Here is a 72089-nt window from a genome sequence, read left to right as displayed (position 1 = left end):
CAGACCTGCCAATGTAAAAAATCTGAAATGCCCTCATGAAGATATCATGGTAAAGGTACCTGTACAACAACCAAAACAAGGAGTATAGGATTGGAACCATACATATGACACACGTCACATAACACACATCTGGAAAACAAAGTACATAGCAAGGAAGCTGACACAAACAAAGCAACATCATCAAGGTTGGGATGTGTCAAAGGTATCTTATCAAGCAGCCTTTGGCTGATTATTGCAGAGTATCAGCTCACTAGCTGTTTAAAATAGAAATCAACTTCACACATTCTCACAACTTCAGTTCATTGTACAGTCACAACATCGCATGACATACTTACATTCATGAGAAGCATCTGTGGATGAGATTTTATGGCAATTCAGCTCCTTCCTCTTCGCCGCTGTCACCGTTTCCATTTCAGGATTTTTATCCGGTGGCACTGCAGGCTCCCCCTCCTCTGGGATGTACAGGATATTTCTTTGCAGGGTGATGTTGTGGATCAGGCAGCAGGCCACAGCGATCTGACACACTTTCCTGTGTGAGTAGAGGAGGACTTCACCAGTCCTGTCCAGACAACTAAATCTGGCCTTCAGAAACCTAACAGCCTGCTTTACTGCCCACTGTGTTCTTCCATGGGCCTCAATGAAGCGAAATTCCCCTGGCAGTTGGATTCCTCAGCGGCATCAACAACCAAGAAAGGTTGAGTCTCCCGTTAAGGAATGGGACATAAGTGTGTTAGAAATGGGGTCTATGGTTGGCAGTCAGTTACACACTTAGATAACCCCCTGCTTACCCTCTTGGTAACTTGGCACAGACATTCAGGCTTATCTCAAAGGCAATGTGTAAAGTATTTGTACCAACACACACAATAAAACAGTGAAAACACTACAAAAAGGACACCAGAGCAAGTTTAGAATAATAGGTAATATTAGTCTAAATCAAACAAGATGAAAATAATAAAAATCCAACATACACACGTCAAGATATTAATTTTTAAAAGAAAAAGAGTCTTACTCCATAGAAAACAATGGAAACGTTGATTTTAGACACAGTACCTGGTTTGCATCAAAAATAAAGCTGCATGGGCGAGTGTGCATCGGTAAAAGTCAGCGATGCATCGATTTCTTACTCGCAAGTGAGGCCGTGAGTTGTTTCATGTCCGGTCAGGTCGGCGATGCATCATTTTTCTCTCCTGCATGAGAGCGACGCAACGATTTCCGAATAGGTACCTCGGATCTGCGCAGGCTTGCATTGATTTTGACACCTAACAATGATGCATGAGAAATCCGGTCGCATGGTGTTGGAAAACCTCACTGCATGGGGTTTGTATCATTATCAGCAGCTGCAAGTGTGTGTTTTCGTCATTTCTCCAGCTGTGATGCTTCAATCTTTCAGCCGCAAAGCGGGTTGTGCGTCGTTTTTCAGCCACGTTGAAAGTGGTGCATCTAAATTTTTCCCGCATGGTGTTCTGTGCATGGACTTCAGTCCTTGTTCTGCCAACATCTCCTCTCATGGGCCCAAGGTCTGTACGAGGCACCACTTGGCAGGGCAGGAGTCTCAACAGTGAGTCCAGGTGGTGGCAGAGGAAGTCTTTGATGGCCCTGAAACTTCAAAACAGGAGGCAAGCTCAGTCCAAGCCCTTGGAGATTCTTCACAAGCAGGAATATACCACAAAGTCCAGTTTTGTCCTCTTTCAGGCAGAAGCAGCAACTGCAGGACAACCCAGCAAAGCACAGTCACAGGCAAAGGGGCAGTACTCCTCCTCCAATTCTTCACCTCTTCTCCTTCACAGAGGTTCCTCTTGGTTCCAGAAGTGATCTGAAAATCTGGGGTTTTGGGTCCACTACATATACCCCTTTCTGCCTTTGAAGTAGGCAAACTTCAAAGGAAAGTCTCTGTTGTTCACAAGATCCTGCTTGCCAAGGCTTGGCTCCAGACTCCCGCCAGGAGCTTGGAGCCCTCATTGTGTGAGGGCAGGCACAGCCCAGTCAGGTGTAAGCGACCTCTTCTCCCTCCACTCTAGCTCAGATGGTCCATCAGGATATGCAGGCTACACCCCAGCTCCCTTGGTGTCACTGTGTAGAGGGGATTCACAAACAGCCCAACTGTCAGTCTGACCGAGACAGGGAATACATAAGCAGGCAGAGTCACAGAATGGTTTAAGCAAGAAAATGCAACCTTCTAAAAGTTGCATTTTCAAACTGACAATTTAAAAACAAAAGATGTATTTTTAAATTGTGAGTTCAGAGACACACATCTCCATATTTCTCTCTGCTCCCAAAGGGAAACTGCACTTAAATGTTATTTAAAGGCAGACCCCATGTTAACCTATGAGAGAGATAGGACTTGCAACAGAGAAAAACAAATTTGGCAGTATTTCACTGTTAGGACATGTAAAACACATCAGTAAAGGTCCCATTTTTAACATAAATAGCACCCTGCCCATGGAGCTACCTAGGGCCTACCTGGTGGGTGCCTTACATGTATAAAAAGGGAAGGTTTGGGCCTGGAAAATGAGTGTACTTCAAAGGTCGAATTAACAGGTTAAAACTGCACACACAGCCATTGCAGTGGCAGGTCTGGGCCATGTTTGCAGGGCTACTCATGTGGGTGGCACAACCAGTGCTGCAGGCCCACTAGTAGCATTTGATTTACAGGCACCTATACTGTACTAGGGACTTATTAGTAAATCAAATATGCCAATCATGGAAAAGCCAATTACTCGTTAATTTTACACAGGGAGCACTTGTACTTTAGCACCGGTCAGCAGCGGTAAAGTGCCCAGAGTACCAAAAACAGCAAAAACAGAGTCCAGCACACAGTCAAAACATGGGGGAGACCACGCCAAGGATGCCAGGTCTAACAAAGTGCAACAATGAGTCAATCACTTCATGATTGTAGCACCTGACATTGCTCAAACACAATTAGGACAGACGTGACTTACCAACCAACCAGGCCCTCTCTGGTTACAGTTGTGACATCAGCTAGGGTATGGTGCTGTTCTGCATTATGAAGGAATTATGGCCCTCATTTCAACCTCAGCGGTCTTTTTCCAAGACCGTCGAGGTACCGCTGTGCTGAAGACCGCCAGTGCAGGCGGTTTTCCGCGCAGCGAATCATGACTGCTGGCAGCCATACTGGCAGTCGGCGGGGAAGTGGAGGCTGCTCCACCTGCACCGCCCGTCATCAGAACACTGCCCACTGAATCCCAACCCAGGATTCGTGTGTGGTGGTGTTCTGGTGACGGGGAGCTAGCGGCGGAGCAGCCCCCATGGATCCCTTCCCCTCACAGAGGATCACCGGACAAGGTAAGGTGATCGTCCGTTAGGGGAGGGGTTTGGGGGGGCGTTGTGTGTTGTGTGCGTGCATGGGGGTGTGCGTGTGAGTATGTAGAGGGGGTGTGTGAGTGCATGTATGCATGCGGGGGGTGTGTTGTGTGTATGGGAAATGTGTGCAGGTCGGTCTGTGTGCATGTCTGTATGTGTGCTGGTATGTGTTGTAGTGTTTGTGTGCATGTAGGGGGGTGTGTATGTTGATGTTGGGGGTGGGGAAGAGGGTGTGTATGTTGGGGGTTGGTGTGGGGGTGTGTATGTTGGGGGTGGGGGTAGGGAGGAGGGGTGTATGTTGGGGTGGGGGTGGGAGTGAGAAGGGGGGTCCTGACACCTTTGGGGGGTGGTAGAGGGATCAGTGTTGTGGGGGGAGGACTCAGGGGAGGGGGTTGGGGGAGACCCCTATCAGTGCCAGGGAATCAATTCCCTGGCACTGATAGTGCCTACCACCATGGATTTCATGGCAGTTACAAACTACCCAAAATCCATGGCGGTATGCAGGGTCCTGATACCGCCGGCGGTCTTGTGACGGCCACCGGACTGGAGACCGAAGTCTCCAGCCCAGCGGTCGTCACCGCCCTGGCGGTCAGAGTGGAGAAGTGGCGGATGATCATGGTGGAAACCACCATGGTCATAATTCCATTTTTTTTTTCGCCGGCCTGTTGGCGGTATTACCGCCACTTCTCCCCCACCCGCCAGGGTCGTAATGAGGGCCTATGTGCTGATCCTGGATAAGGGCACACACATTTGAGATGCAGAGACCCACCAAACAGACAACTTGCACGTTGGTGGAATGAATGTTCTTTCTATTGCGATAGGCTTATTCAGTGGCCTGCGATGGCACCAAGCCAACATGTGTGCCATCAATTGTCCCTACCACATGTGGGAGGAAGACAAAACCATAGAAGTCAGCCTTCATATTGGCTAAAGTCTGGACAGTAAACAGGAGGTTGTTTAATCTTCCCTCTCCCAGGGTACCTATGTGTGTCAAGACATAATTTGTAACATTAGTCAGTGTCCACAGCAACATACATGATGAATGCCAAAAATATCATGTGGCAAAGCATTTCTGACTGGATAGACATGGAAACCAGTGCACATCACAGCTGACAACTAAACAAGGGGGCAAATGTGAGCCCCATGGTTGTCAACACGTGTTCGCAACATGGATTTGGCCAACACCAAAGTATCTGCTACACAATTGCCCCTCGAATTATGACTGTATATTCCGACCACCAAAAATACCGTTGGCGGTGGTGGACCATGAACCGCCGTCATTTGCCATCTGTTTCCTGCAACACACTTCACTGGTGGTTTTGTACTGAGACCTACACAAAAAGACAGATTTAGGATGTTTCTAATTACATGAAACTTATAGTGTTGAGACGCATTTTACAGGGCCATATACAGGATTTCAAGCCACCAAAATGGCAGATGTTTGACCTACTCCACTGGACATCAGGATCCACCTGAGTCCGCCGGCAGAAGTTATCCGCATGGTAGGAGGTTTCAACCATGGCAGGCACAGCCATAGGCTAACGTTGTTGCCTGTGGCGGTCGCGGTCCAATGGCTATGTCCGTTGGCAGTGATGGCCGCATACATGGCATACGTCTATGTCACTTGACTCCTAGCACTACTGCAAGCAAAACCTCCACCACTTCAGTTGTTCTGTGCCACCTCTGGGAGCAATCATGCCATCATGCCATATCCAGCAGGTGAAAGGGCCCCTGCCTTCTCTCCAGAGGAGCTGGAGAGACTTATGAGTGAGGTCCTTCCCCTGTATGGACAGCTCTATGGCTCAACAGAGGAGCAGGTAAGTATGTCATTGGCACAAATGACTCTGTCCAACACCATCCTTTTCCTCCTCACAGGCTACAATGTGCCTCCATGTGCAAGTTAGACTTCATGTGTGCATGTTTTTGCAGTCTGTGTGGTATCAATGGTACATGGTGCAGGTATTGGTGACCAGTACTATATGTTGTGTATATTCACATTGTGTTGCGTGATGTTTTTTGGGGTCCTGGATCCTCTTTGTGTTGGATGCACATAACTAGGCAAGGAGACTTTACTGCCATCCAATGGCATTTCTTTGTTTATGAATATTATACATGTTAGACAACATGTGTGTGCATGACAGCGTGAGCTGTGTAAGCTTCTTCTCAGAGTCATTTGAGGATCTTGTAAGTAATGTGTATTGTGCCACAGATCTTTCACCCTACATCTGGCCTTACCAAACTGTTGTCTGGGAGGCATGTCATGGCTCAGTGTGCCCTTCAGGTTGAAGCACAAGCCACAAGCCACATTGCTGTTGGCCACATGATGTACTGTCATGCATTGAAGTGATGGAAATGTGAGTGTCATGTAGGTTCTGTATGCACAGCCTGCAGAGACTTGTTCCTGTCAAATGTATCTCCCAATATGGGAAATAGCCCAAGCTGTGGGAGAGTCACTGTGACTATGCAACTGTGTCACTGTGCAAACTCCCTGTAGACCTACATACCTTAGAATGTTGGATGTCATCTCCATAGTTTATAAACATATGTCCAATGAGTGTTCTGTGGAACAGGTACATTCCACAGAAACCCACCCTGAAGTGGCATGAGTCTGCATTTGGTAGGCCATATGTCCACACATGCACAGGGAAGACACTTTCTGTACCCACCATGCCAGCACTTTCGTTGTCATTCAGGTGTAAGGGCGAGGTCTTTACTATGGTTCTTGCCTGTAAGGAGGACCGTATGTAATAAAGCAGTCTTCCAGAGTATAAATGTGTTGGTCCAGTCAGGCCCAAGGAGTTTACCCTTCAGAAGGCACATTGGTGTGTAGTGTTTTATTGTTGCTCACATCACAGCACATGTTGCTAAAGCATGGGCTAACTGACGTCAGCAGGCTTGCTTAGTTATTGTAGGCCATGATCGGGGTAATGGGTTAGTCTGCAGATGAATCGAAAAGTGTGTAGTACTTTTTGACATGTGTGTCCCTGTACTTATTAACATGTGTGCTTTACATGTGCTATGGTGACAGATTGACAATTTTTTGCTTGTTTTTTTCTGATATGTGTGTTACACATCATTTGGGCAAGAACCTGTGTTTGTAATTAATTATTTTGCCTCTTGCATCCATCCAAGTAAACACCCATCAGAAGAAGGAGATTTGGAGAGCCATTGCCTGGAAGGTGCGGACCCTGGGGGTCCAGAGCCGGCAAAGCGCCCACTGTCTCAAGAGGTGGGAGGATCTGAGATGCTGGGCCTGAAAGAATGCAGAGCTCCAGCTGGGGCTGTCCTCCCATCATGGGCTGGGCGCATGTCAGACCATGACCCCCCAATGGCCCCCATTCTGACGGTGGCGTACCCAGACCTTGATGGGCATTTCAGGGGAGCACATCAGCCACAAAAGGGTAAGTAGAAGGCGTATTCCTGCCTGTCACATAGCCAAGTTGATGTGTGAGGTTTTGCCATACCCCTGACGATTGGGGATGGGCCATGTATGACAACCTAGATGAGTAACTGTTTGTGTAGAAATGTAATATGGTGCATACTGATGTGCCTTGCCTACTAGCCCGGGGACCTAGGACACAACTGGGTACAATCCACAAAAAAAGTGTTCTCCTGGGACAACATATGGCTGAGTATATTGATCAATCAAGTAATGTTTGTTGTTGTAGTGGGTGTAAATTCTGCGCAACAGATCACTACTCCTCGGTGTTACAGGCCAAAGAAAAAGAAGTGATGGATCACTGTCCTCAGCCATATGACTGCTCAAGTAAGTAATTTGGCATCTGCCCCCCCCAGAGGCCACATGTCCTCAGTGTGTGATGAGTGCTGGTGCCTCACTAGTGTGGCCATCATACATGTGACAGAGCATACATTGTTCTTTGGTTGCTGCTACAGATCAAAACTTCCCCTTGGTAAGTGGGCAATGTCCATTGACATTATTTATGTGCCATGACTGTTGTCAACATTCCTTGTGTCTACATGGTAGCATGTGTCCCTTTCTCTGTTGACAAAATGTGTACACTGCTGTTTCATGCATGGCCTACCTGTATTCATGGGATGATTTCTGTATTCCCTCACATATATGTGCATGCCAACATGTGTTTAGAATCGGACATATACAATGTGGCTACATTTCATGTGGTGCCACAGACAGCAGTGTGTCGCCATTGATTGTTGCATCACACATACCCTCACCCATCACTGCATGTCATTTGGAATGTACAACTACAGTAACAATTAGGGACAAAACAGGTAGGACTTGAGTTTTACACACAGTGTGCATTTCCATGCCTTCAATGTGGCATCATTGAAATGTGCAATTCACATGTGTAATGGGGAAGGTTTTTTACCTGACTATTGGCATGCATCAAGGAGTGACTTGCAGTTATGTTGGAATCACATGTGGTTGGGTACAACCATTCATCCACAGACATCTGGGTTTGCAGGACCAAAATAGAGACAGTGACGTAGCTTCCCACTGGGCAGCATGTTGAGGGCCTTCTACAAATACTTGCAAATCTCTGGGTGTCTCCAACAAATAAAGGACTTAAGGCTTCTACTGATGCAATCAGAGTATGTCAATGTCAGCGGTGCCAGACAGTAGTGGTGATTTCCCTGAAGATTGCATATTCATTAAGTTGTCTATTTTACAGGCACATCTCCTTGACAAAACACATTTTGTCAAAAGTGTACATTTCCATGCCAAATGTGTAGCAACATTAGTACTACATTCATGACTTTATTACAACAAAGTACACACGGTGAAGTGTATATTGTTATGTTTTCAGTGTGACATGAGTATTTCCATGTCACCTTCTTCAGGCTACTTTACTTCTGTCAGCAACATTCCAGGATTTTGGAACATCATTTCTCATTCTTGTGTTATTGTGTATGTGACAAATAGATGTCTTCATAACCCTGTGTGGGATCTGTGGGAATGAACTTGCCATTGACCTACTAATGTATGACAACAGGTAACTGAGGTATGCTCCATGACGCAAAGCCCTGAATGTGATGTGGTCTCCTACTTGTTCAATGGATACTCTGTTTTACAACTTCTTCCATGCAATTGGAGTTGTCTGAGATCCTGATTTTCCTGTGGGAAACTGTTGGGAGCTCAGGTGACATGCATGCATGTGGTAGGGTCATGTAGGAGCCACTTTGATGTGGTTTGTTGCTGGGGCATACTTGATGTCATGGTAATGTTTGCTAATCACAGCTGTTGTTCAAGAAGCATGTGGTGACCCTTTTCCTCTTTTTATTTGCAGCATCATCTGAGGCAAGCAAAGGAGACTGGGCACAACCAAGCGGGGAACCATCTGGCCACGGTACCTCCAGTCATGATACCACCAACACAGAGGGGCCCAGTGGCCCAGAGGGTGAGGGGAGTGCCACGGATGAGACAGGATCAACCTCGTCATCGGATTCTACCTCCAGTGGCCACTTCCTAGTGGTGGTGGACTCATCAGAACCTGCTCCTGTACCATCATTGTCCACCATACCCATTTCTATTGCCACTCTCCCTGTTGCTCCCCACTCAGTTGGCTGTGCCCGCTCAACCAAGAGGATGGGCATCTCCTTTGTCCCAGGCACTTTGGCCCCAGTCCCTGTTAACCCTGCTGCCCTGAGTGAGGAGGCTATTGACCTCCTGAGGAGTATCTCTGCAGGGCAGACTGCCATTGTGAATGTCATCCAAGGGTTGGCAAGCCAACTTCAGCAGACCAATGCTTTATTGGAAGGCATTCATAGTACCTTCTCTGGCCTACAGAGATCTTTTCAGGCTCTGGCCTCCGCAATGATGGCAGCCACCTCCCCCCCACACCACTCTCCCCTTCCACTTCCCTCTTCCCAGTCCAAATTCCCTATTCCCCAACCTGTCCCAAGCACACAGACACATCCGCACGCACCCACTTCAAAACACACAAGCAGCACACATCAGCACAAACACAAAAAGACACACCAACACCCAGGCACTCAACATTCACTCATAGACACCCCTACCAACCCAATGAAACACACACCACATACAACATACCCACAGACACCACCACAACACCCAGTGACACATCCACCATACCCACCATAGATCCAGACAACAGCTCACACCCCACGGACCTGCACACAACAGACATCATACACCCAGACACCAGCACAACACACACAAACACATCCAAGACATTCACCATACCCACAGACACCACACCAACACACACAAACACATCCACGACATCCACCATACCCCATGACTCCAACCAAACACAGACAGACACACCCACCACATCAACCATACTCACAGACACCACTCTCATATAAACCAGCACCTTCACCTTCCAGCCCCCAAGACACTCAAAAACTGACACTCACACACTCAACAAACACCATCCAAGCATACCTCATACATGCATGCAACCAAGGCATCTACACCCACACACAAGATGTCCACTCCTTCAACCTCCAAATCCCCAACCCTTTCTGATGACCCTACCCATTTTCACAAGGAGAGTTTCCTTTTTGAGCTTGCCCTTTCCTTTGTTCCTTCAAACCCCTTCGCAAACTCAACAGGCCCACACCCTCATCCCAACCCATCCCTTTCACATCCAAGTCTTCCCCCGTCACCCATGCCCCTCTGCAAGCACTCGTAACCCTCCCCCCAAGAAGAAGCCCACCCCTCCAAAGAAAAAGACCCCCCTCAAACCCAAACCCACCCATTCAAAATCCGACCCACCCCACCCACGAATGATCCCTGAGGTGCCTGCCTGCCCAGTTAATACCCCTTCCTGTGGATGTTCGCTGGCAGTGATTGGAGTCAAGTGCGGGCACAGTAATGTACATGGACATATATGGACTGGCCAATGGCATTTGCTCTTAAGCATTCAGATTTGTGTTGTATGCCTACAGTTGTGTGTGTTTCACCCTGGTTGATGATCCATTTGCTGTTGTATGCACTATCTGACTTTGGGAACAGTGCTCGTGTCCCCAAGACAAAGGTAGATGTTCACTCTATGGGTATTTATTTGTTAATCTGATTGGGGTGTCACTGCATTGTGTTCTGTTTGCTATGGTAAGTATTTCATTATGGGTTGGCAAATGTCAGCATATAGGTGTCAGACTTGTCCCCATGCTATGGAATGTACATTTGTCTCATATATGGAAGCTCGAGTTTTGTTTGTCCACACATTTAGGGTGTTCAGTTGTGCTAGCTTCCTTTTCATTTGACTGAGCATGTTCCCATTTTGATGTGTTTACCTTGCAACCACTTCATCTAGCTGTATGGCCATGCTGTTACTGTTGTATGTGCTTTCATGACTTGCACTTACACATTATTCAGATAGGCATGTCACTTGTCTCTACTGTTGTTTGTCCCTGAGATATCTGAAGGGCCAGTTCCTCTACAAATGTTGTTTTAGGGGCATGGGCAAAGTGTTCTTTGTCCCAGGGCAGCATCCTTTCAGGAATGCTCCTGATCCCCAATCCCTATTGTGCAGATATTGTTTGCATTGTGAGCTTTGGATATTAGTCTCATAAAATATTGTGCATCCCATTGACCTTCCACTGTGTTGCAATGTGGGTGATCTGTGGGGCCATTGGAGGGCTGTTTGATGGGAGGGGTAGTTGTGTTCCATACATATGTGTCTTCAATATGATGACAGTCCATGCAATGTGTGCAATGTGAGGGTGCAGTTTGAATTATGTGTGATGTTGCTGTGGTGTTGCTGTGGTGTGACACAATGTTCTGTATACTTCACTGTCCCTGAGACTTAGATGATCAGATGTGTGCTTTTATGGTGTGTGGTGGAGCAGTGTCAGTGACCTGCCCAAAGGTGGTGTTTAATGGATGTGAATGTAATATTCATGGGGAATGACTGAGACCGGGGAGACAATGTCACGTGTACTTGGTGCCTGTTGTGTGAGATCCATATCATGTGGATGACGGCGCGACAATCAGTTGTTGAGCTTAATGTCACAGGTAGGTGTTTTGTTTTACCGCCGGTTGCATCCACTGCAGCGTGGATTTTGGGCTCCTTCAATGAGTAGCAGCAGTGGCAGGATGTGTGATGGGCTCCATGGTGGCACAGGATGTGTAACACTGCCTGAGGGTGGGTTGCTCCCTTTATACTCTCTGTTTCTGTCAGCTGGGACCTGGTGGTAGGACCGCCACGGTCACACTGGGGGTATGTAACATTATAATGTATTCTGTGGAAACACTGGCTCTGTTGGTCTGTTCTGGCTGCCTCATCACCGCGGCGGTCTTTGCTGCCTGATGGTGCAGGCGGGACCTTTGCTCTATGGAACTGCTAACATCATAATTCTGTGGTCCGACTGCCAAGCTGATGGTGGTCGGACCACCACCATGGCGGTGCACAGGCCACCAAACTTGTAATCAGGCCCTTAGTCTGGCTTGTTGGATTCTCTTGATAGTAAATTGTATGGTAGGCCCTCAAATATATAAATTAATGCATCACATACAAGTTTTGCTGACCTTATTTTTGTTATCAATAAATTCAGTTATTGTATTCATTTTGCATTTTACAAACTCTATTTCATTCAGGTGGGACCCATCAAATGTCCATCTAATAGGTTACCTACTACAATCTGTCTTATCTAATGTGATCTTATCACTGTTAAATTGTGATCAGAAAACATTAGACCCAATTACATCTTCATACCCATTAATATTTGATGTGTAACCAAGACCAAACCAACCCCTGACTATTGCTTGTGTACACAAGAGGAAAATGTGAAACATGGGTCCTTAGTTTTCATATATCTCCAGACATCAACCATCTCTGATTGTACACTGATCCTTTTAACTGTATCTGACTTTGACCATACGCCAGGGAGTCTTACTATTTTTCATGTCTATTTTATGATTCAATATGCAATTAAAATCACCCAGCAGAATAATTTCTCCCATCCATCCTGTTAACTCAAGAACACAACTGTCAAAAACTCTAAAATCATCTTCATTTAGCCCATAGCCCCCTGAAATATTTATATTCAATTTTTCACCTTGTATCTATAGTATTACTCATCTGTCTTGTGGCTCAGATTTAGTTTGGATAATCTTGATCATAAAACCTGTTTTACCCCACAAGTGGTATTGATTGTGTTGTTTGCAGAAAAATGGTATAGCAAATTTGCCTAACCCTTGCTCAATATGTGTTTCCGCAAAGCATATAACATCTGCTTTATACTGTATCAAAATCTGCTTAACCGCTCTGCACTTCCTAGAAACTTGAGGCCTTATACATTTCATGTAACAAAAGTTAATTCTGCCATAGTTGATTTAAAACATTCTTGCATATATTCATTTTGTCGAAAAATTGTGAAATTGGCATACACAATTCTGAAACTGTATTCAACTTATGCTGTGCATAGCTCTTCTTCACTACTTTCACTATATTAATCCACTTTCCTTTCCCTCTACATTTTCTAGATTATTTCCCACAGTACCTGCCAATTGCACCTTCCCCACATACTTGAATAGGGGAAGTTAATCTCATCTATGCTGGTAGCCCACTCCAAATAGCAATAGAGCCAGCTAACCCCCTCACCCTCTCACACTAAGTATATCCTCAATTCCTTCTACCAGTGCTACAACTAAGCATATTTCACTCTGTTTTAGGAGGCCCTTGTATCTCTAATGTATTCCTCTCATGCTAATGACAATTACCTCTGTGTGAGCAGGAGTCTCTTTCCTTTTTTTCATCAAATTCTTGAGTTTTCTCTCCTTATTGGCAAAGCATGTTTGTCCCTTCATATTATTCTTGAATCTACACGATTCTTGCATATAGATTGTAGAGCAAACGATCTTGTAAGGAATTATATACTTACTTAGTTGCCATCGTTTTTCAAATGTTTGGCTGCAGAGGTCCAATCTCACAAGAATGATATGTCGCCAACCTGGCAGGAGTATTAGGCTTTGCCTTGGCATAAATCTTTTGTCTCAGGATAACATTCCTGCTCTGGGTTTAGCATGTTTTTGTGCTTGAAACGTTTTCTGTACAGGGGTCCTATGCACACTCTATATATGAGAAAAAAAATCCCAGACATGTAGGTCAGGGAATAACTTTCTAAACAATTGGACAAAAATGTCTATCTTTCCCTTCTAAACCTTCTTTTACACCAAGAATGTGCAAATTATTGTGTCTATGTTGTTTCTCCAAAGCGTCAGCTTCAAGTTTTGGATTTTGTGACATGGCCACCTGCTCTGTGACCATATCCCTTGCTGGAGCACTTAAATCTTCTGTTGCTGCTGTTCATTACTCCATGTCTATAATATGACCTTGTATATGCCCAATACCTCCGTGTATACCTTTTCCCCATATATGTGTAAAAGGTAAATTTCAGTCAGAGTTGGCGCTTGTCTGCTGACCCGAATGACATGACTGCTCAATTACTGAACAGGAGGCCAGTACTATGATTACTATGATTAATCTCTATTGTTGTTTGTGAAGCATAGTTACTATAGTTTTGCAGTTGCCCCATCTAACAAGCCTGCATTATAGCCTGTGTCAAAAATTGTATTAGAGGCAGCTCTATTAGGCGGGCTTCACACTTAGCGCCCATAGCTTCTGTAATTTGCTTGTTATGGCCAGTGGAGAATTACTTATGTTTTACCTGCCCTGTTTTCCAGAGAAATATTTTTGCAAACCTCTCCTTTTTTTTTATTATTACAGCTTCCAGAAGGGCAAGATCAGTCTGGAGTGTGTTTTTGTTTTTGCAACATTGCCCTTTGTTGTGCGTTTTCATTCAGTACGGAACACTGAGAGCACCATTTTTCGGTCCAGAAGGCTCAGTGCACCATTTTGTCAAGGTAACTATTTTTGGAACATTTAGGCCTCACTCCAGTGTTTTGACTCCCATTTCATGTACTTTCATATATTTTGAGCCTTCAGAAGGCGGGGGGAGCACACCTGTCATTGTCATCATTAACTTTCCTACCTGGCATTATGGTAGATGTCACCAGTACAGACTTGCTGCTGGTATCACTCTTGAGATCACTCCTTTTCTGTTTTCATCTTCTTCCTTCGTATTACATAAAGAGGATACAACCATTATTGGCAAAGTATCACACAGGTTTGGAATACCATATGCCTCCTATCTCTTGCACCAATAACAGAAAAAGTAACATTGTTTGCCGCCAGAGTTCTTTCCAGTGCTTCACCCATAGCAACATTGTTGCAAGTCTCTTTATTTCCTTGCATGCTCTTCAGCTGAATCTGGAATCCTTCAGTGTTGTCTCCGCCAAGACTGACTGAGGAACCACTTCCAAGGCTCAGATTTGTCTAACTCGTTGCAACCAATGTAACAGGGTGAAGGCAGGGTGAAGACTGGGGGATCTTTGGTGCACTTCATTATGCAGGTGGCCATAGCTATTGACATTACTTAGCCGATCACCCATCAAGTCTAACTCTGCCATTTCAGCGATGGCTGCTGCAATGAGAAACTGTTTGCAGGCAGACTTGCTGGTAACTACCTCTAGCGAGCCACAGGGGCAGCTATTCATACAGTCCCTAAGTCCTGTAGCAAGTTCTCTTGCAGCCCTGGATGAGACCAACAAAATAGTGACTACTGTGGTAAACAGAACAGCACGAAAAAGAGCGGGAGAGAGAGGGCAGAGCACCTCACCTGTCTTATGCAAGTAAGTGCCCTTGCTTTTCCTTCAAATCATTGCTTTACCATCATGTAATCCCACCACAATTGTAGTCCTATGTTTTCTGGTAGATTTCTCTCTTCATAATTTCACATTTGTCCCTCTATGTGATTGTGGGGTAAGAAGCCCACTCAGCAGCTGCACCTACTCAATCAGCACCTGAAGAGGAGTACAATTTGACGAGCCCATGGTGCCAGGACCTCAGGAACATCACTTGGAAGTCACGATTCACTCCAGCAGAAGCCACCCATAGGGTCCAGGGCAGGTCCCGTTGGACCTAGACAGCTGGGCAGCTGCAGGAAAGGCCTATTGTAGCTTGTTATGTCTCTGTATTTTGAACGGTAGGGCAGACTCATGACCTTTGGAGTCCACGTCTTTGTCTGGAAAATAGGTCAAGTCCTTCGGCGCTCTTCTCAAGTCTTCTAATGGTCTAGTTGTGCTCTGAGGAGGGTACTGAGAAAGTCAAGTACATGCCTGGCACAGGCTTGTGGGTGGATCACTCCTGGCCCCTCCCTAACAAAAGTGGTAAAAGTTCCCAGGGGGTTCTCATTTCCTGCATGTACTACAACAACAAAATGCAGTGCCCTTTCCTGCCTAAATCCAAGATGGAGAAACCTTCCTCCTCTTGTGCAGAGCCTGTCTGCTCATTACAGAGGAGTGGACAGGGAAGTGAGCAACCCTTGATCACCTCAAACCAGTTCTGGGAGCAGTTCCCTCCCCACTGTGATTGAGTGACTGGGGAGACAATAAAAGGGACCTGTGCAGGTGTTATCTGACATCTGCCTGTAAAAAGGATGCTGCCTTTGAAGTTAATTAAGTTCCTGGCATTGCCCAGATGGTCATTCTCCCAGAGGAACAGAAACAACTCCCCACACCCAAGCTTTTGTCTGTGCCCTGGGAGCAATTTTTCACACCTAATTCAGGGTTAAGCACTCAGAAGGGTTCAGTGGGAGGCTAATTCAAATTAACCTCCAGAAGCTTTAGAGATGGAAAAGGTAAAGTGCCTCTTCCTTAACATTAAACAACCTTACCAAAGAATGGGCTTTAAATAAATATCAGAAAGAGTAAAATACTGAAATTCTAGCTGTTTATTGGCCAGAGATAGCATTATTAAACTTAATATTGCATCCCACTGTTCTCCTTTGCAACAATCAGCCTTGTGACAGTGAAAATAACTTTTTGGGCCTTGTTACTGTGAGTACATCACTTCAAGGTCAGGGTGTCTGTGGGGACCATCACTTCTAGGACATGAGGCTTGATAATGTCACTTTCAGATTGGGACTTTCATTCTGGAACTATGAGTGTCTCATTTCCTGTTCTAGGTTCCTGGTGTGACATCACCTCTGGGGAGAATGTGCAGGTGATGTCACTTATGAGTCAGGAGTAATTGGTAATGTCATTTCAGGTGAGAAGCTGCTGCATCATATCTTATGAGTCACATAATTGTCCTGGTCACATAATCCCACTTAGGGGCTGAACTCCTGGGGTGTATCACTTGTTAAATTATGCAAACCACACCAGCTTTTGGGTTTGAGTGAAGATATCCTATTTTTCTAGTTTTCTAACTTTGGGTACAGGAATACTAATGTGCTTTTTTAACACCTCATCATGAGTGCCATGGTCAGCAACAAAAGGTGAATGGGCAACAAGTGTTTGTATGAGTCATACAGCCAGTTTACTCTCAAGGCTTTAGGCTATGAGTACCATGTGCCTGATCTGGTCACTGCCTGAAGCTAAAGGGTATGATGCACATCTGAATGATGTGCACATTGCACCGCCTGGGTCCATGCATTGTGTCTAGCATGCACATATACTCAACATGGTCCAGAATTGAAGGCACTGGGTGGTGGTTCACCCTTATTCAACTTGGTATTAACCCATAGGGTGCTCAAAGTAAGGTCTTATACAAGACTATATAGATATCCATGTTTGGCACAACATCCGTGCTTACTATGTACAATAGCTATTTAGAATTTTGCATGTATGCATTTGGTAGGCATGTTTCATTCCATGCACAAAAATGTCAATATCCCACAGGAAATTGCATTACCGATACTTTCTTGCTTATAAATCCTTACAGAAATAGAAATGCCATTGAATATTTATTACCTTATTTCTGAGGTAGTGATGCAGTTTTTGCATTTGGATTAATTAACACAAAATCAGTTTTAAAGAAAGATAAATACTATTTGAGTGTTAATGCTACTTATATTCATGAACCAGCGAGAGTTTTATGAAATTCTATGTACATTACCAAGTAAATGAATTGTTCCTTCTTAATGTGTCCCTGATTCTGTGCACACAGTAGAAGAGTACACCTGCATGAGGACGAGGATGAATAAATGAGGAGAACAAAGCTGAACATAGTGTTTCACATTTAAAAGTATCCAATTGTAAGCACCCTGCGCAGATTACCAGTTTAATATTTCAAACCCTATCTCTCGCCCTGGAATTAAATGTAAATCAGCATCACCCGTGAAAACGATTTAACAGGCAGCCTTTGATTTGAATCACCTTGAGGCTGCTACATCAGGTTGTTACTGAAGAATAACACCCCACATTTCTCAGGCTGCACTGCCCTTTGGCTGAGGCTGCTTCCTTCTTGCTAACCAATCAATCTGATATCTCAATCATGGCAGATTTATGTCCTACTGCTTGCATCCTTGGGAAAAAGATCTAATGTGTTTCTTTCTTTATAAAGGCCACTGTTCCCTGATTGACCGGGCTTATAGCGTGCAGTCAGGTCATCTGTTCAACAAGCCATCCATTTAGAAACCTGTCAGTCTCGCGCTGCATCTTCTTCCCGTCCTCTCTTCTACACTGATCTTCTGCACTGTGTAGGGGAAGCGATAAAAACACCCCTGTCCAGGGTAACGTTCCGCAAAATGCAATTAAGCCTACAAAATGGAGAGTGACTGCTAAATAATTTATGTTTGGCGGAACCCATGCCCTGCATTGTAAGTTTCTGCGTTTTATAGCACATCCAGCATTCCATCCATCAAAAAGGCAGTTATCCTTTTTTTTAGAATTTTAGCACGTGCATATTTCCTTTCGGAATAAAATATTCCCATAAAAGGCAACGTGACCATTTGTTTAGAAGCAACAGGCCCGCGTTTTACCAACTTAGACATACAAAGCATGTAGACACACATGTCATTATCATACACCTGTAACTTGAGGGCAGCATTTCAGAAAATATTTTTTCAACAATGTGGAGCGCTATCACCGGAATAGGGGCCTAATTATAAGTGTGGTGGTCCGAGGACCACCACACTTGCGGTGATGGTGGGACCGCAGCACTCCAGCCAGTTGGACCACCACATTACAACCCTGGTGGGTGGACCCACCAAAATACCGTCATCCCTGCCAAGTATATTGTTCCAGATGTGGTGACAGCAGCCTGAGTTGTAGTCAGCCAGGGCGGCACTGAAGTCAGCGCCGCCTGGCTGATTACAGCTCAACTTTCTGCCAGCCTTTCCATGGTGGGGACCCCACTATGGAAAGGCTGATGGCAAGCCAGTGCCAGGGGCCACAGGGGGCCCTCTGAACTGCCCATGCCAATGCCCCCCTGCCCAGCACTGTCCGAATGCGTACTGTCTGCTTTGCAGACAGTGCGCATTCCAACGGTGCTAGAATGCTACAATATTGGGCTCCACTCCCCTAATGGAGCCAAGACCAATATTGTAGCACAGTTTCTGCCAGGCCACCCAGCAGGAACTGCGTATTACAATGTTCCCGCCACTCAGCCCAGCAGGAACATTGTAATATGCTTGGGGGGAATCACCACCATGGCGGTGGTGTCCTCCCTGCGGCTTTGGCAGTCCCATGTTGAGACAGCCAAAGTCATGATCAGGTCCTAAGTCATACCTTCATCTATACAAACATCACTGAAAAAACTAAACTTTCCAGGAAATTAAGGTTGGGGTTACTACATCACAAACAGTATCCTGTCTGCCTTATTACAAATACATTATATCATTTGGCATTTTTAATGAGGAGGACAGGATAGCCATCACATTTGTGAAAGAGTACCCCGTCCACTAAACGCTACATCAGGTTCTAAACTCACACGTTAAATTACTACCTCAAACTTTTTGTCTGTTGACCGATACTAATATAGCCCTAATTCGCTCTGTGTCGACACATGTGAAAAGTGAAAATGACATGCGAGTGTGAGACGGTGCAGTGTACAGAGGAGCACTGAAGAGTGTGTATGATTGAGTGTAATAACTTGACTGATAGTGAATTGTTCCATAGTGTGGAAAGGTATTGGTGTTTTGGGATGATGCCTGACATTGATCACATAACTGACTGGTTTGTTTTTATGGCTATGAAGGGATATCACTCATTATCTCACTATTTTTATAGATAGGCCAGTGCATGATAGAAAATCCATCTGTTGTTGTATGTCGGTATATTGTGCAAACATTAGATGCCAACCTATGACTGGTTTTTGAACACCAAAATTTGGTAGGCAGGTTACTCCATCACAAACGTGATGGATATTCTGCCGCCTCACAAGTGCATTACAGCCTATGGCACTTACATTAAGGCAGAACGATGTACCATGTTTTGCAGTATATTGGTGTCCTTTAAAAGCGTCTGTCACTGAGGACATGATTCATTGATTTGTAGTATGGGCATTAGAAGTTATAGGAAGTTATAACTTGCTGCTTGTATGCCAGTGCTCTCGGTATCGTACAGTAGTGTTGCAAGATTTTGAGCTTCAAAATTTGGATTCCATCCATGAGTAGTCATTAAAAATGTCAGTTCTGATATTCTATATTGTTTAATGAGGTGTGGTAAAGGTTAACACCTACAATAATACACCAGAGAGTGTCTGTGGGATCTGAAGTTAAGTTACTGCGGCAGAATGGGAGAGAAGATTAGGGATGCATCTTAACTTGTTATTTCCATGTCTTTTGAGGTTTCGTCCTGCAGCCACTGTTTTATTTCGTCTTTTGAGAGAATGTAGTTGTTTTTTATGGATTTATGGCTTGCTCCGGTAAGGGCTGAGGAGAGCATCAGTTCGAATTTATTTTCTTTAGCTCCTATATATGTGTTAAAACATCATACAGCATTATGAGGCTAATTTGGACATATTTATATGTATAGTGTTTGTATATCTTTTATGTCGAACATATCTCCTCAAAACTGAAGCACACTATTGTGATGTGTTTTAACCAAATGTTACGAACCTGTGCATGTGATTGGCTTACTAATGAGAACACTGGAATATGTTCTAACTTTTGAAACCAACAAATTATGTGGCGTGTGCGTGTGTGTGAGGTGCGACAGTTGGCCCAACAGGGCTAGGGCTTTGCCTACACCTACTTTGATTTTTTGATTTTTTTATGATTGCGAACATTGCAGTACGTTTGATGTTAGAACCCAACAATACTCTTGAAGTGTATGTCTAAGTGTAGATGTAACAGTTGGATACTGCAGAACAAGGGGTTCAGCCACTTCAGGTTTGATGACGTGAATTACAAGTTCAAGCATATCTGACTTTGTAAACCAATTTAACTTGTTAAATGCATATGGGTGTAGTAGGTATGGCACAGGAGGTCTGGGGCCGTCTCCACTCAAAATTTTTAGATGTATTTTATTTTCTGGTTATCTTGACAGAGTGGCGGGTACGAACAAACACTATATCGATATGGTTTTAATGTTAATGGTCAAGATCAGTGATGCTTACAGCCAACAATATTTGCAATCATTTGGGACAGCTGTAAAATCAAGCACATGTCAAAGCCCTAAACTGCTGCTGTGCTCAGAGGATTATTTGGAGAGCACTTACAATAATGGACATATACAGCACTGTTGCATGCACCCTGGGCATTTGTTTTTGCTTAATAACTCAGAAATAAAGAATTGCTGGTCAAACATTCCCTAAACCAAGAAGTGGCTTGATTGGAACTAGGCACTTTGTGCTTCTAAAATTTTTTGAGCAGTTTTTGTGTTCTTCATGCAGAAAGATATCAATGGCGATTCACATCATGGTCCCTCTCATCAATCTGCACTAAATATTGCCTGCTAAAAGGGAATAAATGTAAAGAACGTTTTATCAAGATTGGTTCAATTTGACGACGTGAATGAGATGTCAACTTTAACTAGAGTGGCTGGACTGTTCCCCTGAAATACAGGCAGCCCAGCTGCATCTGCTCTTGCTTGCACTGAGATTAGATCAAGGTCAAAATAGATGAGCCTAGTTGTCAATGGGTGTAGGATGTTATGCTATGTGTATTTATAAAGCGCACTATCACCCGTGGGGGTATCCTGGAGCTGTAATGACTGATGGCAGGTGGCTTTTATCTTCATGCTCTGAACAGCAGGATGGCGTGAACCATTAACCTATTCCTCTTTTGTTCTTTAGGAACACATCCCCATGCACCACACAGAAAGTTTACCATCCTTCTCCTGTCTGGCCACTTCTATCTGGTCTCATGTTTACCCAAATATACTCGACATTTCAAGCCAACTGGAGGTACATATGGTAAAGTGGTTGGCTATGTGTAGAGCTGGACTTACTACAGTTTTTCTTTTTATGACAAACCTACACTAAAACTTTGTAAATACCCCAAAGTAGTACATTTACTCAAGTGTATGTTACTTGTGTGAAACAAGCCCTTAGAATACACCACTGCAAGTTGGGTCCATGCATATCCAAGTGATGATCATTCAGCTGCTGTGCAGCTTCAGCTTATATTCCGAGAGCAAGAGAGATATCCATTGCCAATCAAAGTTCTGTGCAGCCTTACAATATTACAATATCTGTTTTTATTTTGTCTTCTTATTTTGATGCCTAAATTAGAAGGGCCCTCTTCCTCTGGAATTTAGCTAATGCTAAACCTAAGGGTGCTCATCTAGGGGCTAACAATGTGTTTTTCTTCCATACAAGCTAAAAAAAGACATGCAGTAAGAAAATGAGAGGAAGAGAGATTTCCTATAATGTTATCGAATTACTTTTTTAATTCCACGTATACTAATGTTTGAATAGGTTATGACAGCAATGACAAAAATACACACAGCTCAAACTTTTGGATGTCTGTTTACAGAAGGCGGACAGTATGCAGCTCCCTTGGGTGCACCTAGGAACCGCTTATACATCTGACACCAGCTACGGCTCAGGCTAACAGGGCTAAAGGAGGCCACCATCTTAGGGTTAAGGATGGGAATGCCGATGAGGGTTTTTGATCTCAGGGATCACTCAAATGGTCAGCAATTGTTGTTTCCGAGATCCCTAACGAATGGGGGGGGGGCAGATTGATCAATATTTCATGCAGTGCAGAGCAGCAAGCCACTTGTAAAGCTGTATTTAACAAGTTACAGCACATTTCTGTCCTTTCCTTGTGCTGTCAAACAATATGCTGCCTTGTGCCAATGCACTCACATTTGCGTCATGGTGAAAGGGTGCCTGCGCTGTGTGCAGTATTGATTTTGTGCAGGAAGGACCTCCTTCTGCACATGAAACAATTCTTAGAGGCATTTTCCTCTTTCTATGTGTGCTGCAGGATGCAGCACACTTAGAAAGAGGAAACAACAAGGAGAAATAAAATATTTCTCCTTGTTGAACCTTTGTTGGGGAGGCATACAATTCTCATGCATTCGTAGGTCTACCAGTGTGTGTAAATCTGGAAATGTGTCAAAATCTATGGCTAGATGCGTTGAAACATCTCTGCTTCACTCATGGAACACCTCCCTGGGGCACAGTAACACAAGGCAGCTGTTGGTGCTTTCTTGTGGTACTCCAGATTTATGTAGCCACTCAGGGCCAAGCAAGATGGTCTTGTGTGAATTGATAAATTTAACTTACGTTTTGCATCACCCTTGCACCCCATTGTATGGTGCAAATGCGAAGCAAAACCATGATAAATATGCCCCTATGTACTCTTCATACTGTTGCCAGCTTTACGTACAAGGGAAAAATGGCAGGATGTCAGATGCAGACGTTTCTGTTTTCACATGGGCTATCAATTGCATTTAGCTGGCATCATGGTTCACAGGTATACCAAAGTGGAAAGAAAAAACACATAAAAGGTCACTCCATGATATTCTCAACATTTAGCTTCCACCAGTGCTTAATTTGTGCTTGTTGTTTCCCATGCGGAGCACCAACACTTATTTTTGAGGGCCAGCACTTATTTTTCTGCCTCAAGCATTTACTGCGAGCAAAAGACACATATGGGAAAGACGGAGGAAGAGAAAAACGAGAAAGAGTCACAATGGGAGAAAGCAGAAAGCTGAAAGAGTGAGCTGAAGGGGCAGGCAGTGGTTTTAAATTGATTGAAGAGGCTCGAGATGGCTTCTAGATTACCCTGCCTCAGTATTCCGTGTTCGCACATTTAATTGCAGCGGACGCGTGTTTAAGAGGAGGGCTTTGTGCACTGGCACGCTTTTATTTGCAAATTAAGCACTGGCTGCCACTCTACTTATGCACATTAAGGAAATTCAGACAACAATGTCCACTCTGAGTATGCTCAAAACTATGACAAGAAAGCAAGCAATAATTCAGCAATAGGAAAGGGAAAGGTTCTCTCCAACACGTATTAGAACATTTATTCATTCTGTGAAAAAAGATGCTTGCTAAGACACCAAGTCATATAGTGCATAATACGTGCTACTGCTTCTAAAAGTGCCTTGGCCTTCATTTTAAACATAGGCAGTATTTAGCTTTTTGTGCACCAAGCCAAAAACATACTTCAGAATATGTAACCTAAAAAAAACACAGGGGTGTGCATCCACCCCCTGCCCCTCCCCCCAAAAAAATGAGTAGTAGCGCTTGACATTTTCAAGCAAGTGGCTAATTATCACCATTTATTCCCCTGGTATTCATGGTCATAACATTAATCATGATGAACTTGTTGGCTTCTAATGTGGACTTGGGGCAGCACAGAATTTTAAAGACATTTTTTAAACCTTTCAGAGACAGTAATATTATGAGACCCAAGGTAGATTGTAATGTCTAAAGTCCTGGTAGAGTAATATCACATTATGAGTTTTTATCGCTCTCGTTATAGGTGTAGCCACGCAGAAATTGCCTTCCTTCAGTAGTTTGGATTAGTTGGCAAGTTCTACTGAGGAGCCAGCTGTCACTTACAGACGTCTCCCAGTCATTGTCTGCAAAGTAAGCCCAGCCTTGGTCATTTATATGCCTCGACCATAACAATGCCAGTAAACTGCAACAACAAAAATGTACAATCCCAACACAGAGCCACTTCCAGTTGAAATACAGGCTATCCCAGACCATAGTTTAGATTTTGACAGCATGATGAGAGGGAATGTTTCTGCAGTAGTCTTGTCAGAGAACATAGACTCGCATTGACCTCTGTCTCGAAGCGCAACAAATGTGATAAGATAAATGCAGAATTTAAAGGCATATTTCTTTATTGCCTGGACTTTCACCACCCACCGAAATCTGCTCGTGATCCACAGTTTGGGAAACAGTGGCCTAGAGCCCTGCTTCCTTTAAGGTCGGAAAAGGGCGAATTATTGATCACAACTAATAAATACAATTACCTGGGAATATCATTAGTTAGATATGAGGCATAACTAGCAAACATTGGTGTTTGTTTAACAAACCAAACTATTCATGTTTCCCTTTTTTCTAGGCCTTTCGCTTCTCAAAAAAAAATAATCATCAGGCAAGGTCTGCTGAGTCCTGTCAGGAGAAAATCACAAAAGTCGTAAATCTCCTCCTTGCACAAAATTTTGCTTGCACAGAAATCACAAATATCTCCTACAATTGAAATCAGAGCCTAGGTATTGAGTCTGGCATGACAAATTGATCACCTTTACTTTCTTGACTCCTTAAGTAGGCAAAGATGAGCAGTTAAGACTATTCTCAAGGGAGAGAAGGTTTCATGTACAGTAAAAAAGGTTATCATAGTTTCCAAAAATATTCACATTCTTCTCAGAAGTCAATTAATAAATATTTATGTTGGATTTAAAATAAAAACTCTGAAACTTTTACATGCACCACTCCAGTTTACAAAATTAACTAAGGAATATATAGTGCAATACCTTCTGTATTGCCATCTTCATAAAAAAATATACGTTTACAGTTTATGAATTCAGTTTATGTTGCCCCATTAGGAGTTCTCCACTGTGTCAGCGGGCGAAAACGTTTTTTCCTCCTGCTGGCCCACCGGGGAACAGCCTACAACATTGACACTGGCTCCTACTTGCTCATGCCAAGTGCATGGGCAGTGCAGAGGCCCTCCTGAGGCCCCCTGCACCCCGTCTCCGTCAGCCTTTACATTGCAGTACTACCGCCTTGTAAAATCTGGAGGAGAGGGGGTCGTAATCCCCATGGTGGCACTGTCCTGGTCGATTAGGACCGCCAGCACTGCAAGCCCCTCATGGGGAGGGAAACTGACTGTGCTGGCGGTCCAACAGTGGTGCAACCATCACGGTAGTAATGTGGTGGTCAGATTGCCGTCAAACTGGTCGGACCACTGCAACTCTGGTGGTCTTACTGACCTCCTAAATGTTAAGGATTCTATGTATGGGTACAGAGGTAAGGATTAAGGGTATAGGGATAACTGTTTAAAGGTTGTGTGGAAGGAATAGGGCTTAAGGACATGGGCCAAGGTGTGAAGGGCTAAAGATATAGGGCCTCATTGTGAGTTTGGCTATCCGAGGACCTCCATCTTGGCGTTCCTCGACCAACAGGCTGGTAGAGAGGACCACCAAATTCTGACTCTGGCGGTGATGCAAACAGAATACAGCCAAAGCAACGCCGGCACCGCCAGTGTGGCCAGACTGCCACAGACAAATGAAGGCACCAGCAGGCCAGCAAAGACTAAGTTGCCATCTGACTTATTACGAGGTCGCACACCGCCAACATTTACACTGTGGTCGGACCACCACTGAAACCCAGGTGGTAACAAACTGGATGAAAGCAGACACCTCCAAGAAGTCATGCTCATCTGGAGCTTCCATGGAACCACTACTACATGTCATCCTGCTGCTCCTGCTCGCCGAACGACAACAGTATCTTTGCCGCCGCCGCCCACAGAAACCACACACTTATTTTGTGCCAATTTTGTACTGTTACATAACATACCATAGGGAGGGGGCTGTGAGGGCAACACTCACATGTAACAGTACACTGATACGCACACTCACATACAACAACAAAGACACTGACACATACACAGCACACACACGGAAGCCAGCACACACACACACACACCACATGTAAAGCACACACAATTCTGCATGACAATACAGCACGGGCACAGTCTCACATAATCCCACACAACATACCAGCACAACACCACAACCACAACATCATAAACAAGCACGCTTAACCAACCCTGGCCAGGGACTCATCACACATACAACACAATGTACAACCAACAGGGAACGAACACACACAATTATACACTCATAAAACTTAGCAATCAACACACAAATCACACACATAGCATATCATACCTACCATACAATGTACAATACATGCACACTCACACAGTCAAAGTACACAAAGTCACACACCACAACAACAAACACTTGTCAACACAAACACCACACAATACCATCACAACAACATGTCTGCAAAATACACATGCCCATCACACAACACCCACCCTATCCCTGGGGGACAAATTCACTCTTCACATACCACCCAGACAATACATGTATCGCTAGCACCACACACACACATACTCACACACAACCAATGACAGGAAAGGAAAAGCAGGACAAAGATGTAACCAGTAAACCACCATCTGATTGGTCTGAATATATTAGCATCAATATGAAATAGAAGAATTCAAGGCCATTGGGCAGTTAAAAGTTAAAACAAAGTGGTGAACCACAGGCACTATATGGTGCCCCAACCTGACTCCTGACTGCTATCTAACCTCTACAGGTTGGGGAGTCAAGAGGGTAGGCAGGCACCTCAGGGATGATCTGGGGGGCGAGGGCGGAGGGGGTGGTTTGGGCTTAGGTTTGGGAGGGGGTGGTTTGGAATGTGGCTTGGGGGGTTGGGTTTAGGCTTGGGGAGGGTTGGGTCCTCTTGGGAAGGGGGTCGACTTCTTTGTGGGGGAGGGACATGGGTACTGGCAAGGGGTAGATGAGGCCTTGGTTTTGGAAGGGATGGCCTTGTGGAGGGAAGGTGTCAGGGGGTGTCAGGAAGGAGTAAGGAAAAGGTCAGATCTGGAGAGGAAAGGTTTTTTGAACACATGGGGACAGTCACATCAAAAGGATTTGGGTGTGGAGGGAGAGGGAGTGGTTGTCTGAAGTGTTTGTGTGGATGTCTTGGGTGCATGTTTGTCTGAGGTATGCTTGTGGGTGGTGGGTGTCTGTTGGGTAGCTGAATGAGGGTGTTTATGTGTCTTGGGCTGAGCGGGGGTGGAGGTGCTGGGGATGCTGTGGTGGGTCGGTAGCTGTCAGTTGGGGTGGTGACTGCAGGTATGGTGGATGTGCTGCATGTAGGCATGTCTGCGGTTGTGGTGTCAGCAGGTGTGGTGATTAAGGTAGATTTCTAAAGGTCGGCTGGAGTGGTGTCTGTGGGTAGGATGGGTGTGGTGGCTGAATCAGTGAAAGTTGGTGTGGTGTCTGCAGGTGCCAGTGGTGTGTCTTGTGGTGCTTATGTTTGTCTGTGCTACCCGTGGATGTTGAGGTGGATGCATGCCTATCTGTTTGTGTGCTTTGGCTGGTTCAGGGAAGGGGGGATTAGGATTGGGAAGGGGAAGATATAGGGGGTACAGTAGACAACGGGTGACTGGCTGCCGTCAGCGTGGAGGCGAGAGCCTGAAATCATCTTTGTAGGCCAGCCAGTGCACTGTGAATGCCCTCCAGAAATGCATTACTCTGTTGTGTCTGAGGTGCCAGTCCTGGATGGTATTCACAATGGTCGACTAACCCATAGAGATCGACCTCAGGAGGTCAATAGCCTCCTCATTGAGGGCAGCAGGGCTGACTGGGGGTGGGGTAGAGGTGCCTGCGGTGAAGGAGACACAAACATGCAACTACTCTAATTTGCTGAACCAAATGTTAGAAGATGAAAGAGTCAGAACACATGTCATCTACACATGTACCAATTGTGAAGTAGGAAAGGATGATACCTACTATGTGGACCAAGTCATCTAAGTCATTGTCCTCCTGAAAATAAAGTATAGTACTTATATAAGGGCCCAATAAGCTCAAAGCATTTACTCACATTCAAAAACAGGTAGTGTATTTACTATGTCAAGAAAATGGACACCTGTCATGTGCATGAATGTGACATACAGTGCAATGTGTCATGCAATAGTTCCAGCAATAGCCCAACGACTGAGTGGCAACATCACTAAACATGCATCAGTCATGACAAGCCTTACAACTGTTTGGCGAAAAATCAGAGAGAAGCACCACATCTGAGGCTACCATGATAGGTACACCCACCATGATGGAAGTCAAATGCCTGACTATACATACTATACCACTCACATGTGTATGCCACCTACCACACCTGCACCACAATGATGTCAGTGCAAACAACAGGTTTCCACACAACAAGGACTCAAAACATATCTAATATAGCAAAAGAAAGAATGTTAACAACTCTTTTCGATGTTGATTCATGGCCTAACCTTCGAATGTGGACATGATGTTGGCAGAAACCAGTTAAGATTGTAACTGTCAATAATCTGTCTTGGCCTATTTATCATGCCTACAACACTAAGGCTAAGGACATAGCTATATAGCCCACCTACAGAACATGGACATGGTACTAACATTGAAACCCGCTACGCCAATTTATGGGATCCAATAGGAGTCTAGCAATACCTCCATGGTTACCAACAGGTAGTATGTCCACTCAGATGACACATTCCACAGGCCTATGTACATCCCTCACTTACCAAGGGGGTTCACTTTGTAACAGGTCAGAAAAAAGTCATGCAAGTATAGCATGTGAAATGTCAGATGGACATCACAGCCTCATATGATGCCGTCACTCATCAGAAACCTTTTGAAAAGTTGGAATGACTTCAAATTGTGAGACTCTATGTTGCACTCAATGTTGCACATAGTCATGGATCAAGGGACATTGGAATGGACAGAGGGCAAAGACCCGGGCAACTTAACATCAAGATATTGGGAGTATTGACCTGTCGGTGGAAAGGAACAGCCACCAGGGTATGAAAAGCTGTATAATGGTACATACTAGAGAGAACACCATGAGAAAGGAATATTTCCCTATACCATTTGTGCACACCTGTGTTCCAATGTTGGGGACTGTACATCAATGTGTTCCTTGGAGATCCTTGACTGTTTGCACTTACCACATTGTCACAGCTTTGAAACCATCATATGCACTAACCTTTAAACGGGATGAAAATGTGTCAAGTCTGTACTTACCCCCTTGTGGCTGCTGTGCTGCCCTCAAACACCCATCCAACTCCGAGTAGGTCACCGCCAATATGCGGGTCATTAGAGGGGTCAATGTCTAATGGCCACCCTGTCCTCATTGGGATGACATACCCAGCTGGGCCTCTGCAGTCTATCGGGCCTAGCACTTCTTGTAGTAGGTGCTCTTCCGGCTGTGGAACCCCAGGGCCCTCACTTTCTTGGCGATGGCACACAAATCCCCTTTTTATGATACCCGTTGACCTGCATGGATGACACAGACAAGAAAAGAATGTCTTGTCCATATACACAATACCATAACAAGCAGGGTGAAAATACAAGTTACTGCAACTAGCCATATACAGTCTGCCTTCAACATCCCCTTCAATGAAGGATGACCATCTGCAGTCAGGCGCTGAGTGATGATGAGACAAGCATACACCATGCATATCCAGCACCAAGCATGTGACCAGACCACAAGCATATCTCTAAACATGATATATATATCCAATTAGTTTTCACAACACATTCACTGATCATGTAGGACAGGTTGCAGTTGGGTCAGGGTACATACATCACACACTCTCTCCTATGTCTCAGGACTCAAACTCTATCTGTACACATATGTGCATGCCCATCTATCCACACATCTTACCACAATCCTTCATTCACCACACTCCCTGGACATCATCACACCCTTAACTCTTATAGTGCACCATAGAGCTGTTCATACAACGGTAGGACCTCCTCCACAGGTTTTTCAAGCTCCGCAGGAGAGAAGGGGCCCTATCACCAGTAAGATGTGGCATGATTGCTGCCAGAGGCAGTACACAGCAGCTCAGGTTGTGGAGGTCTTGCTGGAAGCAGTGTTAGGAGTCAAGTGAGAGATGAAGTATGAGATGGCAGCCATATCCACCACGTAAAAAAGTGTCACCGCTGGCTGACATCGCTATTGGTCCAAGGCCGCCTAAGGTAACAATGTGTTCCAAGGGCAATGTCCACAGCGGTTGTATCCACCTACCGTCATGACGCCCGCGGACTTAGGTCACTTCCTAATGTCCACAGAAGGTCAGGCAGTTGCCATTTTAAGGCTCATATGTGAGTGAAAAATGTATTAAAAAGTTGTATCACAAATCTGAAACATATTTGGGACATTGTGTTCACTGCTGGCTTTGAGCAAATATATTGCAATATGCATGAATTGTGTACAGGATGTCAAACTGATGTGTTTTATGAATTGTAACTGTAGTAGCATAGTCAGCAGAGCAATGACAGTCTGACATATGGTATATGTGTTCCATATATGTGCTACATGTTACTAATCACATAGACAGTCAGTGACATGCTTTCCTATTTCTAAGATGTGATAGAAAAAAGGGGATGTGAATTCAGTAATAAGCCATTATTTGGCTAGGTATGTTCAGTGTACAATGTTTCAACAGTTTCATGTGGCATTTTACAGCATGATATGTGACATAGGTATGATCTCACTTATGACGTACAGAACGAGTGATACATATACATTCAGGTTGTCTCCCACATAGTTACCCTGGCTTGAGAAGAGTGAGAGAACCTCCAGTGTACCATCCCTTAGCACACCAGCAGACCATAGAGGAGCGACATGTAATTCAGATCTACCGCCTGGATAGGCATACAACCATAGATCTCTTTCATCAGATGGAGCCAAATCTGATGTCTGCCATTCGTAATCCCCATAGCATATCACCCATTGTACAACATATGTCAGTGCTGCACTTCCTGACCACAGGTCCCTTACAAAATACAGTGGCCCTAGCTACAGGTAGGTTTAAGCCTATGTTCAGTCTGATCTTGAAGGCTGTACTGTCTGCATTTTTGAAACACCGGGACAGCTACATCAGATTTCCACAATGTGAAGATTTGGTCCATGTAAAGGCTGATTTGTATGCCTTGGGGCACATCCCACATGTGGTTGGAGCCATAGATGGCACCCATGTTCCCTTGGTTTCCCCAAAAGCCAATGAACAGGTGTAGAGGAACAGGAAGAACGTCCACTCCATCAATGTCCAAGTGGTCTGTTTGGCTGACCTCTACATTTCACAAGTTTGTGCAAGGTGCCCTGGGTCAGTCCATGATTCCTTCATTATGCGGAACAGCAAGATCCCACTGCTGATGACACAACACTACACAGAGGGGGCCTGGCTGGTTGGTAAGTCACATATGTCATGTGTGTCTGTAACTTTTATCTGCAAACTAATGTGTGGATGTCTGTTACTTATGTTAGCCTTTAGCCTTTCTAAACTCTTCCTGACAGGGGACTCCGGTTACACATGATCTCTCTCTAGTTGTTGATACAAGTGAGGCACCCAACCACGCCAGGGGAAGTCCACTTCAATGAGGCCCATGGAAGGATAAGGCGTGTCATGGAGCTGACTTTTGGGCTCCTGAAGGACAAGATTCTGTAGCATTGATAAGTCTGGCGGAGCTCTCCTCTACTCACCCACCAAAGTATGTCAAATTATTGTTGCCTGCCACATGCTCCACAACCTCGCCCTGAGGCGTCAAATCCCATTTATACCAGATGAGGGGGAGCCAGCAGTTCCAGTTGGTGATGATGCAGATGTGCCAAGTGAGGATGAGAATGATGAGGATGAAGCTGGAGACATCAGGGCAGATCTCATCAATCAGTACTTCACCTGACTTTAGGTATGCAATGCTATGTGCTTACACTTAAAGTTTGTGGGGTTGTGGATGCTTTATAAGGGTCTTAGTTTAATCATCAGGCAGGTCATAAGTCGCTTCAAAACACATAACTCTGATGTGCATGCAGAATGTTACATGGAGTAGAGTGCAGGCTTTTGATCACCATAGTCTTAATTGTCTCACATTGCACAGACTGAGTCACCCTTGTATATAGGAACTGGCTGTATGATGTTTTAGTTTCCATGTGGCCTATACCTTGCTTGTCATTTATAATTTTACTTCATGAGTTCATCCTCATTTGTAATATCTGACAGTGTCACAGGCAGGTGGAATTTGTTGACTAACAAGTGAAGTGAACATGGATTGTACCAGGTATTGTCAGGCAATGAGATTTGTGGTGCATGAGTCCCATGTCCAGACTTTCATGACAGTGGGATGGTAGTGTCCTATTCCACTCAATAGACCTGTAAGGCATAGAAGGTTTGTTCAACGGTGCTGTCAGAGTCCCCAGATCCTCAGGGTCTGTGCACGTTCCCAACACGTCCACCACTGAACGGCTCCAAGACTCTGATAGATAAATCACAGAGACTGAGAGAGTTCAAGAGGGGAAGAGGGGATTAGGAAGGGAACAGCTGGGAAGGAGACCTGTAGTAAGAAAAAGGTTAGAACACACAATATGAAAATTATATCTCCTGAAATCAATACTAAACTATGATTATAAGCCTAGTCACTCTGAAAACGTGAACAATCGAAGAGTTAAGTTTAAAATGACTAAGTTTCAAGATACCTGCAGGGGAATCAAGATGAATTAAATGAAAACTTTCTTATTCAAGTACTTTCCTTTACATGAGAATCAGAAAAAACATTCTGACTAAATTTTAAACCAGTCATATAAACCCTGTTTTGAGAATGTATACTCAGACCATACAATATTGCATCTAGAAACTCTGGCCTTCTGTGTACTGTATGTTTCAACACAAATTGCGAATATTGCAGATATAAATATAAATATATATATATATATATATATATATATATATATATATATAGTAAACACCATAAAAGGATTGTGCACCATGAATAACACAATATGGATTCAGGAAACAAATCACATAACTTTTCAACTCTAATATTACATAATAAATATCTTAGAATAGTGGCATACAATAAACAACATGAATTAAACTCAAGGAGAGAATCGTGCGTCTTGCCAATTCGAGTGTTACCATGTAAAATACCAAGAAATGGTAACACGCAATTAATATCAAAGTCAAATCCTCATTAATCGAATCGCGCATCTTGCCGATTCGTAAATCGCGCTATAAATGTCAAGGAATAACAGCTCACAATAAATAACAAGATCAAAGTACAATGAAACAAATTGCGCTTCTTTTGCCGATTCTTAAGCCACCAAACGAAATTGCGCGTCTTGCCAATTCATAAAACATCATGTAAATGTCAAGAAATAGAAGCGCGCAATGGACAACAATGTCCAAACACCATAAAACGAATTGCGCGTCCTGTCTTTTTGCAAACCACCATATAAATGTAAAAAAATGGCAGCGCGCAAGTAATCTGTTATTCATTTAAGAATTAAACCAAGAGTATGAAAATTCTCAATAACGGTGTCGGGAAATGTCCAACCACCGTCTTACCGCCTGGAACAATGATCACCAATGAAGGATGAGGGCAGATCCAAATAGGCTGCCAGGACAGGAGCTCAGGAAGAAGCTTCTGCTCTGCACCGGAACCTCTGAATAGTGAGCACTGGGAGTTGGGCTGGCTCTCTTTTATAGAGTCTTGGCCCAGCCCAGAACCACGCCCAGGCATGTTGCAGGGAAAGTCTCTGGAGGGTCCTGGAAAGGGGCCACACCCTAACACACTCTGAAAACCTGCAGCAATACATTGCAAAGGAACAGTATTTGTAAACATATTAAAAATAAGTTTTCAGGATTGAACTCTGCAATGCAAAAGGTTAAACCACAACATATCAGCACAATGCATAAATTACGTTGTTTTGAGAGTGCTGGGTTTTTGCATTTTTGTCGCCAATAGAGCGCGTACTGCTCTGGTGTTGACAGGTGCCATGTGTGTGTGTTCATTTAGCTCTAACACGTCATCCTATGCTATCCATACCTTCAAACAGAATGGTTTGTATTGGGAAAAAGTAACTTGCATGTAGCTGTCACTGTATTTCCTCACTGCAGGCCACTGTGGATGTGTATCAAAACTGACATAGGTGAGTGGCATACCTACTGATACCTGACCATGGTGAGTGGAAGGTTCCATGACTGGGGGCATTTCAATTGACCTATGTCTGAGTTATGGTGTATGGTCAATTAGGAACTATGGAATGGGTATGTGATAAGGCGTTAGCTGATGATGCATCGAAACAATATGTTTGCCTATTGGGAAGTCCATAACGTCTATAGTCTGTGGGGAGGTAGTGTATGTCACCTAAGCTGATACACTAAAGTGAGCTGCAGTACTGAACTGTGTGACCATTGGCATTCTTCCAACCTGTATGTGGGAAATTTCAATTAACATGATTAGAGTTATGTTTATCATTATTAGTAAATGCAGTTCTACCAAGATTAGACAGTACATGGGAGATGGAGCATTACAAATGTCTTACATGTGAGAGAAACCTCTTTGTGCAGAAGATGTTATAGATGGCAGTAATATGTGGTTGATAAATGTCTCTCAAACGTGATCTGTGGCTAAATGGTATTTATCAGGGGGTGCATAGCTAAGTTAGTGAATTGGATCACATATAAAAGAAAGGACACTGTGAAGAGTTCTGTCATGGTGGTTGAAATCATCCGGGTAGCTGCTACAACATTTATAAACACAAGTCCAATGTTCTTGTGCTATAGGAAAATGGAGATAGGTTTCAGAAAAGTCAACAGGGTGTATATATGCTGCACAAGGGGTACCAATTAGTAGCGGTTCAATTCCTGGCAGAGGTTTTTGTCTTGGCATCTGCTCCTCCTGGATGTTTTGTGGGACGTCCACATTTGTGTGGGAGTTCTTCAGGCTTCAGAGGCACGAGTGTCTGGGGCATGTCCTTTTCCTGGCAGGTCCTCCATTCCACTAGCAGCCACAGATGTAGAAGGGGCTGATTTCTCATTGCTGGTGGAAGGGGCCAGCCAGTGTGTACTAAACCTACTCAGTACGGTATTCATATCCCTCAGCACCCCTGCAATGGAAGCCAAGTGGACATTTTAGGCCTGTCACTGCTGCATGACTTCTCAGTGGTTGTTCCTCTGCGGCTGCTTTATCTCCCCCACAATGGTAAGTACCTGGCCTATCATGCCTTGGGAATGTTGATAAGCTCCCAAGACTTGGGACATGGTGTCCTGACCAGTTGTACACCTAGGGGCCTCCATCATCTGGCCCCCCCTATTCCTCCCACACACCCTACCCCCACATGCCTGTGCCCCTGGGACAGCTTGCCCACTCCCACTGGTGCCAGTTCCATCATTCTCTGGGTTTACAACAGGAGACTCAGGTACCTGTACTGGGGGGGCACAAGATGGTAGACACTGTCCTTGGAACACAGGTTTGGAGGCGAATGCTTGCCTGTGATGTTGAAGCAACAGGGCCGGGATGAGTTGATGTGGGCAGGATGAGGCTCACAGCTGTTGACTAACCATGTGTCCCAGATGGGTCAGCTTCATTCTCAATGTCCACACATCCAGGGGTGTACTCACCACTGAGAGCTTTATCCAGAGTGGTAGTGGCAGTCTCTGGTGTCCTTTCCATGCTGATGTACTTAACGGGCCCCTCCTGGGGCCCATGATTTCTGTGGGGGCCTCCACTGGCCCTACCTCCAAGGGAGGGGCAAAGGCAGCCCAACAAAGCAATGGGGGCTAAAGGAAGAGGCCTCCGGTAAGGCTTCCCTTCTCTGTTTCACACAGACCAGGCTGGGCAAACAGGGAGTGAGGCTCGGCGGCTCCGGGACCTCCAATGAGGGTGCCTTTCAGCACCTTCCAAGGGCTTGGGGGAACCTCTCCGATGAGGCTTCCCCTTTGCTTACAAACGTGGCCGCACCCGACACGGTGCGCGAGCCACTCTGTTGCCTTCCCCCATCTGCGAGGAAGGCAGCACACAAGTAGGTACTGAGGTGTGCCCCGGTGCACTCCTCAGAACGCGATTCCCCCGGGGGTCACAATGGGAGCACGCTCGCTCCTTTCCATGAATTAAAAGTGTCCCTGGGGTCCCAAAGGCAGCGCGACAATCGCGCTGAAGAAAGGCAGTCTCCTGGACAGCAGCACTGTTATTGGCAACCAGAGAGCACCCATAGAGCACTTTTCACAGCGGTAGGATAGTTCTATGAGCCTGGGTCGCAACGATGAACTTATTTCACACAATTGTGCGCAGGAGGCGCAAGGGTCACCAGGAAGCGCGCTTTCAGGCGCTTTCTTTCCTCACAGCAGCACTCCTTCATGGAGGGCATTGTTGCAGGGGTCAGGGGCCACAGCACCCTGCCCATGGGGACAGAAGTAAAAAGGATCACAGGGCTGGCGGACCCAGCTACAGGACAGCACAAGGGTTGCAGATGGTGGCAGTTCCTCCTAGTGACTGGGCAGGTCACAGGTCAGCACAGCAGCAGCAGTCCAAGGTGGATCCTGGTGAGTCCTTTCAGCAGCATCTAGTGTCCAGTTTCAGGGAAGCTTCTTCAAGGTTTAAGAATGTCCAAATCGTGGGAAAATTCCCCTGTTCTTATACTCAGTTTGCAGTGACTCTTACAATGAGGTGGAGAGGGGGTTCCAACCAGTTACAACTAGTTCTGAAAGTGCCCCTTCTCTCCTCCAGCACAGGCTCCGAACATCAGTGGGGGGTAAACAACCCTATTGTGCGAGGCCAGGGCACAGCCTTTACAAATGCAGGTATGCCCCCCTCTCCCTTCTCTCAGCCCATGAAGACTATACAATATGTAGATACACCTCTGTGACACCTCCAGCCTCCCTGTGTATAGGCTGTCTGAAAAGTATGCACAAAGCCCCAACTGTCTTTCTGCCCAGACGTGGATTGGAGTCAAGCTGCAAAAACACCAGAGTCATAAGCACAGATAAATGCACACTTTCTAGAAGTGCCATTTCTGTAATAGTATTAAAAAATACACTTACACCTATAAGCAGAATTTTTATCACAACCATACTAAACTAAACATGCCTACGCTACCCCTCATAAATCAGACAATACCCCTTACACCTAAGGCAGGGCATTTCTAATGTAATCCTATGAGAAGGCAGCACTCACAGCAGTGAGACACCAAGGTAGGCTGTTTGTCGCTACCAGGACAGGCCACGCCACCTGGCACATGTCCTGCCTTCTATATACATGGCACCCTGCGGATAGGGCTAGCTAAGGCTTACCTTAGGGGTGACTTACATGTAGTAGAAGGGGAGTTCTGGGCCTGGCAAGTAAATTTAGATGCCAGGTCCCTGTGGCAGAAAACTGCGCACACAGGCCCAGTGCTAGCAGGCCTGAGATAGGTTTGAAAGGCTACTTCAGTGGGTGGCACAAGCAGCACTGCAGACCCACTAGTAGCAATTAATTTACAGGCCCTGGGTACAGGGATACCACTTTACAAGGACTCAAAGGTGAATTAAATATGCCAATTGGGTATAAGCCAATCATACCAATTTTACGAGGGAAAGCGCATGCACTTTAGCACTGGTTAGCAGTGAAAAAGTGCTCAGAGTCATAACGTCAGCCAACAAAGGTCAGAAAAATAAGGAGGCAAACGGCAAAAAGTCTGGGGAATGACCCTGTAAAAGGGTCAGGTCCAACACATGCACACAAGGCCTTTACTTGATCCCCTGATATGACAATGACACCTGCTTCCACATCTGGGCTAGGCCTATATGGGACAGAGAAGTTGCTAATTGCATACACCATGCTACAGGATGTTGGAGTATCTTGGTGGGTAGATGACTGTTCATTGACTCATAACCTATCTGATTGTTAACTTGACATTTTGAAGTGATCTCCAAGTTAGGTCTATAGGATCATTGTGTCAACTGACAGCTGCACAACATACTATGTTAACAGAGCTGGACAAACATATAAGTGTACCCATTATTCCTGGGCCTCTGTATGGGTGTACTCCAAGTAAACCCAACTTCCTATATTGGTGCACCCCCACCCCCTCAGAGGTTAGTACATGACATTGTTTGGATGTTGATTTAAAGACCAGTTTAGTAGGGAACACATCTATAGATGTGTGTTGCTTTTAATAGTACTGGCAGATGGCCATAACATCGCTGTCTTTGCCATGGACTGCACAATAGTGCAAGAGTCAGGTGGGTTGAATTGATTGTTAGTTTCACATGCAAGGCTATTTAACTAGTAGTACAAAGTTCTGGTTTCCTTAACGGTAGAACAGTGCATGCTGGGAGCTGTAGTGCTGTCAGTTCCTGTACTACCCATGTCATACACAGATAGAGTGCCCCCATGTCAGTTTATTTGAAATGTGGTATGCCAGAGAAGGGTATTTGTACATTTGGACACAGGGGTGGTGAGTGGGTTTGCTGTTAAGGTGGCCAAAGGTGATCAGTGAGCATGCGGGACAATGCTGTTTGGCGATAGCTGTTGTATTGTGACTTACCCGACTCCACTTCCCCACGTATTCCTGTCAAGCCCTCAGGATACAGGGTGTCCAAGACCTTCTCCTCCCATGATGTGAATTGTGGGGGAGGAGGTAGGGACACACTGCCAGTCTTGAGGACCACCAGCTGGTGCCTGGTGGCTATGGAACCTACCTTCCCCCCTGAGGTCATTCCACCTCTTCCTGATGTCCTTCCTTGTGCGTGGGTAGCTGCCTACAGAATTGGCCCTGTCAAATAATCTTTGCCACAGGTAAATAATCCTGGCTATAGATGTTTGCTGGACTTGTGCTCCAAATAGTTGTGGCTCTGCTCTGATAATTTTCTCCACCATGACCCTCAATTCATCATCTGTGAAACCAAGATGTTTTTGTGGGGACATGGTACTGGTGGATGAGACGGTGAGGATGAATAAAATAATTAGGTGAATCAGTGGTGTTGAGGTGCGGGTGCTGTGATGTGAGTTGTTGGCCGGTGGTGTTGAATGTGTGGAGTATCAATGTATGTGTCGAGTGTGTTGTGCAGGTGTGGGATGAGTGCTTTGTGAAGTGTGTAAGGGTGCCTAATCTATAGCCGATAAATATTTTTGTGTGGCCTCTATCTCATGGTGTATGGCGTTCTGGTTGCAAAGGATTGTGCGGTGTGAAGGGGTGTGTTTTATAGTGCAGTGCGTAGGTGTGTTGGTGTGCTGATGTGTGTCAGGTGTGGGGTTTTCAAACTATCCAATGTGGTGTGGTGTATTACTGATGTGACCGCCGCGGTTCGCACCACTGGGGTTCCGCTATGGAAGAACTGCTAACGTGATTTGTGGGTCGTAATAAGGTTTGAGGTATTTTGCCAGGCTGGCGGAGCTGGTGGTGGGACAAGAGTCCTGCCGGGTTGGGAATTTTGGATGTCTTTTGGCGGGCTTGGCTGTGCAACTTGTGGTGCCTGCCAACCTGGTGGTCTTTTGGCAGCCGCCACCACGGCGATCATACCGTCAGACCTCCAAACTCGTAATGAGGCTCATAGGGTTAGAGTATAGGGTACTATGTGTAAGAGGATAGAGGCAACTGGTGTAGAGTTAAGGGCGCAGAGCACTATGTAAAAAGTTGAATCGTCTGGGACAGTGAGCAAAGGGTCTAGGGTACATGGCTTGAGGTTATGTTGTGTAGGGGGTTAACCACTTTGATTGCATTTGTTAAGTGTCACTGTTGGTAATGCAATAAAGCTGTGCTGTTGATAATAACTGTTATTTTTAGTATATGGAATCAAAATAAAACAACTGAAATGTTGTTTTTCCCAGCACCAATTCATTTTTTTTAGTGAGGCATTCAGAAGTGTTAATACAAACGGAAGAAATTGCTCCGTAAAAAATCAAATGAACAAGGTACAATTCTTGAGAAATGCCACTACTTCTTCCATTCCTCTATTTTGTGAAGGAGAAGTGTCCCATAGATTTTTTGTATGACATCAATAAGACTATTAAGAGGATAGCTAGTAGGGTCATAATACAAAACCTTTTTAAAAATCGCAGATCTTAACAATGTGTTTGGAAGTGATGTACCCACTACTAATGTTTTCTAAAATATCAGAATATGGAGTCCTCATTTCTCAATGTTATGTTTATTCATGTCTATTGAAATAGTATTAAGACTAAGCACCTTCCCATATTTTTATAAAAATATTTATTGAAGAACATCCACTAACACAAAAGATGTTGTGGCTCTTTTATTCAGGTCATCAAAATAAGGGATCATTATCTGCAAGGTAACAAGTGATGAGTGATAGAATCCAAGATGAGATAATATACTGCTGGACATACAATTTATCTTCAGTGATACAGGTCTCCTGAGCTGTAGAAACACTATAATTGTCCTTAGTATATAAAAGCCAAAACGATCTCTCATCATGGATTTTGGCTCGAGTTTTAAGATGCTACCAATTACATTCCTCCCACGACACACTGAATTTTATTTGTAAGAGTAGAAGCGTCTTAATTACATTTCTCCCATGGCAAGACTGAATTTGATTTTTAAGAGTAGAAGCTTTTCTTTTAACCATTGACAACAATATAGACTTATTTGCCAGCACTCTTTATCAAACCACACTTTGGTTATATGTTTATTTCTTTATTTTAATTTTTAGCCACAGACCAATGAAATGGGACAGTAAAAGAGAGAAACAGTAATCCCAGATGAAAGCATTTTGCACTCTCGGAAAAGGGCAGCAAAATCAAGTTGCCAGGAAGCATAATGTCACATGAAATACCTTCTGTGAGTCTTAATTTTACCCAAAAGTACTTGCACACTTGAAATAATTAGTCATTGTACCACCAAGATTAAGGAGAGTAAGAGGAAAAGGTGCTACCGAGAAATATGGAATAAAAGTTAATGCTTGAACCATGGACAAGCAGGTTCAGAAGACACCTCTTGTCCCAAATGTGGACATGATCTTGGAGAGATTTAGACCACAAAAGAGTCCTGAGCAGACAGGGAGGTAGAAGATAATTATGAATGGATTTCTTTCTATTTCTGTGATGATTGTATAAGAAAAGCCCAGAGAGGATTTGGCATTGGTGTAATAAAATGCATGTCTTATGACATCGAAGGCTTGCAGGCATGAGTGTCAGATTTCAGGAAAATAGATCCTGGAAATGGAAACAGATATACAGAGCCACAAACACAGAAAGAAAAAAAGGCAATCTGTACAAAGGAGCTGGGCCATAGGGTAGTGTTGTGAGTGATGAGTCCAGAGGGTTGAGTATCAAAATACTGAGTAAAGACATTACCCATTGTCAAGAACATCATCAAGTCAAGAATGCTATTGATCAGAATATTGATGGTAACAATATTTTTTAAAGACATAATATTCTTTGTTTTAACTATCATTGTATATAAATCGTTTACCTTAGTATAGTTGTAATAAATGTTGTTTTTAAATATTTTAATATATATAAGTTAATATACTACTTGTAGTTCTTTATATTATTATCATATTGAATCATTTTAGTATAGCTTGTAACTTTAAAATAGGTAAATGTATTTGTTAATATTTAATTCCTAAAATCCTAATTTGGTTGTGTTTTGGTATATAAATTGAATATTTTTTAGGTTAATTCCTACTTTTATGCTAATTTCATGTTACTTTTATTTTAGTTTCTAATTTTTAATTTAGTTGTAGGTTGGTATATAAGTTATGCTTTGTTATTTTAATTATTTCAGTAAAATTTCTAATTTTTTAAGTGTAATTTTATTTTTAAGATAATTAATGGTCATGTTTAATTTAGTAGTAGGCTGATGGCTGTGTAGGGGATTAGGGTGGAAATTGTTTTAAATATAAATTACAGTTACAGTTTTTTTATGTCTATTTTAATTAAATAATTAACTGATTAGGCCCTAATTATGTTTATTATTTAATTCATGAGTTGTTATTGTATATTTTAGAATAGTTTGTGAGTTAAGTTTTTATAAAAATGTTCTACAGTTTTTTTATTTAGTAGCGGATTTTGGGGTTTGTGGGAGATTAGGCTGAGAAATTATTAGTAATTTTCATTTTAAATTTATAATGGATATTTAGGTTTATTACAAGTCTAGTTGCCAATTAGTTATGAAAGTTATTAATTGATTTATTGCTGTGTTAAATAATTTGTATTTTATTAATTGTTAATTGGTTGATCAGTGCGTTTAGTTCTATTTATAAAATGAATTGTATTATTATTTGTTTAATTTTATACATTTTTGTTTTGACAACTAATGTGATATTGAAAGGGTTTCATTTCTAATGCTATTTGGTTTGTTTGGGTTTGTGGGTATTAAGTATGAAGTGTATTTATTTAAAATATTTTTACTTTTTATATTTCTCTAATTGCATTATGAAATTTGCTTTTTTACGTTACTTTTAATTTTATACATCTACAATTCATACCTTTTCTAATTTAAATAGCTTTAAATTTCTGTACTGTATTTAAAAGTATTTTTTTTAAAAGGTTTAGTAATTGGAATAATAAAAGTAACGCTTCCAAAGTCCCACACGTACACTACAAGTGCTTTGATTTCAGTTGGAATAGTAAATCTAACCCGCTCAAAGTCCAATGTTTTCCCACTTTTGCTTAGATTGGACTGCGAACAGTAAAGCTAACCCATCCAAAGTCCAACACTTTCCCTACTGTTATGCAGATAGGAATTGGAACAGCAAATCTGGCCCGTCAAAATTCCAAAACTTTCTATATCTTTTGCATATGCTGGAGCAGGAATAGTAACTCTAACTTCTCCAAAGTCCAACTCTTTCCCTAATTATGTTTAGATTGGAAATGGATTAGTAAACCTACCCCCTCCAAATTCAGCTGATTTATCCTGTGTTTGTTTACATTGGAGTGGGAATAGTTAATCTAATTTATATGAAGTCCAATAGTTTCAACAATGTTAGTTAGATTGTAATGTGAATAATAAATCTAACCGCCTCCTAAGTCCAACACATTCCCTGTTCTTGCTTTCTTTGGAGTGGGAATAATAAATCTAACACTTGGAAAGTCAAACACATTCCCTATTATTGATTAAAATTGAGTTAGAATAGTAAATCTGACTGCAGCAAAATTCAACATGCCCCCTCTTGTTAATATGCCAAAAATAAGAACTAATGGGTACATTAAAGGGGTTCCACGAATCCCTTTTCCTGCCACCACGAGAAAGGCTAGAGCAATAAAGAGCAAACTTCATGGAAACTCCTTCAAAAGGTTAATAGGTTAATAACCATGTCAATGTAAGACCTCTTCTGTTGAGAAAGCCAAAGAGAATGTGTCAGAGATAAAACACTCATGCATTTGTTGGAAAATCTTTGTTGATAGTTTTGTTTTAGATGCCTTGTTTTCATCAGGCAGGTCCAGCTATCTTAAAGTTACATTTCAGTAGAATTACAATTCCCCCACACAGAGGTTGGCATCAGGTATAAAAGTGGGACTTTAAGAACCTCTCATCAGAACACTCCGTTACTGCCTGAGCCCTTCTGCTGGCCTCTGCTGGAGTGAGTCCTGATCCCAAACAGGTGCTCCCCAGATTGTGAACCTTTAGTTGGCATAAGTGTTAACTCCTCCTGAAGTACAAGGTAAAAATCTTGAAGTTTGGGTTTTTCCTGACCGTAAACAAATCCATTTGTGCTTAAACTCTGCCACTCAAGATGACCACCAATGTGAAGCTCCGGTTAGACCTGCTCTTCATTCTGGCAGTGACTGGTAATGACAATAGGCAATGCAAAACCTACACTTCACATTACAGGAATGACAGCATGCAGTGCAGCGGCCGTCAACGCAATGCACCAGCGACAATCAGCTCTTCGCGCTAGAGCAGCATTGGACTGCAAAACACAATCTGCTCTTCGCACCAAAAGCCTCTCCTTCACATCCTCCTCTAATGATGAATCTCTTTACATTGCCTTGAGAAGATAATTCATCAGCAGGACTAACTTGGTCCCTATTTCCACCCTGCGCTCCTCCATGGCCAACCTGAAATTGTTACTTTTCCCGGATTAGAGTGACCAGATTACCACAAGTGTCACTTTCTCCTTTTTGGAGCTATTTTCACTAAAAACTTTAAAAATAAATATCTCCGGTTCAAGTGATTGGGTTTTCGTCATTCTGTTATCATTATATTTATTAAAATTTACTCTATGACTCTAAATTGGTTTGGAATTTTTCTTGCATTGCATTTTAACTTTATTACTGTTTGTGTGCTGCACAAATATACATTGCCTATAAGTTAAGCATGACTGCTTTGTGCCAAGCTATCAGAGGTTTAAGCACATATTAATGTGTGACTTTCTGTGTTTCGCCCCAATAAGGACTGTGGTTGTTTCTTGAGTGGGGCTTCGATCCCTCACAGTCAACAACCCAATTTCGTACATACTCTGTGAGCCCTAGCCATTGTTCGATTAGAGAGGGGTTCTTTAATTAGTCTCCACATTAAATTTGAGAGAAAAATGCCAATCTTGCCAGTTTCTTAGTTGTGCTTTGCTGCAGCATTATTACCCTTCTGGTCTTACCTCTGTAAGTTTGCTCTTCGGGCTCCATAAGAGGACCGTACAGATGAGGAAGAAAAGAGGCAGGTTCTACTGCCACCATCAGTAATTTAGTGGACCTGTAAGCTTTAACAGAGCTGTATTGAGTGCTGTGCAAAAGAACTCAAAAAGGCCTTCTCTTGACAAATTAAGAGGAGGCTGATGAAACTCCCAAAACCTTCTGGTTGTTGGCCCAGCTCGCAGCAGTCTTTTGTGGGAAATGATGAGCAGCGTACAGTCAGTACCCTGCCTTCCTGCTCCTCTCACCTTTACCCATTGACAACAAACATTCAGTCTGAACACGGGTGCAGGTGCCAGTAAACCTTTGGTACCACACAGTGTTTCAGGGGCTACAGAGTGCTCAATGGAAAAGACTCAGTGCTACAGTGCATTGAACTGCTGCAGAAACCCGGAATGATACTAAGTGCACTGCCTATTGGGAAGTTCCTTCACACCACCCTTGGTAGCGTGACACTAACGCAAGATGTTTTTCTACATACCCAACATTAAAATATAATCACTGTCAAGATAAATAGAGTCTTACTCGTAAAAATACTAGAAGTACAGGCAAAGATTTGCACCTGGGAGCATTTCCTCATGTTTTTGCAGTTCACAAACATTTCCAGAAATATGCCTGGAAATCTGTGTCAGATGCAGGGTTACAGATGTTTTTCTGAGAATTTCAGGAGACTTTCATAAAGGCTCCCTTTCTGCCTGATACAGTGAATTCTCCATAGCGGAGAAGTTCGTACAGGGTAAATGGAGCTCTCTTGTGATCCATTCTACTTTCCATCCCCTGGTTCCGGCAGAGGAGTTATACAGGCTTAGTGCAAATCTCCAACCATTTTGAGGATGTAAACTGGTCAGGTCGAAGATATGGAATGCCTGCAATCATATTATTGTGGACAACCCCGAACTTCCAGGGCAAACCAAACCTTGAAATGCCCTCTTCCCACCTGTTTAGTGAAGAGTCATTGCAGTAAAATTTGCCCACTCAAAACGATTTGTTCTTCACACGATTCCCTGTTACTACTTGGCAGGATGAAGAAGGAAATGCGGTCCTTAACTCCTATTTTGCTGAATTTACCTTTGTGAACCCCATATTACTTAATGTGTCCAAATAACCTTTGTAAACAAATAAAAATGTATATTGAGTAAATTGACAAAAAACTAAAGACAATCAGATGCGGGTGTCAGTAGTCATAATAAAAACGTAACAAATTCCATAGCTAAGAAATAGACAACCAAAATCATCGTTATCTATTGAGTTTAATAGATAGGGACGTGTACACCATGTCAGGCATAATGGAGCCCTCTGGGGAAAGGATGTTGATTCATTCTGGTAAAAGATTTACTTTAAGACTTTCTGGAACTTACAAACCTTCTCCATAACAAGGATGGAAGCTGACACCACGTCGAACTCCTCAATAATGGATTCTTCTTTTCATGATTTCATTGTGACCTCTCCTCGATATTGGATTTTTATTTGCATGGTTCCATAGCGACCTCAATCTTTGCTTTTCAAGGGTCCAAGAGGACCAAATTGCCATAATATAGCTGGAACTATCATGCCTTTGTAAAGTAATCTTATCACCTTGAGAGAGCATAGCTTATATAATCTATATTAACATAAATGTCTATGAATTAATGTGTGATGATGCCACATAGAAACTGTAATAGTAATTTTGCTTAAAAGTGCACCTGAAATGTGACCACGGGGAGTGGCCGCCAATGTATACGTGGACTAATAATGATGATTAAAATGTTTTATGTATTATTATATTGAATACGTTTATACTAATTATTAATAATTGTATTATTGAATTTGTGCTGAAATCCTTGTAGGTCTTACGTTAGCATGAGCCGAAGCTTAGCTGCTTGGCTCTCATATTAAATGTATTTTCCTATCTTGCAGTGTGCTGACTCGCAAAAGGACACAACCTCTTGTTTTCTTCAAACCAGAAGACAAATGTAACCATGCTAGATCTGTTCCCATGCATTTTTCATTGCTTGTAGGGTGATATTAAAACAAAATGAAACAGTGTAGATTAATGTAATGTACAAGGTCATTCAAACTAGTGAAAACAATGGAGCTACTGACCAAAAGATGTACAAAGAATTACAGAAAGATGAAATCATACCGGACGTGCCACCTCTGAAGACATCGACTAGGAGAACCAATGAGAGATTTGTAAAATAATATGGGGTGAAAGATAGGTGACCTAATGTGTTTTCTGATAGGTTAAAGATAGTGGGGTATAACAAATGTCCAATAGGATTTTAGGGGAATGTACAATGAAAAAGGGATAAAAACCCATGACACGGGGAGCCATTTAGGTGGGTAGGGAATGCTATTGACTTTACCCAGAAACTTTGTCACTCTGTTTGGTGACTTATTGGTTCGCCTAGAACCATCCCTGTCCTTAGATTTGCCCATTTTACACTTTGCCTCCTTATGAGGGAGGTGCCCCTTTTTGCCCCGGAGATGAGTCCTGACTGATGGTGATTTGACTGAGGTCCTGAAGACGAAGACTGAGCCTGTGCGCTCAACTAAACTTTGGAGGGTAACTATGACAGTACAATTGTGATTTGTCTGTTTGCTTTTCCTTTCTAGGTACCAACTGCTTACTTTTGACAGAGACCATAGTTAGATGTTTTTTCAAATTGGTGTTCTAAATTGTTTTGCATGAAGCCCAACATGCTAATGCTAATCAGTGGTTAGGACAGGTGTTCACTAAACTGACGCACATAGACAAACGACCGAAACTATGCTTTGTTGAACTGACGCGTTATTAACACTCTGCTAAATTGATCTATGTTCACGCCATGTTATGTTCTGATGTTTGTGATTTTCGCCTTAATGAAATCTTACCAAAGTTGCCATATCGTGACTATGCTATTATGTTTCTTGGTTTTGAGATTGATGCACCTGCTTTTAGAATTGTAAACAATAGGCAATAAAACTCATAAAATTCTACTAAACTGGTGTGGTTATTCATGACTACAAGGTCATGGGAGTGTTTTGAATTGATTATATATATAACTTTATTCGGTATGAAAAAAATCATCCATTACAATAAATAATCTTCAATACATTTGTTAAAATTAGCAATAAAACCATAAATAATAAGAACACCCATCAGGAATAAAAACATATATAACCACATACATAGAAACAATAAAATAGGAGGATTCATTCTAAAAACTCTACATTGTTACGCCAAGTAATAGCTCCCTTCAGGAATGATCCCAGCCCCTTCCACACCAATACATCTGAGGCCATCTGCAGCCACATAAAAGCCGGACAATATTGCACAAAACCCTTGGGCCTTAGGAGAGGTAATAAAAAACGAGTTCTAAATGGTGCATAAAAAACACAAAACAAAGTAAAATGGGGCAAGGTCTGTTGGGACACCCCATCACAGGGGCAGAGTCTAATACATTTGTCCCCATACTGACCTAACGGGAAACACAAATTACTTCTAATGATCCCCAAACGGAAACGGGTTATGAGAGACCTTTCCCTCACCTCCTTTATCTCTAAGAGATAGCGCTCAGGACCTACCAACATCTTTAGCATGATAAAATCCCTGATTTATTTTTTCCCTAAGGCCTCCCCCTCCCTCCTGTTCTTCTGGATTTTTAAAAAATTCTTCTTTACCCATTTCTTATCACTACTGGTCAGGCCTTTAGGATAATCAACCAAATCAGGCCGCCCCAAATCATGAGCGATCTTCCTTATGTGCATCAACCAGGGAATATTCTTTACATTGTCATAAGCCAGACAATCCTTTAAGATATCCCTATTCAGAGTGGCATGTTCGTTAGTCCAAATTGAAATCCATAGCAGAAGGGGAGCCAACTGAATAGTGTCCTGGACAAACTCAAGCTCCAGCTCCAAATGAAGGCTGAAACCAGGGATATTTTGTCCAACTCCCAATAGCCTTCTACATAACCGATTTTCTTCCACCGTAAGGGCTCGGGAGTCCCTATACCCCCAAAGTGCAGCACCATACAGCAGGACGGGGAGGCATTTCCGCCTACAAATTTCGAGCAAGGGTTTGATGGGTTTACTACCTACCCTTACAGCAAAGTCAAAAGTTGCGCCAACTACTGCATGAAAAAGCGCACCACTTCTGGCAATACAAGGTTTCCAAGATCCTTTTTCATCACAAATAATCCCTAGGTATGGAACGACTAATAATTTGATCCTCCACCCTTAGCTCCCCTACCCTGCTCAGGGGTCTTCCACACACCATAAAATGAGATTTCTTAAAATTGACCTCTAAACCCAAGGCTGACGTAAAGGAGGCATAAGCTCTAACTGATTCCCGAAGACCATTCATAGTTCGGGCCATGAGGACTGCGTCATCCGCGTACGTTAGTACAGGGATATCAGTACCATTCACCTTTGGAACATCCCTACAATGTTTCATCAGAAAATCAGACAATCCATTTGTATATAGAAGGAACAAAGTAGGAGCCAGAACACACCCCTGGCGTACACCCCTTGAAAGCTTAAAGGCCTCTGAGCATTCCCCATTCGACCCCACCCTCACATTAGCAACCGTCCCAGAATGTAAATATCGGAGCAACTCTACAATATTAGGATCCAGCCCTAGCTGATTTAATCTTTCCCATAATATAGACCGGTTCACCTTATCAAAAGCACAGTTAAGATCCATAAAAGCAAGATAGAGCGTACCTTTCCTAGCCTGCATGTATTTGCCGATCAGCATCAATAGGTTGAGACATTGGTCTTGCGTGCCAAGGCCTTCCCTAAAACCATACTGGTCCCGGCTTAAGATATCATTCTCTGTCATCCAGGACTCCAGGCGCCTTAAAATAATCCGTCCCAGAATCTTCACCGAAGAGTCCAGTATAGAAATACGGTGGTAGGACTTAGGATCATTTCGGTCGCCCTTTTTAAACACTGGGACAATACATGCCAGTCTCCAAGAGGCAGGGATACCCACAGTAACTGCTGCATTAAGGACATTTAAGAGAACAGGTGCCCATAACTGGGGGTTCGCTTTATACAAGTCCATAGGGATCGAGTTTGGGCCCGGAGCTTTATTGCTCGCACTACTCTGTATCGCATCCATAACCTCCTGGTGCAAAAACCTAATTGCTAGGTTGGGAGCCATCTCATACTCATTCTCCCAGTTATTTCTTAGGGGAGAACCCTCAAAGATACTACAAAAGGGAGTTACCCATGCTTCCGGGGCGATGTTACAGCCAAGGCCCTCAGATGTATCTGTTCCAAAGGAACCTCTATTTACCACTTTCTAGAACAGGCCAGGATCCTTCAGAGCTATGGCACGTTCTAACTCTTCCCAGGCTTTATCTTTATGTTTAATCTTGATATCCCTCAGGGCCCTCTTATATTTCATTCTAGCTTCCTTTACGAGGACCCAATCTCTCGGATGTTTCTTAGTGGCCATCTTCAGGTTTGCCCTTGCATCATAGCAGATCTTATCGTACCAACCACAATTACGTTTACTAGGTTGGCTGTTTACTAAAAAAAGGCAGTCTCTCACTGCTGCATTTACTATTGTTATTGCATTCATAACAGTCTTAGGATTAGGGGCCTCCGTCAAGAGTGTGTCCATAAATAGATGTCAATTTTTCCCCACCATCCTTTCTACAATTTTTAGGGAATCCACTTGCTTCCATCCAAGCCGCCTACCCTGGTCCTTTATCTCCACTACTACCGGCCTACCTCACCCTAAATTACGTACGGCCCCAGGGAGTTTAAAGGATACTATAAGGGGATTGTGATCACTGAAACTCTCCCCCATCACCTCCCCCCCAGTCACCAGGTTTTTCATAGGTGGAGACATAAAGATATAGTCAATAGTGGATTCATATCCTCTTCCCACATAAATTGGGAGTTGATGAGTGCCTGCGGCTTCCACATCACACATATTCAGAAGGCCCAACTTCCTGAGTTACTTGATTAGAGTGAGGTACTGGGTTTTTCAGAACCGGTACTGATCCGGTAACCCAGTGGTGCCAGGGTACACCCAAAGACCTTGGGTACTTTCCTGATTCAGACCACAGAAACTCAGAGTCTTCTAGGTGAAGTCAAAGATCGAATTTATTGGCTGCAACCAAGTAACAAGCGTCCTAGAAGTACAACAGCACGGTTTGTATGTTCTCAGGAGACCGTGTTTCAATGCAAAGTCAGGTTTCCTTATATACAGTTTTTTAAGCTTCAGGCAAACATTCTTGACATTTTGGTTGGTCATTCACATGTTTTCGCTACAAATGAAAAAACAGTGTCATGATGAAACCTCATTTTTCATGTCATCCAACCCATAATAAATTACCCGGCAAGGCCTAGTATTTTACATCAGATAAGTGTGGACCCCCAATAAAAACGGGCACCTCCCCCTCGTAAAGTAAGGAGAAGAAAAGAGCAGGTGCAGTTGTGAGCAAGATTAGGCAGGGTGTGTGAGCGATAATAAGGGTTTTATGGCATGGTGTGCCTTGATGCTATCTGATTCGGCCACTGGGAGAGGGACTGACCAAACAGGTTTGGCCTGAGGCAATGGTTCCAGCTTGCCCATGTCAGAGAAAAGTCAATCAAGGTGTACGTGTCCTTGGAATCAAATCTGACTGTATTATAAGCCTATGTGAGGGCAACTTTTAAAAATGGCTGCCGTGTATAAAATGGGAGCCACGAGTGCAGGACGAAAATGGCGATTTCGAGGTGAAAACGCTGCTGGAATTGAGCGAAAATGCTCATGCTTAGTGTACTAGTCATTATCGGTCTTTTGATACTAAAATCGTACTGCTGTGGCAAAGTAAATTACATGGGTCCAGAATTTTTAGAACCACAAACCCTCCTTTTGCCCTTACATAGGCAATAAACCTATTCTCATGCTAATCTGAGTCCAGGTCTATGTTTCTAAAGTCGTTGAGATGTTGCTGTAACATCATCCTAGTATTTAGCTCGTCTCTTGGTGCAGGTTTCCTTATGCATGATGTAACACAGAGGCCACATATCGCAGGAGAACACTGCACGCATAGACAGAACAGGAAAAGAATGGCCAAGATCATCCCAATGACCATCAGTATCTTCCATCCCCATGCTGATATCAGTTCCCAGAACCGTTCCATTAATGACCAATCTCCTCTATCTAAATGAATAGATTAGGAAATTCTATGCAATTTGGAGATGGCCTGGTATACTGTTGGAGCGTTATCTGGGACAAAAACACAGCAACTCGATTGGATCAATGTACATACTCCACCCCGGTCTGCAAGTATGACATCTAATGCGACCCTGTTCTGAAGGGTCATAAGACGATCCGACTGGAGCTCGGCAGTCAAGTTACCAAGGGCACCAGCGGTTTCAGCCACAGTGGATTCAACCACTCTTATCAATTGCCTTATGCTCCTGCTGTTACCTATTTGTCCCCAGAACGGCAGAAAACCCTTTACAAAGTCCCCAAATTCTTGTCATGCAGTGTCTTCTTCACTGAAGACGCCTCTAACTATCCTTGTCTTGTGGTAATCTGCTGCTGCTGTGTAGGTAGGGGGCAACAGGAACGAAACGAAGCATGTGCCCGAAAAGTCAGGGGGCAACCATGTAAAGACTCTATCATGGCAGATGAAATAGGTACCCTTAGCTGCCAATAGCGGAGGGGAGGTCTGAGATGCGAAGACATATGTCTCAGTGCAGACGCTTTCCCCTAGCTGAGCTCGGGGATTCTTGCCAGTACCTTGCAGACACAGGTGACCCTGATGGGGTACAACCCAAATCAGGGAAGATATCTTAGCTTGCTGTTTCTCACTCATTGTGGCTTCATATCCGGTCATGTTCCATCCTATATATGGTATTGTCTCATCTCTGGGGATAGTCTCGTAGAAGATATTGTCCTTCATCATGTCTATGATACCTTTAACTAAAGCATTTTTCTTAGGGTTGTCTTCCGCAAAACGTAGGGGGTAGTGTGCATAGATGAATATCGTTCTGAATGCCCACACGGAACCATTGTGGCTGAAAGGCAGGATCAGATAAGGGATACCTTTATCTGCTGTGTGAGGCATAAGCCCACACACCCAACAGTTAGTTGTATTTATCACTAGTTGGTGTTGGTGCAAAAGCTGGATGAAGGAGTTATTAATGAACTCTAGTCTCCTAGCAGATTCATGTTTAGGGAGGAGTTGAAAAGAATGTGGGGAAACAGTGGAAGGAGGAGGTGTAGACGAGGTAGTGGGTGCCAATATCACGTTAAAACAGAATAAAACATATCCTATAAAAACCATAAGTATACTAAATAACATAAAAATGCACAGCAGCAAAAACCGTTTCCTGGTTATCGTTTCACATATTCTCTTCTTGAAACTCAGTCTTTCAACATGTTCTCCATTTTGGAAAGATTCCATCCTCTAACCGTTGCCGTTCGTGGCGGTTGGTTTACTTCATTTAGGAGTGTTCTGAATGTTCCAGGCCGCCCTAGAACAAACCAGACCTGTAGACCTTGTGTCCACAGGCTACCCCCCTAAGTCTTTTCAGGCACAATCCTACAGCTGAACCCAGATGGAGGTTCGAAAAACACAAAAAAAACAAAAAGTCATTCAAAAATAATTTTCCAAATTGGAGAACTTTGCTAAAGGGAAGAAAAGTAAACTGTTTTATTTGTCCTTTATTCTTGGTCGTAGATTATAACGGTTAGTCCCAGGTATCGTGTGGTCCTGAAAAAGGAGTTCAGGTTCTGTAGTGTCCAATCGAACTGACGGTGATACTGCTGATTGTAAAATGTCATCACTTTCTTTCTCAGTGAGTGTTCCTTTTATTCGTGCATCGCTGAAAGGCAGAAAACGTGGCACGGTTTCAGTCTCTGAGTCGGCGACACCTTCCTGGACCCACCGGTCATATGGCAGAGGTAGGGGTACCCTTTTGCAATGGGTCCCATGGATCCAGTGTTTCTTCCCTTCTACTCGAACAGCTGATCTTGTGGAGAGAAGAACGAGGTGCGGTCCGGTCCACCTGGGCTGCTCGTTTTTGGTTCGCTGAAAGTTCTTTATTAAAACCCAGGATCCAGGCTCAATGGGATGACCTGGAGATTCAGAGACCGGAGGCAGGGTGTCGTGGACCTGTTGATGTAAAACACGCAATTTAGCCATCAATTCATACAGATAGTCAAGCAAAACAGGATGCTCTATCTCGCTAAACTTCTTGGGCCTGGGCACTCCCCATATATTGGCCGGGCGGCCAAAGACTATTTCATAAGGACTAAGTTTCACTCGTGAATGCACAGTCATTCTGGTTGATAGGAGTGCTAGGGGTAGAGCGTCAGGCCATTTAAGACCAGAGCTCGCTTGTATCTTGGCCAATTTTAGCTTTAGAGTGCCATTATAGCACTCCACTAATCCAGCTGATTGGGGGTGATTTGCAGCGTGAAACTTTTGGTTTATGCCTAGCCCTTCGCATACTTTCTTCATCACTTGACCCACAAATTCACTTCCATTGTCACTCCAGATCATTCTCGGCATTCCGAATCTAGGGAAGAACTCTTTCACGAGGGCTTTGGCTGTGGATAGCGCAGTATTGTCTTTTAGGGGATAGGCTTCCACCCATCTTGAAAAGGCACAAACAACAACGAGTACGTATTTTAAGTTGTTGCACCTCTCCATGTGGATGAAATCTAGCTGCAAAACCTCAAACGGATACGTAGGAGGTGCAAAATGACCAGCTGGAGTTGGGGTTCCTCTACCAGGGTTGTGTTTCAGGCATACCATGCAATTTTTAACGACATTTTCTGCGCACTTGGGAATTCCTGCATTTTGCCATACTGGGGCCAACAACTTACAAATCCCTTTCACACTGATGTGAGCCATTCCATGAGCCATTGTAACTACTGCAAGCACATACGCATCGGGTAGCAACCATCTTTGATGTTCTGACAACTCGACCCAACAACCATTCGCATCCAATTTACCCGTACTTTCTCTCCACACACTCAATTCTCTCTCTGTGGTTTCAGCTTGAATCGATTTCACGCTTTCTATCGTGTCTTCACACATTCCCACATCACCAATCCATCTTGCAGGGCCCGCGACATACATTCGGCTCATCACATTCCTTGCCGTTTCTTTTGCGACCTCGTCAGCAAATGCATTCCCACGACCAACATCATCAGTCACCTTTTTATGTGCGCTACACTTCACAATCGCAACTTGCAACGGTAAAGTAAGTGAATCAAGGAGCTCATTTACCAACTGACCATGCTGTATTTTAGTTCCATGCGAGGTCAGGAACCCACGTTCCTTCCACAAACGCCCAAAACTATGGGCCACACCAAACGCATATTGGCTATCGGTATAGATAGTCACTTTCATTCCTTTTGATACTGTACATGCTCTTGTTAGGGCTATTAACTCAGCTGCTTGGGCTGAATTGTGTGGGATACGTGCAGCTTCAACAATCGTACACAAAGTTGTCGCAGCATACGCCGCAGTCGTGTCACCATTCGTGAGCTTAAAGCATGAACCATCCACCCACAAAGTACCATCACTCTTTGCAAGGGGAGTGTCCAGAAGGTCTATTCTCCCTTTCGTTTCTTCTTCTGTTCTATGGAGACAATCATGTAGTTCAGAAGTATCTAACTCCGTCACAATTGGCAATAACGTAGCTGGATTAAGTGTAGTGCATCTTTTTATATGTACATGGCTTGCTAACAATGTCAACTCGTAACCTGACAATCGAGCACTAGTTAAATGCTGTGTCTTGGTTCTGTTTAACAACGTGTCCACTGCATGTGGAACCATTACGATTAATGTGTTATTCATCACTAAACCAGCAGACTGTCGGATAGAAACAGCAGTTGCCGCTGCCGCTCTTAAGCAGCTTGGTAGTGCCTTAGCTACTGGGTCTAAGGTTGAAGAGAAATAGGCGCATGGACGCTCCCTGTCTCCAAACTGTTGTGTCAAAACTGCTAACGCACAACCTTCTTTCTCATGGACATACAATGTAAAAGGCTTGCTGTAGTTGGGGGTACCCAACACAGGAGCTGAACATAATGCATCACGTAATTCGACAAAACTTTTCTGACAATCTTCAGACCATGGGACGGGATTTGGTGTATCTTTACAAGTTAATGCCACCAAGGGTTTGGCTATTAACGAAAAATTAGGTATCCATTGTCTGCAATATGATGTAATACCCAAGAAAGCACGCACTTCTCTCTGTGTTCTTGGCACACTCATTGCTGCAACAGCCCTGATTCTCTCTGGGGTCAGTTGCCTTCCCTCCTTCAAAAAGAGATGACCTAAATAGGTCACTTCTTTTTGACAATACTGTAACTTTGAAAGGGACACTTTGTGGTGTAAATCAGACAAATGACGCAATAATGACAATGTTGCTTCTTTGCAGATCTCCTTAGTATCTGCAGCAACTAGCAAATCATCGACATATTGAATGAGAGTGGCGCCATCAGGTAACATAAGAGTGTCAAGTTGTGCTTTCAAAGCCTGACTATACATAGATGGACTTTCACAATAGCCTTGAGGAGCTCTCTTAAATCTGAAGCTTCGTCCTCCCAAATTGAAGCCAAAAATGTCCCTGCTCTCTTCTGCAATAGGGATGCTGAAGAAAGCATTTTTCAGGTCTATCACTGAAAACCAAGTGGCTGAAGCTGGAATCATTGTCAACAATGCAGTGATATCGGGGACGACTGGAAACTGTGGCACAACTATTTTGTTCACCTCTCTAAGATCAATTACAAACCTATAAACATGTGGCTGAGTAGGGTCAGTATGCTTCAAGACAGGCAAAACAGGACTATTGCAAACGTTGCCTCTTGTCTCTTCAATTACATCCTTCTCAATCAGATCACAAATAATTGCTAACAACGCTTTTTCCCATTCACTAGAGATCTTGTATTGGGGAATACGTGGCATTTTAACATTGGCTTTTAATGTTATCACATATGGCTGAATTTCCAAAAGACCTACATCATTAGGTCCAGTAGCCCAAAGAGTATTAGGAAGAGACGAAAATTCTGGTGGAAATCTGTCCTTTGACAAATACATTGGTGAAACCACTTTCTTACCCAATGTGAGTTGCACTCCAGAAGGAGAGCAATACAATGTCGCATACAATCTCTTTAACAGATCTAATCCTAACAAGTTCTCGCCACAACCTGTTGTCAAAATAAGGGGTGTTTCAAATTTACAAGGTCCAACAGAAAGAGATATAGGGTTAGAAATCGGATTTCTAACTGGGGCGCCGGAAAACCCTACTGATACATTTGTTTCGCCAGACAAAGGTGCGCCAGGGAGTTTTGAGTGCATAATAGAACTCTTGGTAGCACCAGTATCCAACAGAAAAGGTTCTGACACACCTGATGCAATCACCTTAACATAAGGCCCACTCTGATCTACTGGAACTGAAACAACTCCCTCTCTTTGTCTATGGCTGTCCTAGCAATCATTACTGTCCAAATGCTCATCCTCTGTATAGTAATCATCAGTATAGTACTGAGCCGTCCTACCAGATGCATTAACCTGTTGATCAAATCTGTTCATTGAGTTTTGAGGGGGGAATGGGCGCGCGCTCTGGGGAACATATCCACGTCCTCTTCCTCTAGGTGCTTGTGGAACACCTCGACCTCTTAAACCAGAAGTACCATTTGCGCGCTGTAGCAAAGCAGGGCAACTATACTTGAAATGACCCTCTTCCTTGCAATATGAACACTGATTGGGACCTACTGGGATACGTGGTTGAGCATACTCGGCTCATTGCGAGTTTCTCTGAAACGGTTGGGGCTGATAGTTATTCTGATAGTTGTTCTGATAGTTACTCTGTGCACCACTATTTTGACCACCACGTGGCGGGTACGCTTGTTGTAACAGAACCTTCGTTTTCAATTCTTTAGTTTTCTTCTCTACTCTATCTCTCTCATCTTTATCTCTATTTTCGTAGTACTGTGCAGTAGCCAATATCTGCGCTGAAGAGGAAACTGCCCAAGAATTTTCTGAGTCTTTTAACTTTTTACACAACTCAGGAAGCAGATTATGCACAAATTTATCGACGAACAAACGTTGACCACCTTCCGTGCTCATATCTTGACCACTGTGGTCCACAAACGTTTCTTCAAACCTGGTGAAGAAATCTGATACCGTTTCGTCTTTCTTTTGCTTACATGCAGACAATTTATCCCAGTTTACACGCATCGCAGGCATTATAGTTTTCATGTAATCAATAATCCTACCAGGAAGCTCTGTCACTAAAGGCTCAGGTTTAGCACCACCAATTTTTCGTGCATCTGCAGCAGCAATATTAGCCCATGTGTCACCTAACTCTTGAGCATGGTCTGTATGGCGAATCTTTCCCCATAAAGGCTGTGGAATAACATTCCCAAACAACATGTCTATGTCAGCTAAATTCATAATGCAAGACCCAGCAGTCTGTGACAATTCCTTGTAATACGGGGATCAGGCAATGTCTGCTTAAGGGCTAAAACTTCAGCTCGCTTCCATGGAAGGTGTACCCATACACGCTGGAAATGAGGCAGGACAGGTGGATTAGCATTTGGGTCCCCTTCCCTCCATTGTGGGGGAACTTCTCTCATGGGGTACTGTTTCCCTTTCTTTTTAGCAGAAGAATCATATTTAAACAATAACCTGGAAACACCTTCAGTCCTAAACGACAATAACATCGCAACTGCTTTCTCGACATCTGAACCCACAATCAAACCTGTCGCAAAATCGAACCGTACACGACACAATTTAGGCGGATTGGGCTCCAAACCATTTTCCTCTAAATCCTCAGAAAGAAAAGTACACATTTTCTCAAAAACGTATCTCTGTTTCGGTTCTTCCCACTGATGGAAGACATCCATAACAGACTCTAGTTCATATCTCGCTGGTTCAGTAACCCATTTATGCGCCAAATAATTCAGTGTCTCTTTCTCCCTACCATCAGGCAATTGGCTATGCAATTGTTTACGCTCTGAAACTGGGGTCGTAGCTAATGACCCAAAGAGATGGGATAAAAGACTAGTCACAGTGTTTGTCATTCTCTGACGGATAGAGGGAGAGGTTGACAAATGAACAGGAGGAAAAACAGAATGAGACAAGGCAGAGCCAGAAGCAGTGTCAGAAACAATACCAGGAGTGGTAGTCGCCATAGTAGTCAAAGTTGTAGGAAGTAAAGGCAGAGCAGATGTCAAAGCCGGTGGCCCTTGAGGAGGCTGCACCGGAGGAATAGGAACCAACTGAAGAATAGCTGGTGGGTGCTGTGGAGGAGCAGGAGGCAATGCAACCACTGGTTGTGCAACTAGAGGTTGTGGAGGTGCTGTGGCATTCTGCGCATAGGGTGGTGGCGAACTTAGTAAATGCGACATTAGGGGATCTTTTTCAGAGTCTTTTGCTGCATCTTGCTGAAGAGGCGGCAAAACTGGATAGCATTTATCTACTGTCATTTTATGTCGCCTATGCAACTGCTCATTCAACTGTTCTACTTCGTTATCTTTAAACTGTATAGCAGCTTGCATAATCGAAATACCTTTTTCCCTCTTATTTTTCTTAGCTAATTTAATTTCCTTTTGCTTGGCTTCCTTATGCCATAAGCGGAAAGAATCAAACATTGCCGGCCGGGCTTTCTTCTTAAAAAGTCTAACTTCGAGGTTATCTAAGATTTCTGTGTCAAAGCTACCATTTTGGGGCCATTTTAAAACATCATCTTTTCTGGTGTAACGGATCCATACTTCATTATATGTGATGGGGCCTACTCCGTCCTTCACATATAGTTCATAGGTTGGAGTTCCAATCGGAGGAACCGGACATGAGTCCTCCAACCGGGAGTCCCTTTTACAACCAAGACAAAACAAATTTCCAAGTCTGCTAAGACCAGGCATCTTCGCTCACTAGTCTAGCTTCAAACTTCAAAGGATTATCGTTTACGATAGTCTCGTGAATACACGAGTCCTTCGGCTTTGGTACTTGCAAGTTCCAAATCAAAGTGATCCCGAAGGGATACCAAACCAAATGTCCAACTAAGGACCAAACCAAGTGTCCAACTAAGGACTGGGAGACGCTCCACTTATACTTAACTGAAAATATCGATGACGTCACCAGAAGACTCGTCTTATCGTTTCGCTCTACCAAACATCAAGGGTCCAAATCAGGGCGATAGCCAGGGCAGCAGTCCTTCGTAGCCGTCGGGAAGCGGGGAACCTCGCAGCAAAGACTTTCGGACCACGTCGACATGCAGGGGTCGATGAAGTGCCGGCCTTCCTCCAGAATTTTCACATGAAGCTCCTCACGGACCTCAGGCTTGGACCGGTACCGGTGGTATCGCCCCACGTTGGGCGCCAAGTGAGGTACTGGGTTTTTCAGAACCGGTACTGATCCGGTAACCCAGTGGTGCCAGGGTACACCCAAAGACCTCGGGTACTTTCCTGATTCAGACCACAGAAACTCAGAGTCTTCTAGGTGAAGTCAAAGATCGAATTTATTGGCTGCAACCAAGTAACAAGCGTCCTAGAAGTTCAACAGCACGGTTTGTATGTTCTCAGGAGACTGTGTTTCAATGCAAAGTCAGGTTTCCTTATATACAGTTTTTTAAGCTTCAGGCAAACATTCTTGACATTTTGGTTGGTCATTCACATGTTTTCACTACAAAGGAAAAAACAGTGTCATGATGAAACCTCATATTTCATGTCATCCAACCCATAATAAATTACCCGGCAAGGCCTAGTATTTTACATCAGATAAGTGTGGACCCCCAATAAAAACGGGCACCTCCCCCTCGTAAAGTAAGAAGAAGAAAAGAGCAGGTGCAGGTGTGAGCAAGATTAGGCAGGGTGTGTGAGCGATAATAAGGGTTTTATGGCATGGTGTGCCTTGATGCTATCTGATTCGGCCACTGGGAGAGGGACTGACCAAACAGGTTTGGCCTGAGGCAATGGTTCCAGCTTGCCCATGTCAGAGAAAAGTCAATCAAGGTGTACGTGTCCTTGGAATCAAATCTGACTGTATTATAAGCCTATGTGAGGGCAACTTTTAAAAATGGCTGCTGTGTATAAAATGGGAGCCACGAGTGCAGGACGAAAATGGCGATTTCGAGGTGAAAACGCTGCTGGAATTGAGCAAAAATGCTCATGCTTAGTGTACTAGTCATTATCGGTCTTTTGATACTAAAATCGTACTGCTGTGGCAAACTAAATCACATGGGTCCAGAATTTTTAGAACCACAAGAGCCCTGCCTCTGGAGTCCTGCAGACCATCCACTGAATAATCCTCACAGTCAAAAATAAAGGGATTAACCACAGTACTGAGCCTCCCCAGTTTAGCATTAAAGTCTCCAGAGACAATAGCACAGAATTCTAACCCCATCTCCTCCATTCTGTATTTCAAAACCTGAAGAACGGAAAACAGGGCCCCAATTTGGCATCCCATATCCCATACAGCATTATAAAAGTTAACCAGTAAAATATTAAAAGATTAGAGAAAATTACCCATACCAGCAATTATACCTTGGTGATTGCAGTTGATTTGAAATGCACCCACTATCTTAGAGAGGCGAATTAGGGTAACCAAGCCACCTTTTGAGCGGCCACCAAGAGACTTCACAGCTGGAATTGCAAATCTGTTATACCCATCCCACACAGACAACCCTTCTGACCAGGTTTCCTGAAGCATGATCACATCAAAATTAGTCACATACCTAATCCACGCCTTATTGGATAATTTAGCATCATAGCCCGCAATATTCCATGAGATAAGTTTACACTGTGGGGGCACCTCTTACCGTATAGCCAGGGTCTTGGCGCATTATCAATCCACCCCTTCCAAGGATAGATTACTGTTAGTGACAGTTCTTCTGCTGGTTGCCTGGTGACTATTCTGACCCAGGGGGGGAACCTACCCGAACCCGAAAACACCCCGGCACCCAATCGCATGTGGTCATAAAAATAACCCAAAGGGACCATACCAATTGTACCAGGTCTAAATACAGCAGGGCGGTAGATAGAAAGGGGCCTTTGACCCAGGGCTGGGTATCTGACATTTATAATAATACAATCATCATCCCCCAACTTATTTTTGGGCCCAACCCATCCAATTCTTCTGGCAAACAGAATATCGTTGAAATCCTTACATGAGAAATCACAATTCTTACTCAACCAATATCCAGCCTTGTTTATGAGTTGAGCCGTGGACTCAGTTACCCCAGGGGCAAGAGCAGGTACATTCGTTAATACCACCAAATAAGGGGCACAAGCTGGGGGGAGATCCAAACAGGTCAATTCAGGCCTGGCCGTCTGGAGATTCAGATTATTATTCCCAACCAGCTGTTGGTCAGCCCCCCCGCTACCACAAATTCAGGATCAGGCTGCCTACTACAGCTGGGCCTACTGACAGTCCTATCTGCCCTTAATATAGAGGTTGGTGCAGCCGGTGCAATCTCAACATGAGCGCCCTGTCCCCCAGAATTTCCAGAATTAACCAATAGCTGAGATGATTTTCCCAGAGGCCCCAATGGCCCTGCAGCGTCCTCCGGCCGGGGCAACTCCTCACAGGGATGAGATCATCTGGGCGGGGCCACACATCCACCTACACAATGCCTCCCCTGATTTCCTTGCACAGATATCAGAGAAACTGCCTTTTCTATGGCCGATAGTTTCGCCACAACGGGGGATAAAATCTCCAGGATCATTTCACGAAATTTTGACAAAAAGATAGTAACATCACAACCCAGCTGCTGGCAAGGTGCAGGGTCATTACTCGTACCCTTAGGGAATTCCAAGGGGGATGTTTTCAATTTGGGAATCGATTTCTTTAAGACCTTTTTTTTTCTCGGGGGGAGCTACATTTATCCAGGGGGCAGGCTGGGGGAGAAGATAATAAAAGTCTTTTGCTTCTTCTGGAACGGCCTTGGCCACCACAACCCTCTGTAGTCTCTATTAGCTCAATTTGAGCAGGTTCAACAGCAACCATGGCAGTACCTTGGTCTCCCGCCGGAAAAGTTACCTCCACATCCACAACCTCACGAGGACCACTATCTATTGGGGCCAGACGCCAGTCCTCCAGTTCCATTGATAACCTCCTTTCTGCCAGATCAATCTCCTTTGTTGCGACCCCGACAGCTCTTGCAAGGAAGGAGTCCAATGTGGTGGTACCACTTCCCTGTCTACTGCTGCCACCACCCCCCTCCCATGGGGCCAGTTAACGGACCTCTTTTCCTGCCCATTTTAATAAAATGTTTCAATAACAAAATAACAAACAAAACAGACTAATAAATTACAAATATTAAAAAAAACACTGGACCCACTAAGAAGGCTCCAAAATGATCCCCAATATATAATAAATATACAATAGTCACCCTTTCACTGGAGAAGAAAGAGGGGTGGCCCAGCCCAGCATCTAACAGGCGATGACGGGCGCAAGACGGGCCCACCCTTGGCCCGGCTTTGCCCGGGCGCCGCCTGCGCGCGTCCCGCGGTTGCGGGAGCGCGAAGCAAATTTAAAGGGCTCCTGCCCCAAGTTAGTGGTGCCGCTTGCCGCCTCCTCCTCTGACACGCTTCCCGCGGCTGCGGGAGCGCGAAGCAAATTTAAAGGGCTCCTGCCCCAAGTTAGTGGTGCTGCTTGCCGCCTCCTCCGCTGACGCGCTTCCCGCGGCTGCGGGAGCGCGAAGCAAATTTAAAGGGCTCCTGCCCCAAGTTAGTGGTGCCGCTTGCCGCCTCCTCCTCTGACGCGCTTCCCGAATTGATTAATGATTTTGACTAAAGTGAAATGTATTGCTGTAATTAATATTGATGGCATTATTGATGTATTGATTGACATATTGATTATCTATCTCGTCCTAAGGTGTCTCTCAACTGGGTCAAAAGATTCATTGGCCTAAAACGAGTCCTGATGTTTTATAAATTATCATAAAGGGACGCGTTAACAACCTTATCCCAGTATTCAAAATTGTTGAAGACACAACCAGTACGAAATGTGACTTGTTTCCTGATGCTCCAATTATTCCATTGATTTCGTCATAATTCTGTTTCGAATACTGGATTTTTTTTAATGAGTAGCATCTTCCTGAAGTAACAAGTAACGGTTTTGGTCTATCTCACATGACTGAAAGCACAACTTTGACACTGCTCCTGAGTAAAAATATGGGCGTTGACGTATGTAATTTAGTTTACATGTATATTTAACAACAAATATAGGGGGTCATTCTGACCCCGGCCGGCGGCGGTAGCCGGCGGCCTGGCTGGGATCGCCAGAAGACCGTACCGCGGTCAAAAGACCGCGGCGGTCATTCTGGGTTTCCCACTGGGCTGGCGGGCGACCGCCAAAAGGCCGCCCGCCAGCCCAGTGGGAAACACCCTTCCACGATGAAGCCGGCTCCGAATGGAGCCGGCGGAGTGGAAGGTGTGCGACGGGTGCAGTAGCACCCGTCGTGAATTTCAGTGTCTGCTGAGCAGACACTGAAATTCAAAGTGGGGCCCTCTTACGGGGGCCCCTGCAGTGCCCATGCCATTGGCATGGGCACTGCAGGGGCCCCCAGGGGCCCCAGGACACCCCTCACCGCCATCCTGTTCCTGGCGGTCGAAACCGGCAGGAACAGGATGGCGGTGAGGGGGTCGGAGTCCCCCATGGCGGCGCAGCAAGCTGCGCCGCCATGGGGGATTCCTCAGGGCAGCGGAAAACCGGCGGGACACCGCCGGTTTTCCGGTTCTGACCGCGGCCATACCGCCGCGGTCAGAATGCCCTCAGGAGCACCGCCAGCCTGTTGGCGGTGCTCCCGCCGACCCCAGCCGGGGTCGGAATGACCCCCATAATCTTTAGGGCAGAGCACATGTAGTTATGTATCCAACCGAGAACTTCTAAAAACACCAGAGATCATATACCAGATGTCCTGAGTATAAACGTTTAAAAATAGGGAGAAGCAATGGAATAGATGGAGTTTCTCACAGTTCAAAAATGAGCTATGCTGGGGGATGTCTCCCCCTCAATAATAATTACATCTATTCATCTTTTCACGCCCGAATACATACCAAGTGTACAAATCTGTTCTTTCTCATACCAATACCATATGTACTACCTGCATTTCTATTTCCCCATCGCCTCTTTATTGTTAGATATTTCTCTTTTTTTTAAACCATGCAAAACGTATTCACTATATTTTCCCATTTTCTCTTTATTTCATAAAGAAGCTAGCCTCTTCCCGCTGAAGTGGAGCATTTATTTTCATACAGTACGAATGTGTACATCTTTATTCTGTTTCATACTGTAGGCGAAAGGCTACTCAAGCGTGTGAGAAATTAAGTCCAAATGAAATATTAAATTGTTGATCCCTTGATATAATGAGAGCTACATTTACTGAAAGCTACGACCCACTTGAGTAAAAGAAAGAAGTATTAAACGTAGAATTACTAAAAATTGGGGAATGTATGTGTATATTAAGCATGTGTTAGACGAAATAAATGTGTGTTAGGAGTTTGTTCTGCAAAGGCATCTTAATAAGAATCATGTTCTTCTCACTGCGCACGGCAGCAACCAATTACTTCTTACAAAAGTGGCAGAAGCATTACAAGTAACAATTGAAAGGAACACGTTTGTATAGCTGTTAGCAATAAAGTTGTTTGGCAAGTGCATTCTCCCATCAGATCAACTCCTAATAGGCAACTACAACCACAATTACACTAAGGGTCGGGTAGATGTATCAATAGAATTAGAACAGACAGGGAGCACTTTGAGGCATTTGGAGCAATTTGCTTTGGCGTGATAGGGTCTTCCACTGAGACACTATTCGAACAGAGGGAGGACAATGGATATTTTTATGAGCCATTCGGTATTACACCTGTTTCCTGCAGTAGTGGCTTACAATATGATTTTATTGAACAATAAACAGAAAGATAATACATATATGTGTCAAACAGCTTTTATTGGCATCTGCAAGTGTCAACAGGTTGCATAAAATATGGATTGTATTGTTGCAATCAGAATCAAACCAATAGCAACGATGTATATATCATATATGGAGGTCTGTTTTTCCCCCCTTAAGGGCCGAGAGTCTCCCTCGTTTCAGTGCTGAGCCATTTTTTAGAGCAGTTTGCGCCCACGCCTTCACACCTTTAGTTCCGCCACATTTGCGTTCCTTTTTTCCTGAAAATTTGCGATTTTAAAGTAACCAGAGATTATGGTTTCCCCAGGAGGAAACTGGCAAATTAGCCAAAAAGCACTTTAAGAAAAAAAAGTAAAAAATGTGTTGTGCAATTGCATGTGCTACCGCAAGTGTTACAAATAATAATTTAAATATTAATGAGTATTCATGTATTCTGAGTAATAGATTGCGTAGAAAATGTAATAATACAGAAAAATAATGCACACATTTGAAAATGTGATCACGATGAGTGGCCACCAATGTTCACAAAGTGTACTTATTAATGGCTTATTAATGTGAAATGTTGAGCATATGTTTGATTAATGTAGTAATACATCATATTATGGGTTCTGCATTATGCATTAGCTTTAATAATTGTAGGCCTTAACTTAGTGGAGGTCTTGGCCAAGTTACACGGCCTCATGTCAAGCTGCATTTCTTGCCCGTTTAATATTATGGCTGTCCTAGAGAATTAAGCTGTGATTTTCCATTGTACTGTCTAAATGTGCTCGTAGATAAAAGTCTTTCTCATGAGAACCGATTGCTAGAAGATGCTGTTCTTGCTGAATGTAACAAAATGTATGTAATGTGTGTAAGACTGACTTTCTCAGGAGGAGAACAATGAAGAACACTGACTAGAGTATACACTGCAACAATATTGTTACGTGATGAGCCGGATGATGAGGACATTACAAGAAAAGCCAATCAGCGACATATGAACGTAGTAGTAGTATAATTTATAAATTTGAAGTTTTTGTTTTATTGGACAAAGTCTGAACTTGCAATCCCTTGACCAATAGGGACTTGGGAAGTAGTTTTAGGGAATTAAACTTAACGGGACTGCACTGAGAGGATACGTTGCCATTCTCTCTATTCTTCTTGAGGGTTTGCCTCTATTCTTTTGAGTTGCTTAAAGACTTTGCCTTTCCGAACTTTGATGCTGAATCCTGAATCCCTGATGACCAGACTGATGTCCTGAGGGCAAAGACTGACATTGCCTGCTGATCCATTCTGAGGATTATTATGTATATTTGCTTTTTCTTTCTACGAACCAATCGCGCTGTTTTGATAGTGCTATAGTTAGATGTTTTCCAAATTTGTGCTGACTAAATTAGTTTGCATTAAGCGCAACATGCTGATGCTAATCAGGTGTTAGTTAAGGTTCTCACTAATGAAATTCAATCTAGGGAATAACAACTGAGGTCTTTTCTTTGCTGAAACTAAATATATGTGATATCGTTGCTATTAATGTGCACTGTGATATTAGAATGTGTAGTGGTTCAAGCCTTGATTAGATTGCGTTTCTTTCACAGATTTGGACAGCCAGTGTTGTTTCTGTATGTGTATCATTTGATTTTGAGATTAACTTACGTGACATTAGCATTGTTAATATAGGGAAATAAATATTCTATCTTTTACATAAAGGTGTGGTTATTCATGACTGAAGGGTCATGGTGTGTGACAATTACTGACTCCTATTGATTATTAATGTCATTGAGTATCATTGATTATTGATGTTACTGATTGATTATTGATCTACGGTGGGAACATCTTAATTGTGAGTCAAAAGGTTCATCAACCTATTGGCCTCCCCTTATAATTTTACTTATAAAGGTAGCAGGTATTAACAGAGATAGTAATAAGATTGAAAGTTGTCTCCTTAATAAGCTGTCATAAGTGTTTCCAGAGACAGTAGCAGGAAGACATAGACATTAACGGAGATGGTGGTAGCTTGATGATTTTGTCCCTTGAGAGTTCATTATTACTGATTTTTGGATTTTAATTTTTAATTATGGTAATTGGAGAGAAAATGTTCCCCTAAGTCCAGAAATGACTTTTCCAGAATCTCTGATCTTGCCAATAGTTGTTTGAGGATGTTCTCAGAGTTCTAGTGACAGTGTGAATGAAGTAGGTTTTGTGAATGCACAGCTTATGCAAATCACAGGTGAATTGTGATGTTTGTGAGGGTTTAGGGAGTTTACGTACTCAAAATAAAGTTGTAGAAGGAGTGGGGGTACTCTGTAGTGTGAGAGTAGGGAAGTTGTCAAACTTCATATGTGTGTGGCGCTTTGTGCAGAAAAACTGTCCACATGGTTGTTGATGTACGGACCCTGCATGGTCTAAGACTCCGGAGTATATTGAAAAGTGTATGAGACACTTGCTTTTATGTCGTAATTTGTCTGTTTTATTAGGTTGACAAGTCAGAGTGTGAGTCAAAGTGAGTCAAATAATTTTTTGACTGAGATCTGGCAAGTCCTAGGTGCACCAGGGCAGACCCACTGATCAGTTGAGAGTAAAATTTGGGAGTCAAATTTTGCTTGTGAAGCAGGGAAACTGAGAAAGAAGGAGTAGCTGTAAGTGAGGGAAGAACTGTCAGTGAAAAATCCGTAAAGTTTCTGAAGCGATTCTGTTTCCTTTCCTGTAGTAAACCAGCAGATTTGTTTTTTGTTTTTGGGTTAGTGCTCACAATTTTTGCATTAGTTTAGTGTGAATCAAAGTCTGGGAGGACAAGCCACAAGACTTTGTCAGCCGCAGTACGTGTGAGTGTGATGTCACTGGAGCCGCGCTGGGATAGGTCGGTTAGTGAGAAGGGGCGCTCACGGTTTGGCAGCCATCCATGAGAGGCAACTGGTTGAGAAAGTGGGTGAAGAGAATTCTGGGATAAAAGCCACTTCCTGATTTGATATTGAATAACAAAAAGGTCGAAAAGATGACTACACCGCCAGAAGGTACACCATCTTAATTGTAATGGAAGAGAAGGGTGTTGCACCATGTCTTTAGCTAAAGCAATAGTGCAAAGTGAGAAGGGTGGGAAATTAGCATTTACTACAAATGAGATGGTCAGTTTGAGGGTTTTAGAGCATTTAAGGATGGGTTTATATGAATTGAAGCCCCTTCCAAGACCAGCACAGTTTGAGGCATTAGTGATCTGGGCGCTAAGAGCCAGACAGCAACAGCAACAGAAATTCGAGAGGAGAATGGGAAAGGCAGAAAAGACTTCAACAGAGGCTAGGTAGGACAGTGATCGGAGAGTTTGGAGTATGGAGACTTTGCACAGAATTAAGTTGTTTCCGGCAATTACGCAGGAGATTGAGAAGGACGGAAGAAAAGCTACTAGAAAGACTAACAAGAGCCTTCCCGAGAGTAAAGAGGCTAGGAAGTCTTCAACAGTGGGAGAAGAATCAGATGATGACAAATTTATTCCCCAGTTATTGAGAAATCAACCATCACCATATGCAGCTCATGAGAGTGGTCTGAGTACCAGTGCTGATCCTACAGCTCTGACACAGATTAATGGAACAGTGAGTCCAGTGCAGGTTAATACTAACCTAACACAGAATACTATGCAGAGTAGTCTCTACGTGTCTACTACTCCAGTAGTACAAAATCAGGTGCAACCGCCACAGGTCCAGAGAATTTACCCTGATGTGCCCTTTATGTAAACAACTTCAAACTTAATGGTGCCTGCAGAACAGGTTTTCCCGAGACCGATGTTGGTATAGACAGAATCAACTGCCCTTTTACAACCTCAAGTGCAGCCGCAGGTAATGCTGAGATTCACTCCGGTAACAGGGACACAGTCAGATATGTCTCCAATGATGAATCAGAATATGGGAGTTACTCTCCCACAGAACTTAAGCACCAGACCAACCCCAGATGCTATATAATTACCTATTACTGTTGGTCCAGCCGTACCCTTATTTGCACAGAAGAATCCTAGTGTATGCGAACAGGGTGCCATGTCACCACCGAATATAATGGGGGGAGGACATAATGAAAACACATGAGTAGTTTCTCCTGTGGGACAGACTTTTGCTGGATCGAGATCATTGTTCAACCTTAGTCCATATGGAGTGCTTCCAGGTACTACTGTAGGGTCAAATGTTAGCCAGAGCTTAAAATTGCTGACAACGCAGAACCCGAATGCAGTTGCAGAGCAGGTTACACCTGTCCAAGCCAGCAACAGTAATATTTGACTGCTCAGCAGTTGATTAAATGGTTAGACAAGCTGAATACCCTGCAAATTAATCCTAAAGGAGAGGAGTGTTTGAACTATGCTAGGTTAAGTATGGAAGCGGGTGAGCTCATTGAGGGAACAATGGGTGTGAACAGGTTAGAATCCTGCACAGAAGCAGAGTTGGGATATTTGTGCCTGAAGGTTTCAAGGGAGGTGAGCAATGTGCATCAGAAGCTAGCAGACCTGGGAGTGAAGTACGGCATAGAAATAGAGAAAACAAAGCAGTTGAAAAGGAGTTACAGATTAGATTTTGAGGCTAAAGATTTTGAACACATGAGGTCTGCCGGAATGAAGGCACACCTTAGGGAATTACTTCAAAATGACCAGACCTGGGGCGCATTAGACAAATGGGAAGGCAGATGGGTAAAGAAAAGAGACAAAACAAAAATGGATTCTGTGGAACTGACTGCAAATTTGCTGCACAGCCAAGATCCAGTGAAGATTTTACCAATGACAGAGGGTCCAGGAGGGAGTTTTATTCATGTCCCTTGGAGCAGAAGTGATATTCTATCATTTACAAATGATTATCCAAAATTGAGAGAGAAGCCAATGGAGTGGTACCAGCAGACAGACAGGTTTGTAAAACTTGCATAATGTCTTTTGGAGGACCTGACCACTTTACTTGAGATAGTGGTCCCAGCTGGTCTATGGATAGAATGCAAGAGGAGTGTAGATTGGCCAACAAGTGAAGCAGAGAGATATAAAAATACAGGTGCACCGTCCTCCGAGGTAATGAAATATTACTATAGAGTGACTGAATTTTTTAAAACAAGAATTTCGCCCAAGAATCTTGATTGGCAGAGAATTGACAGGACAGCTCAGGAAACAAGTATTATGAGAGATTGTTACAGGCGTTCAAGCATTACAGTACTACAGACGCAATCGAGGCGAAGGATATGACTAATTTTGTGTTCAGATTTGTGGACGGATTGAGACCTGAAATTAGCCAGATGATTACGAGTCATTTGATTTGCTGGCAAGCAAAGCTGATTAATGAGGTGCAAAATACTGCAGTGATGAAACTGAGTTGAAGCAAAGAAAGCTGAAAGAAAAGGCGATGGGGATGCAGATTAAAACTGCTCAGACAGGCATTGAGGGAAATTTTCCACAACAGTTACCACAGCAGCAGCAGGGAGACATGGTGTTTCAGCCCCAGATGAGAGGTAGAGGCCGTGGAGGAAATAGGAATTGTGGTTCTGATTAGGGTACTGTAGTGGTTCAGAATGATTTGCAAGGGATGAAGAAATTGTTGCCTAGTCATGTTTGCGGAGCAGTCGGACTTTGGAAAAGGGAGTGTCCGATGTTGGTGCAGGAAAGTGTTGTTCAGCAGACTAATGATTTCAATTTGTTCCAGAATATGAGAGGACTGAGAATGAGAGGTCCTAATCAAAATTTTCAAAATAATGTGAATCAAGTGCAGAATTTTCAACCCATGCAGCAGGTGTAAATGCCACGTGTACAAACAACACAGTTGCAGCCAACGCAGCAGCAGGTTCCCATGGTACCTAGACAGCAAATTCAAATACCTCAAGCCCCAATGGTACAACAGCAGGTAATGCTTCCTCAACAGGTCACGGGTCAGAGATTTAGCCAGTAATAACACAGTACACCAATTCCTGTTACACAGTGAGAATTGAATTAATGATGATTGGATGAGCGAAAGTTCAGATGAGGAGCCATGTGTGCTTGCAACCTCCTTAGAAGTAGATTAGAGGGGTCCCTCTGTGAAGGGAAAAGTCAGGGGTAACGAGCTACACGCTCTACAGTGAGAATTGCAGAAGTTCCAAACTTGCCCCTTTCATGTAAAACAGTTCAAATTGTAGGAGTAGCGAATCAGTAATTGAACAACCTGATTACAGAACCAGTACAGGTTAAAATTGGCAACTTCCAAGGATTGCACAAATTCGTAATCTGTGATTCAAGTCCAGTTTCCCTACTGGGAAGAGACTTGCTGTGTAAAACAAAATGCTTGATAACTTGTTCAAATGATGCATTGAGATTCAGACAAATAGTGATGATTAAGATGACCAAGCGCCAGAGATAGAGTGTGAGACTACAAATGAGAAATGTCCTCTGATTGAATTTTTCCCAATGTTTACAGTGAAGGAGCTTTATCCTGATTTACAGGGAACGGTTAAGGAGAAGGTGTGGGATCTGACAGGAAAAGAGATAGGTCTGATAAAGGGAGTTGAGCCAGTTAAAGTTACTATAAAGCCGAATGCAGTTTTCTCTCAAATTCCCTGGTACCACATGCAGCAAGATGTCTTTATGAAGGTCGCCCAGATAATTGCAGACTTTGTAAAGCAAAGA

The sequence above is a fragment of the Pleurodeles waltl genome, chromosome 10, assembly GCF_031143425.1.
Source record: "Pleurodeles waltl isolate 20211129_DDA chromosome 10, aPleWal1.hap1.20221129, whole genome shotgun sequence".
Lineage (NCBI taxonomy): Eukaryota > Metazoa > Chordata > Amphibia > Caudata > Salamandridae > Pleurodeles > Pleurodeles waltl.
Note: the sequence above shows the minus strand (reverse complement) of the source record.